Source organism: Oreochromis niloticus, linkage group LG3 (genome assembly GCF_001858045.2).
Source record: "Oreochromis niloticus isolate F11D_XX linkage group LG3, O_niloticus_UMD_NMBU, whole genome shotgun sequence".
Taxonomy (NCBI): domain Eukaryota; kingdom Metazoa; phylum Chordata; class Actinopteri; order Cichliformes; family Cichlidae; genus Oreochromis; species Oreochromis niloticus.
The window spans coordinates 14962374-15013042 of record NC_031967.2 but is presented as its reverse complement, the minus strand read 5'-3'; the positions used below and the strand labels follow the sequence as shown (position 1 = coordinate 15013042).

Genomic DNA, 50669 nt, shown 5'->3' with positions numbered 1-50669 from the left:
AGAGAGAGGGACACAGAAGCCCCTTCTGCATCACTCCCCCTGCACAAGAGGAACGATTGGCTGAGGAGATAAACTCTTAAGAACAAAGAAACCAAACAAACCAACAGAGACTGGGAAACATAAATCACTCCTCAAGATCACAACAATAAGAAGTAAGCAAAATTCAAAAGTCAATTTAGCAAAGCAATTCATTTTTTTTTTTTAATTCTTTTACTTAACTGCTGTCATAAGTACTTTAGTCAGAGTTTGGGATGGCAGCTGAATATGCAAGAGAATGATAGCTTCGACACTGGAATGCTGAGGCTTCGTTTCACCAGATATCTTCTGTCTACTTGTCAAGACATTTTCACAGTTGACTCCTCATAATTGTAGTCCCTATGAATTCTATGGAGAAAATATGACTTGCATCTCCAGCAGGCCACTCCCAAGTGAAAAACAGGACAGCTTATAACTTTTGTTTTGTTTTGGTGACCTGTTATTACCTACCACCCTAATTATCTATGTTTAGGAATGAAACTCTGCCAGCTCCACCCTGAAAACTCAACGTCCCAGAAGTTCTCCTTTTGTTTTTGCACTACTTATTAGAAAAAGTCCATCATTGTGAGTTTGCAAGAAAGTGTTATATAATGACCTGACTTGTTTTTCCTAGAGTATTTAAAAGTAGAATGGGAGGGAGAGCCTTCAGTTTTCAGGCCTCTCTTGTATGGAACTAGCTTCCAGTTTGGGGGAACAAAATTAGGCCTAAAACTTTCCGTTTTGCTAAAGCATATAGTTAGGACTGGATCAGGTAACCCTGAATCCTCCCTTAGTTATGCTGCAATAGGTGTAGGCTGCTGGGGGATTCCCATGATGCATTGAGTATTTCCTTTTCAGTCACCTTTCTCACTCAACATGTGTTAATAGAACTCTCTGCATTGAATCACACTTGTTATTATTCTCTGACTCTCTTCCACAGCATGTCTTTTATCCTGTTTTCCTTCTCTCACCCCAACCAGTCGCAACAGATGGCTGCCCCTCCCTGAGCCTGGTTCTGCCGGAGGTTTCTTGCAGTAAAAGTCAGTGTTTCCTTCCCACTGTCGCCACTGTGCTTGCTCATAGGGGGCCATATGATTGTTGGGGTTTTATTCTGCATGTATTATTGTAGGGTCTACCTTACAATATAAAATGTGTGTAATTGAGGTATTTACTCTTTATGACTCAATTTTTACAAATATTTATCACTTTTATAAAACCTTCGAAGCTGTGATTTTTTTGTAAATATTTATGAAGACATTTAGTATGATTTCAAACAATATTTAAAGCATTCTCTTTTATGTTCATGTTTCTTTTTGTTTATTTATCTATTTATTTATTAATGCCAGGAAACCACAATAGCTGCATATTAGTAGACAGCAATGTTAGAGGAGGAAAATACCTAAAATTGTAATATAAAGATAAGAGCTCAGGTCAGCGCATTTGTTGTCTTGTTGTGCAGTAATGACAGTTAAAGGTGGGACATTGCCAGTATTGTACAATGTGAAGCAAAAACCAATGTTTCATATTGTTTTAAGATACTTGTGAGTGGAACTTAAGGAATGTGTCTGGTACATGTTTTCTTAATTGAAAGCTGACAACCAGACACCAACATTTTTTTCCTTGCCATATTTGCTCATTCCTTGAGAGATCAGTGTGCTAAGACTCATAGAGTTAAATATAAAAATATATATTTTTGAATTGTATAGCTCTTGGGACTTATAAGAAGTATCCACTGTAATTGTAAATCAAATGTGTAGTTGTGAACTGAGTTTTGTAACCTTGTAAACCAAAATATCAGAAAATTTTATGTTTGTGCATCTATAGATGAGACTTGGGGTGTGTGTGTGTGTGTGTGTGTGTGTGTGTGTGTGTGTGTGTGTGTGTGTGTGTGTGTGTGTGTAAAAAAAGATGTGTTTGTAAAAAATATGGAAGTTGTAAGTTATGGAAGTTGGAGGTTGTTACGACCCTAGCTCCTCCCCTGAAGTTACCCTTGTGTGTGTGTGTGTCCTGCCATATCCTGCCTTAGGTGTCACATTTTTGTATAGCTGACTCCAATCACCAATTAGAACTACTTAAGGCCAGAGAAAGGTGTGTTCTAGTTCCAGAGATCCTTATTGGTTTGCAGCTCGTGAGCTGTGTGTGTGTTTGGTGATTGATTGCTCCTCCTCAGTGGAGAGGAGTGTGCTTGGTGACTAATCCTTTTTCACTTACTTTTCTGACTGACTGACGCCTGACTTTTGGTTTGTTTCTTTAAATGGTGATAGTGGCTTGACCGTCTATTTTAGTTCAGTTATTAATAGAAATGTTAATAAATCTCTTTCATTTAACAAATTTGCCTCCCTGTCTCCTTTTTTCAGCTTGGACTCCTTTGTTACTTTCCCTCATTACCTGGATCTTTTTAGGGGACCATAACAGAGGATCAACTCAACCCACGTGTCTGTTGTCTTATGTAGCCTGAGAGTTGACTGAATGTTGGGGTGGGTGTAGTGTTCCTCTGTGGTGAGGTTGAGTGGGCCACACTGTGCTCTGTGGCCTAGGGGTGGTCGTTCACAGTGGATAGACACAGACACATTAACACCCACTCACTTTGGCTCGTGTGATTAGGTAGAGGATCAATAGGGGGTACATGACCCTCTTGACACTCCCATAGGGCTTAAATCTGTGAATCTCCACCAATTGCTCTTAGAACTGAAGAAGCTTCTCGGATGAGAGGTGAAATGTCTTCAAAAAACCTAAAGAAGTCCAGACACTTTTCTTTCCAAGCTCCTTAGCTGGATACATTCATCCCTGGATGTCTAAAGCTTGGTAAAAAGCTTTAAAGTTTTAAAAAGTTCAAAACTTTTATAATGTTGCAAGCAAATATCCCACTAGACTTGTTTCTGCTTTAATCAGTTAAATTCTGTACTTCTCTGAGTATTTAGTCATTTATTGGCAATTCAAATTGTATTCCTTAGACACAGTCTTTTTTTCCACAAAGTAGGTGCACAGCCTTGCCTGTAACACAGTAGTGGTATTTGGTACTGATGTCTTGGTCAGTGTGGTTGTGGTGATTGTTAGTGGGACTGCGGTCGATGTTGGTGCTGCAGTGGTGGTGGTTGATGTGGTTGTTGTGGTTGTTGGTGCTGCTATCCTGGTTGTTGGTGCCATTGTAATGGCCAGTGTGGTTGTCGTGGTTGTTGCAGGAGCTGCAGTAGTAGTTGTTTTTTGTGACTGTTGTCGTTGTTTGTGATGCTGCTGTGGTTGCTGTAGCTGCTGTGATAGTTAAGAGAGCAGATGTTTTTGATTTAGAAACTGCTCTGGTTGTCATTATTTGTCTCAATGTTATTGCATTTTTGCTTTGGCATTTAAATAACATTAAAGGCATGTAGCATGTACAGTATCTCAGAAAAGTGAGTACACCCCTCACATTTTTGTAAATATGTTATTCTATCTTTTCATGGGACAACATTGAAGATATGACACTTTGATACAATGTAAAGCAGTCAGTGTAGAGGTTGTATTACAGTGTAAATTTGCTGTCACCTCAAAATAATTCAACATACAGCCATTAGTGTCTAAACTGCTGGAAACAAAAGTGAGTACACCCCTAAGTGAAAATGTCCAAACTGTCCCCAAAATGTGTATATATTTTACGTGGCCACCATTATTTTCCAACACCCTCTTAACTCTGTTGGGCTTGGAGTTCACTAGAGCTTCAGATGGTGCCACTGGAATCCTCTTCCACTCCTCCATGATGACATCATGGAGCTGGTGGATGTTAGAGACCTTTTGCTCTTCCACCTTCCCTCTGAGGATGCCCTACAGATGCTCAATAGGGTTTAAGTCTGGAGACATGCTTGGCCAGTCAAGTACCTTAATCCTCAGTTTATTTAGCAAGGCACTGGTTCCCGACACCATCTCATCAGATCACTCGGAATCCATGTCCTTAGTCTGCTTGTCTTCAGCAAACTGTTTGCGGGCTTTCTTGCGCATTGTCTTTCGAAGAGGCCTACTTCTGAGACAACAGCCATGTGATGCAGTGTGCGGCGTATAGTCTGAGCACTGACAGGCTGACACTCTATGCCTTCAACCTCTGCAGAAATGCTGACAGCATTCATACATCTATTTAGAAAAGACAGCCTCTGGATATGACACTGAGCACGTGCACTAAACTTCTTTGGTCAGCCATAAGGTTTGTTCTGAGTGGAACCTGTCCTGTTAAAGTGCTGTATGGCCTTGACCACCATGTTGTAGCTCACATTCAGGGTGTTGTCAATATTCTTCTTTATGTAGAGTTACAATTCTGTTTTTCAGATCCTCAGAGAATTCTTTGCTATGATGTGCCATGTTAAACTTCCAGTGACCAGTATGAGAGAGTGTGAGAGCAATAATACCAAATTCAACACATCTGTTCCCCATTTGCACCTAAGAGCTTGTAAAACTAACATGTCACATGACACCAGGGAGGGAAATGGCTAATTGGGCACAATTTGGACATTTTCACTTAGGGGTGTACTCACTTTTGTTGCCAGCGGTTTAGGCAATAATGGCTGTGTGTTGAGTTATTTAGAGGTGACAGCAAATTTGCACAGTTATACAATCTCTACACTGACTACTTTACATTATATCAAAGTGTCATATTTTCAATGTTGTCCTATGAAAAGATATAACAAAATATTTACAAAAAATTGACGGGTGTACTCACTTTTTTGAGATATTGTATGTATAATTTTTTCAATTTAACAAATATTTCAATATCAAGTCCACATTTAAACAACATCCATATGAATCTCTGATGAGTTCATATTTACCTCAAACATGTCATCAATACAATACACTAACAGTTAATACAACATTGTTCATCTATGCTTCTTTTTGATAAAAAAAAATTGCCAACTCAAATAATATAAAACAGAAATCTGAAGTTGTCAAAAAATATTTTTCATTCCATACATCATTCATTTAACATATGTTGAAAGACACGTCATTAATTTGTGTATTTCATAAAATGTATTAGCTACTTTCTCTTGTTTCATCAGTGTTGGGAGACAGCTTCGAGCTGCTGTCATCTAAAGCAGCAGTCCCCAACCCCTGGGCCACGGACTGGTACCGGTCAGTCAGTTGTTTTGTACTGGGCCGTGATATAAATATACACAAATATACATAATATACACCATGTACACCATGCATATCCGGCAGCTATCCAGATTCAAAGAAAGAAAATCTGCAGTATTTTGTACACTAAAATAGATACCAAATATCATGTCTTCCTTTTCTTTTCAAATGCCTTGCTACCTTGATCATCATATCTGGTGGTCTAACTAGTTCAAACAATCAAACAAAATCTAGGAAGGAAGAAATTTGACAAACTGACATGTTGCAAAGGTGGCACCGTATTACTGTATCATACTCAAATTGAATGAGCTCTTTAGATTTACCCATTATACATGTGCTATATAAATAAAACTGTATTGTATTCTTTCAAAAATATTTTTTATAGGCACACTAGATGGCTAGGTACTTTATTTTATATACCTGTTGCAATGGGATCGAAAACATTTGAACTGATGTCGGCCAACAGTGAGATCAGTTGATCTGAAAGGATTGCAGCTGAGTCAGTTTGCCAGACCTGCTGGAAATAACTTAGTTCTTGATTGGTGGCTTCAGTATTTCATAACATCTGTTCCACTGTTGCAGACTGAGTTACTGAACCTCATTATGTGGGTTTGAATTAGCCAAGGAACGGACAAATTATGGTATCACCAATCAAAGCTTGCATAAACTACCTAACAATAAGGTTCAGGAATGATTGAATAGCATAAACACTTGAACATAAACATAAAGAAAGGCCTTTTTCTTGGATAAAACAAATCATCCTTTATTAACAGGTACTATTGATTCATGAATGATGTTTGAGATCTAGTATGCCATGTAAGAAGCTGTTTTTGCATTTATTTTTAGAATCGAGCAGATACGTGTGCGTCACTTTCATTATTGTTTATAACAAGGTGCGGTTCTTTCTTGTGAAACAGCTTCATACCAGTGAACAATCATGAAGTTGAATGGCATCTACCACATTGTTTTCACACCATTTCTAATCCACTCAGATCAATTGCTCACCTTTTAGCATGTTATTTAGGGACAACTGACATATAATGAAATTTTCTACAAAGAAATGTGTTAATTAGAAATATTGCTACATGTACACTTTAACTAAATCCACTCTACTGCTGGAATGGAGAAACTTTTTGACATATGAAAAAGAATTCTTGTGAAATATTAAAAATATGAGTGAAAAATTATTGAAAATATCATTTGAGAAACAAATTCTAAACATTCATAACAACATTTTGAGAAACAAACAAATACTATTTATTACTATTATTTTCTATGGCAACAGAAACATAAGTATTGTAAGGTCATTGATGCCACATTCTCAGACTATTTTTCACAACAACATCTGTAAAAGACTAATAATAAAACAGGAAGCCTCTATCAGTACAGATCTTTTGAAGATGAAAAATGCACGAGGAGTGCCCAGCACACCTACGTATTTTGAACAAGTGTGTTTTGAAGGGCAACAAAGGGGAAAATGTCATCACACCCAACTGTGATTGAGTGAAATTTTCAGTCTGTTGAAATTCTAAGCACACCAAAAGTCAGTGATACCACACAGTAATCCCTATGCACTTTGCAATCAATTAATATTGATGGACATTTTAATCTCTGACTTTTTAAAATGAAGTTATTCTGTATTATCTGCGGAACATATGACAAAAACTATTAAAAAAAATAAACAGCTACTTTTTCACTTTTTTAATTTGCATGGTGCAGAATTTCTCAAATTAACATGTTAATAACTTTTCAAATAAACACCTTGAGTTTGCTGACATGAAACAAAAATTTATGCATATACAAAACTAAACCTAATAAACTAATGTTGTTTACAAGATTACAGTTACAATTTGTTCGAAACACAAATGTCTTAACTCTTCTATGTTTTCTGATGTGCTATAAATATACTATTCACCATAAACTGGCCTATATGGATTTAGAGCTTTGTGACCAATGTTTTGCCACAGAAATGTTAAAACAAACAAACACAACATCCTTTTAATACTTTGACTTTGACTACATTTAGCCACAATGAAATACACACACACACACACACACACACACACACACATACACACCTTCTCTTATAGTATTGCTTGCACAACTGATGTGTGGTGCTTCAGCTATTAATCTTGTACAAACACAGAACAAAACACTAACAAAAACATAAATGCTGTAAAGGTCCTTGTCCTTGTCAATGCTATTTTGCTGTTTCAAAATAAATCATTACACAACAGGTTTATTAATCTGAGCTGTTTAATGTTGAACATCATTCAGTCTACAACTTTTAGCTTTATTTTCTACAGAATGTATGAAAAAATACCTATGAAGATAATTTACACTTTGTCACAGGTTTGTTGCACAGTTTTCAGAATTGAATTTTATGCCTTTTTAAGAAAGTAAAAACATGTCAACAACATATGTGAGAGATTATGAGAGACAGCCCCAAGAATGCAATGAAGCACAAAATACTCTCTCTCTTACTCAGGTTCCTGCCAGTAAATAAATATCACAATAACAGAAAGTTGATGCTCTGCGTCTGCTGAGTTCATCTCTAGTGCTGCAGCTCACCCTGCTGGATAATGCAACACCTGTCAAATGGATTTTTACAATCACACTGTTCCCTATCAGTATTTTTGTCAGTATTCTTTCATGTGTACGGGGGCTTTGGCCCAGAATCAAATATCTCAAACAGTGTTGTTAATGTTTGTTAATGACACAGAAAAAAAATCTCCACAGTATGTTTTCAAGTGAAATATTTTAGCAGTTCAAGAATGGATTTCCACTGAGTTTGACAACTAATAAATTCTACAACTGACATACAAAATAGACAGGTATAATGCTTAAATACATACACCATCTCTACTATCCTAAGTATACTGCCTAAGCAAAAAAAAACAGTAGCATTTAGACTCTTAGGGTCAATTTTTGTAACGTAAAAAGTGCAGGAGCAGCACTTGGACTGATTTTTTTGGACTTCATATGGAAGACATTATTGCATTTTCATGATAAAATAATAATTTTGGAGCAGGACAGAAAACACCATGTGAATTCACTAAATAGAATATAATTTTTAGGGATTAAATTTCAATTTTACGTTCTTTCCAAACAAGTGCTTGCAGGAACCTTCAGCATAAGCAGGCCACTCTGGCGGATGCTGCAAAGAGTTGGAGGTGAGTGGAGGAAGACAGGACAAATGGACAGGACATGTGGAAGAGAGCCAGAGATTAATAATAACTAACATTAAATGCAGAGGTGTGTAAACACATAGTGAGTGAAGAAGAAATACTAAAGTGCAAATAATAAAGTGCATCATGGAAATCGCACAGGAGCCTGGACCTATTGCAATGTAACTAAGGGAGGATTCAGGGTCACCTGATCCAGTCCTAACTATGCTTTAGAAAAAAGGAAAGCCTAATCTTAAAAGTAGAAACAGTGTCCGTCTGTAAAATCCAAACTGGAAGCTGGTTCCATAGAAGAGGCACCTGAAAACTGAAGGCTCTGCCTGCCATTGTACTTTTAAATACTCGAGGACAGGCATGTCCAAAGTCCAGCCGGCAGGTTCAAATTTGCCTCTGTCATAAAATCAATAATATGCCACCCCTTCAGCACTGCTGACCGTGCAAAAAAACTATTTTATATTCCTCCAGAAGATGGCAGTAGACTTATGGCTACACTATCGACATGTAACCTTTGACACTTTTTCAGGCTATTTCTAAAATGGCAAGTGTAACTACAAAATGGAAAGTTGACAATGAGGGCCACCACCTCCAGGACAAGTGGAAATTGTTGTATTTTTTCACTAAAATATGAAACAGCTGTGTCTGCCTAATTTGCCAAGAGACTGTGGCTGTTTTCAAAGAGTTCAATATTAACCAAACAAAACATGCTAACTACAACAAGCTAACTAGGAAGGATGAAAAATTGAAGCAACTGGAAGCTGTTTTAACGGCACAGCAGCGCTTTTTCACAAGAGGTTGTGAGTCAAATGAAAATGCCACAAAGGCAAGCTACGAGGTGGCAATGCTGATTGCCAAGCACTGCAAACCTTTTTCTGAGGGTGAATGTATTAAAGACTGTGTGATGAAAATGGTGAGAAATTTTGTCCTGAGAAGAAGCAAGAGTTTGCCAATGTTTGCCTGGCTCGTAACACTGTGGTGTGAAGAACTGAAAACGTTTCATCTAATATTAACACAGAGTTAGAAGCAAAAAGAGTGGAGTTTGTTTTTTTTTCGTTAGCCTGCGACGAAAGTACAGATGCATCTGCCACTGCTCAGTTACTGATTTTTGAGAGGAATGAAATGAATGTAAGTGAAGAGCTACTTGACCTCTACAGCCTTAAGGACTAAACAAAAGGAAGAGATTTATTTGCTGCTGATTGTTCTGCCGTAGATGACATGAAACTATTGTGAAATAAAGTCACTGGTATTATTACAGATGGCACACCTGCCATGGCTGGGGAGCGAAATGGATTAACAACCCTAGTCTGTAACAAAGTCAGCAAAGAAGGAGGCAAAGCTATAAAACTTCACTGTATTATTCACCAACAAGGACTCTGTGCTAAACATATGAAATAGGATCATGTTATGAAACTGGTGGCTATTAATTATATCCGCTCCAAAGCCCTGTGCCACCGACAGTTTCAACAGTTTCTATTTAACATCCAGGCTGAATATGGAGATGTTGTGTACAGCACGTCATGTGCACAATGACGTGAGATAGCTGAGTTGGGGGTCTGCATTGCAGCACTTCTACTCTCTTAAGGAGGAAATCGGACAATTCTTGGGACAACCGATGCCAAAACTATCTGATCATGTTTGGCTGGCTGATTTAGGATTTTTAGTAGACATAACATGACATCTGAACGTGCTGAACACGAGCCTTCAGGGGCAAAATGCAGTCGTAAGCCAACTACTGTATATTCACACATCAAAGCCTTGGGGACCAAACTGCTACTTTTCCAAAGGCACCTGTCACAAACGCAGCCCAATACTACACATTTCCCATCGCTGCAGGAAATAATGACAGACCGCTATCAGTGTGTAAATGAGGAGGTATGCAGCAGACATCTCTTCTCTGGCTGAGAAGTTTCAACAGCCCCTTCGGGATTTTGCAGCTATTGAAAAGGAGATCATGCTTTTTTCATCTCCTTTGTCCGTGGACCCTGATGACGCTCCTGACCATCTGACATCAAGTATCACAGTCAGCACCAACAGTTCCCTCTTGTTGACTTTTACTGCCAGCTGGATAAAATGCTGAACTTGTTTGGCTCAATATACTTGTGCAAGAAGACATTCAATTCAATTCAATTCAATTCAATTCAATTCAATTCAATTTTATTTATATAGCCCCAAATCACAACAACAGTCGACCTCAAGGCGCTTTATATTGCTTTATATTGTACAGTAGATAACTCAATGCATTATGGGAATCCCCCGGCAGCCTACGTCCATTGCAGTATAACTAAGGGAGGATTCAGGGTCACCTGGTCCAGCGCTAACTATATGCTTGAGCAAAAAGGAATGTTTTAAGCCTAATCATAAAAGTAGAGATATTGTCTGTCTCCCGAATACAAACGGGAAGCAGGAAGTTCCAAGGAAGAGGGGCCTGAAAACTGAAGGCTCTCCCTCCCATTCTACCTTTAAATACTCTAGAAACAACAAGTAAGCCTGCAGTCTGAGAGTGAAGTGCTCTAATGGGGTGATATGGTACGATAAGGTCATTAAGATGAGATGGGGCCTGATTATTCAAGACCTTGGATGTGAGGAGCAGGATTTGAAATTGTGGATTTAACAGGGAGCCAATGAAGAGAAGCCAAAATACACTGCATTCCAAATGATTATGTAAATATTATTTAAGTGTCATAAAGATTAAATATGTTGTTTTTAAATGAAACTCATGGATGGCATTGTGTCTCAAGGTTCTTTGGATCACTGAAATCAATCTCGGACACGGACTGTGATAATTAGTTTGCCAGGTGAGCCCAATTAAACGAAAAACTACTAAAGAAGGATGGTCCACATTATTAAGCAGACCACCATTTCCAGGCAATATGGAAAAGAAAAAGGATCTCTCTGCTGCTGAAAAGTTTGAAATGTCTTGGACAAGGAATGAAAACCTTAGATATATCACAGAAACTTAAGCGTGATCATCGTACTGGTAAAAGATTTGTGGCTGAGTCACAGCACACACGGGTTACATGCAGATAAAGGCACAATGAGGAAGGTTTCTGCCACACAAATATATCGGATTAGGAGCCACATGAACGTCAAGGTGTAGAATCCTCCAGAGACTTGCAGTTATGCATAAACCTTCTATTCGGCCACCTCTAACCAATGCTCACAAGCAAAAACGGCTCCATCTTTGCATTCAAAAGTCGTCCTCCATGTTTATTGGTGCTGTAAGTCATAGAGAAATACTTGAACACTTAAAAATTAAAAGTCCACAGACTGTTTTGGCATTGACATGATATTAGTTAAAAGTATTATAGAATATATAGTGCAACCATTCACATACATTTGTAATCTGTCTTTTCGAACTGGTATTTTTCCTTCAAAAATGAAAATAGCAAAAGTTATTCTCATCCATAAAAAGGGAGAGAGATGTCAGTTTACCAGTTATAAACCAATATCACTACTCCCACAGTTCTCAAAAATCTTTTTTAAATATATTTTTTATTTAATAGACTTTAGTTTTCAAGTCTATTAACAAAATTATTTGTTTATAGACTTGATAAATATATTGAGAAACATAATCACTTAATGTCATGGACTGCGATGGCAGACCGTTGAGTTGTGGGAAAGTAGGACCCAAAATGCAGGACTAATGAGCAGTGAATTTTATTTACAGTGGAGAGATGAATAAACATTTACAAAACTCAGCACTGTTGCTCCTGTGGCGATTCCTCCGTGAATCCCCACACAGTGCAAATGTTCATGAAAGGTGAATAACAACAACTCCAAAAACCCAGTTCAAAACTGTGACTTCCCTCCATGAAAATACATCTCTCGTGTAGGCCCGATCTTTCAGGCAGCCTGCCGTAGGTCCAGCAGTGGCAAAACAGTTTAGGTGGCCTGCTCCAGCAGCAGCGACATAGCAGCTCTGGTGGACAGCTGCAGGTCCGGTGGCAGCAACCCGCCATAGTAGGTGAACTGTGACGTGCTGGACGTACCAGCCGTGTTGAATGTGCCGGCCATGCAGGTCGTGCTGTACGTGGATGTGCCGGCGGCAAAAGACTGACGGGCAGCTTGGTAAACGGCCGGTATGCAGGGCCGGCCAGGTGGCGTAACATCCTCGGGCGCAGGCATGGGCTGCTCGCAGACCCCCGGCGTGCAGACCTCCGGCTTGGCAGAGCAGGTCCCTCCAGCGCGCAGACTTCCGGCTCGGGCAAAGCAGATCCCTCCAGCACGCAGGCGTTGGACTCAGGCACAGCGGATCCCTTGACTGCGCAGACCTCAGGCTCAGACTGAGCAGGTCCGAGCGACGGTGTTGCTGCCACAGGCGCTGGTGATGGCGGTGGCGTGGTAGCTGTGAACAATTGAGAAGGTGGTGGTATAGCGGCTGCAGGCAAGTGAGATGATGGCGGAGCTGATAGCTGGACGGGCTCCTCGGACCCTCCAGCGAAAACAGACGGCTGAACGGTCCCTCCAGTGGCAGCAGACGCAGGACCAGAAGGTGCAGAACCCTCTGGCTGAGGCAGCGCTAACTGCAGCTGTACAGGGCACACAGCCAGCTCGTGATGCTGCGGCTGGGGCTGTGCAGTGAGCAGTATGATTCTGATCAGCAAGGGGAACACTGGAAGCATTCATGCAGGCTTTGTAACCCTCTGATAGTTGAGAATCTGTTATACAGCCTTTTTCAAAATCTATGCGTGAATTATGGCTATTATGGTTATTTGGCTCTGGTGTAGGTGAACTAAATTAAAATCCAATATGCTGTACTCAAAAACATCACTAAAATCACGAGACAAGCACTCACTCTGTGGTGTGGATGGACAGGTGTTGAAAAACAGGTCTCTCCACCATCGCACAAAGCTCTAGATTGTTCTTGTTCTTCTGGAAGTTCTATACAGCATAAATATTCCACAAAAGTCAGGGGCTCATCATTGTCCTCATCATCATCATCATGAGAAGGGGTGCTGTGCTGACTGTGAAGATAGACATGTGTTAAAACATTATATATATATATACATACATACATACATACATACATGGAACTATATGAATACGTCTCTTTTTTATTTATTGTATGTCTATATAACTGGTTGGTGAGACACGTCCAGGATCCATAAAAAGTAGTTTAATTAAAACACAATTGATTGATTAAATTAAAACCACGGGTAAACCATGTGAACTCAAGTGAACCCGGAACTCACACGAGCAAGCTGAGGTATAGGTGCACGCATACACACATGCACATGAACCCACATGGTGGGTGAGGTTGGAAAGAAACGTTTCTGGCTAGGTCACACAACACAATAGCTGTGGCACCGCTGTAACCGCGCAAGATCGGGACTTTTGCACTCGAGGGAATTAAAAACACATAAACCACTCACCGATTGTTTATTCTCTACTCTGGCATTGTCGGTAAGAAGAAAAGAAGACTCCCCACTCACCATTCATTGTGCATAGATCAGCTGTTCACTGTTTTCACTACTTTCTAAATAGACCTCACTGTTTACCTGCAAGGAGCTCCCATGTCAAGTCTGCTCTTAATCCGCCCCCTGACACCTGTACTTTCTTGTTCCAACACCAAGTCAGCTTGTCTTCTGTTCTCTGTCCAAAATATACACAAAACAACCTCTTGGCAGTTTCCCTCACCACACTAGTAAGACTATGGTGAATCTTGGAGTTGTTGAGGACAGGTCCTGCTCAATAACAACTAATTTTCTAGTTTTGGCGCAAGAACACCAAAATTATATGCAAACTGTTGTAATTCCTACACCATTCACCTGATTTGGATGTAAATACCCTCAAATAAAAGCTGACAATCTGCAGTTAAAGCACATCTTGTTCGTTTCATTTGGAATCCATTGTGGTGGTGTACAGAGCTAAAAATGTTAGAATTGTGTCGATGTCCCAATATTTATGGACCTGAATGTAAATTAAACCAGATACCACTTTTAAAGAAATTAGAAGACGATCGGGCTAGATGGAAATCTCTACCCATATCACTCATTGGAATTGTCGCCTCAATAAAAATGATGGTCTTACCAAAAATCACAAGTATAGTTGTAAAGGAATTAAATACCTGGAACATATATTAGAAGGAACAGAGTTTATTCCATTTGACAGACAGTATGGGATGACCTGGATGACTGAGAACCTTCACAGACATTAACACGAAAAGATTTTTAGAATATCAACAAATTAAATCTATAACAAAAATGAAATTTAAACCTAAGGATTTTCAAGCTGAATTGGAAACATCATCAAGTGTGGTACAATTTCTTACTCTTAAAACCCCCAAATTACTGTCTAAAATATACAGAACATTCTCTAAAATAGATCAATCAATATCACTTCCTATTACAAAATGGGAAGCAGATCTATCAGTCAGCTTAGACCAAAATTTCTGGTTTTAGGTATGCTTAAAAACCTTTTAACTAATTAGAAATCCCTTTTTTCAATTTATACAATACAAAATACTACATAGAGTGCATTATAGAGGTCAGCGGATGTTCAAGATGGACTTTACAACTTCTAACAACTGCTCACACTGTCAAGGCAATACACCTGAAAATTACATCCACGCTCTCTGTCTACCTCCCTTTTAGTGTGCTTCTTGGGCACTTGGATGATGTCACTACAGAGATGACTACAGCACACATGGTTCTCACTGCCCTATGCATTCCCAAGAAAACAGTCCTCATAAACTGGAAAATAAAAATAATATTAAATTTAACCAATATAGAGACCATTTGATAGATCACATTAGTCTTGATACAGCCTCTGCCACCACATTAGATAGATCTCTCTGGGCTCCTTTGATCCAGGTGCCAAAACCATAACTAGTGTTGCATAATGAAACAACACTTCCAACAACCATTCATCTTGAACATGGAACTTGATCAACAACCTCCCCAACGGTTCTCAGTCAAACATAAAATTGTCGCTATGTATCTCTTGGGCCAATTTCACAGCCCTACCATTCAAGGACTTTGCAGATTTAGCAATAGATGAGACCCCACTTGTTATGCCCGGTTTGTTCAGGCTGTAGAGATTGATTCACAGAGTAACATTTTTAGCAACCAAATATATTAATTATAAACTGAAAAAATAACAAAAGAAAACTAGATGTTAACCTAAAACCAACATTTCACTTAAATTAGGAATGACTACAACACAAGTAGAAAGAAAACTAAGAAATAATTTTCCTAAAAATTTAAATCAACAATTTCAAATAAATTGTTCAATAAATTCAAATGTTAGTGACCTTAACCTCAAAGTCAAGGTCAGAGGTCAGGTTTTCTGATAATCTTGTGAATGCAATAACTCTAGAAGGAAGTCATCTAGGATTGTCAAACTGATACAATACGTTCTACTAAAAAACTCCACTTTGTGGCAGAGTTGCTTTAATATCTAGCTGCTTCTGTTACGTTACAAGCAACTAGCGGGACCACAGTGGAATGAACGACCTATTCTTTCACAAGTATAGGAGTAGCAGTCTGCATACCTAGGGGCTTGATTTTATACATTTGTGGCCATGGAAGTGACTGGAAAACTTGAAACTGATCATTTGGATGGGTGCATGAATACTTTTGTAAAAACTGTGTATCAGATTGGAATAAAAATGGAAACTCTGCATCCATAGAGTAACAAACCAATGCCAAGCACTGGGGATTTAGTTCTTGTTGCAGTATGGGCTCAGAAAGGTAAAATGCTCTCCAGAATAAAGCTCTTACTAGCCCCAATATCTTGCCGAATTTTAGAATGTATATTTTCCAATCAAGGATACAAAATCATATGAGACAAAAGGTGCATGAATCTCATCAGTACAAGTAGGTAGCTATATACTGTTGACAGTAGTACAGTTGACTTCACATATACTCGGAACCTGCAGATATGCAGGGTAGCATAATAAATGGACAGTCAGCAGTGACAGATTTTAGTAGGATCAAACTTTCCAGTCATGTCCCCAGAACACCTTGCAGCACTGAGTGGACTCACACTACCCCTAGAGATCTATTACATGTACACCTAAAATTCTCCTTTTGCTTCCATTCTGGGTGCTGGATCCTCATTATTTGTCAAAAAAATATTGATCATAATAGCATCTTCAGAAGCTGTGTTCACCATAATTTCTTTAATATAAGTAAACAGGTGAGCAGACAGAGTGCCCAAGCAAAATACACCATGGACAAGACATGAAAAAAACAAACAGGCTTGAAAAAAAAGACAAAAAAAACAGTAATTACTCCATATGAAATAATAGCTGTTATTACTTCTCAGCAAACACAACAATGCATCCCCAGACAGAAAAAGATGCAGAATCATTGCCAATGCTGTCTAATGAATAACCAATGTATTCATTATAAACTAAAAAAACAAGGCTAGGGTCTTCACATTAGATTTAATCACTAGTCCACCTTTATACAGTCTAGGTGTTAAAAAATTAGCCATGATATCTCTGCTTACATCTTGGTGAATTTAGCTGACTAAATCCACAAAGAGCAGCAGCACAGGTCAGATGACCAGGGCTGAGCCGAGCAGCATGGAACTGAATAGCTACTGAGCTAAACCACGATAACTCAAACATGCAATCTTCCACAACGCTGCCTGTGTCTTGGGTCCTTTGTATCAGTGTGGTGCCAAAACCCAGGCTTGGCATGACATACCATTTGGCCATTTGACTACAGTGCACAGGGCAGTGCCCTTGCACGCCATTTCTACAAACAATCCTATGCACATGCACATGCATATGAACATGTTTCAGGTAATCTTCCAAGTTGGCATCCCGAAAGAGATGCTGACTGACTAGGCTACATTATTTGTGTCTTACTCTTTAAAGAAGCTATACAGGTAACTAGGCGTCAAGACTATGACTCTAGGGTTTAGTCATAAATTGTACACCTTCAAGTTATTTCAACATTATCATCATTGTTTTAGTATTTATTGTTAAAAAATTTAAACTTTGGTGTGATCCAAACTGTGTGACACTAAGTAAACTTGAATCCCAGAGCCAAAACAATAAAACTACAAAGACTACAAGTCATTCTTTGTTCTCTCTGAGTAAACTTGATTGTTCAACATAACTAACGCTGTCAGGTTGGGAGACATTATTGGAAAATAATTTAATGACAATGAAACGACAGAGACCAATTTGTACAAAATTGCTTTTCCTTTCATTAAGGCTCCTAATGTCAAAGTTCCTTGAACCCATTTCTCTTTACCCACCCAAACTGCAAAGCATCCCAGGAGACAGTGTAAATTTCTCATAGATTCTATATTCTGGTCATTGTGACTTTCTTACAGAAAATGTAAAAATTAAAAGACATGTCAAACAATACAAATACAATTTGTATGTATGTATGTATGTAGAACTACTCATTACACTTTATTATACATATATATGTATATATGTATATATATATATATATATATATATATATATATATACATATATATATATAGAGAGAGAGAGAGAGAGAGAAAGAGAGAGAGAGAGAGAGAGATATTTGTGATGTATATGCTGTGTATGCTCTATATGAAGTGAAACCTAAAACATATCATTTGCATTTAGAAAATATAATAAGAGCTGTTGGGGATGATTTTGTTAAAAAATTCTTTCTATATATTTTTTATGTTTAGTCTTTTTTTCTACATGAAAGAGGAACAGTTAACAGACATGTAGGCAGAGACACACTTACAAGCAAGGAGGTCTTTGTGGGGTCTTTACCTTATAATACAATACAAGGTACTTCACAATATAAATTGCCATGAGGTGACTGTTAGCGTGGTTTGGCGCTATATAAATAAAATTGAATTGAACTGAATTGAACAGCATAAACTACTAAGCCTTTAAGATACAACACCAATATGTGTTATAATCTATTGCCTTTGTCTGTGTCATTCTGTTTATACCAGGGTCATTCCCACCCAGAAATATTTTCATATTGAAAAACATAGCAAATCTACTCTTTCTGATGTGTCCAATAAATAAAGAGTTGCATCATCTTCTGCTTGCCTTTCACATGGAAACCAGCACAGATGCTATTGCTGGCTTGATAGAAGCCATAACAGCAGCACCAGGGGTAAAACAGTGCTGGAATTAATCTTGTGGCATACTCCACTTGAAGCCGTAGTTGTAGATACAGCAGTTGTACTTGTGGATGCTGTAGTTGCAGTAGGTGTAGTTGTTGGTACAACAGTTGTACTTGTGGATGCTGTAGTTGCAGCAGGTGTAGTTGTTGGTACAACAGTTGTAGTAGTTGATGTATTAGTTGATGCAGCAGCTGTGGCAGAAAAAAATTGACAAATTGAGAAGTCACTCTAAAACATTTGAGACTTTTTGATCAAACATCACAAAATATTACTCACATGTGTCATTGACAGTGATGGAGGCCCTTTCAATGTCAAAGCCTGAAACGTTTGAGGCTGTACTGTTCAAAACATTGCTAATCGCAGTGTTGTTTGGTACAGATGTGTTTACAAACTGAAGTTCTATGGTGTTGATGACTGATCCCTGCCTGTAAATGCAGAGACAAAATTTATAGTTTGGAATATTTTGGGCTTTAGGTCAGTGCTCTTAATGTTGTATGTCAAAATACTGAAATTACCTGAAGCTCACAACATTCAAGGAGACCAAGGAAGGGAACGCAATTCTGTAAGGAGGTTCCAGCTGCAGGCACAAAGGAGAATTTTCTTAAAATTCTGTTAATATGGTTTTATATGTGACAAATTGTACAGTAAAATATGACAGTAGCCTGATGAGCACTTGACCCCTATGGCGAGTAGCTATGGTGGAATAGTCCAAAGATGGGCTTGCTATATTAGTTTTGTACTCTGTTGCCCAATAGTTTAATGTGTCTCCTCCCAAGGAGGATGATGAGAATACAGATTCAAACCCAAGACCGTCATGCTGTGAGGCAACAGTGATAACTACCATGCCATTGTGCTGCCCTTTCTAAAAGAAATTGGGGGAAACTGGAAAAACGTTCACAGATTTTAAATTAATGCATTTTAACAACTTCATACAGTTTTATTATGTTTATTATCAATCTTCTGGTGAGAGAAATGTAGTGCTTTTTGTCTTAAATATGTGCTGTAAAGTTAAGTTCAATGTATGAGGTGGAGATGTGAAAGACAGTAGACAAGCGAAAGAAAGAGAATCTTGTATCTGCATTTGTTAAAGTAAAAAGCTTTCTTCAAATATGAAGTGAGAACCAACATCTTAAGAGTTTGTCTCCTTTGAGAGAAGAATAAAAATCCAACAATAATACTGACTTCGAGTGCTTTCATACCAGTACAAAAGACTGCGGATCAATAGCTCAAAAGCACATCAATAAATCTTTGGAAAAAGTTTTCCAAAGTTTTATAACGGTGCAAGCAAACATTCTCTAGTTGACTTGTTCCGCCTGTAAATCAATGAAATCCTGTATTGAGCATGTAGTATTTTAATGGTCTGCTACTCGTCGCCCTCGCAGGAACCCTAATTGGGCTGTCAACCACCAATCTCTAGCCCACCTGACCAGGGCGCCCACTGCGATTAGCAAAAAAGAAAATACTCCACTCATCTTCGGTCTTCTAAACATCCGCTCACTGACAAATAAGGGACCTCTCATCCAACACTTCCTATCTGACTGTAAGTTTGACTTTTTCTGTTTAACTGAAACCTGGCAACAACCTGATGACTTTTCTCAGCTAAATGAATCTACTCCTCCGGGGTTTGTTTACTTTTCTAAACCTCGCTGCTCAGGTCGTGGGGGTGGTCTCGCGATCATTTGTCGCCAGCACTTGAAAGTCCTGCCAGTGAATGTTGACACCTTTAGTTCCCTAGAATGCCTTGCATGTGAGCTGACTGGAGCTATTCCCACAATCATAGTTACTTCCTAATTTTTCTGATATTTCTGAGTTTATATGTAAATCAAAGCCTGCCACAATGTATCTTCACCCTATGCCTATAGGGCTTGTGAAACCCTGCCTCTCTTTTTTACTCCCACTCATCTCTGCTATCATCCACTCTTCACTCACCACCGGTGTCATTCCCTCCTTATTCAAGAGCGCTTCAGTCACTCCCATACTGAAACAACCCTCTTTAGACCCTTACAATTTTAACAACCTCTTTCCGATTTCAAATCTACCCTTCATCTCTAAAATGCTCGAAAAAGTAGTTGCAGTACAACTTCATTCACAGCTGATCTTGTGCCATTGTTCTATTATGTGTTTTTATCTATTGTACAATGTCCTTGGGTGTCTTGAAAGGAGCGTTATAAAAAAATTTATTATTATCATTATTAATGTCTTTTCTTTAGACACATGCTTCATTCTACTTTCCACAAAGTAAAAAACATACCTGTGCCTTTATAGTTGCAGCTCGAGTTTTAAAAGCTTCAGATGATGAATTCAACAAGTCAGTTGTAAAATTACTTTCAATGGATCTGAAAACAACAAGAACGGGGGTGGTGGAAGCAGTCGCTGACGTAGAGACTGGGACTGAGGTGGGGGTGGCAGATGTAGTTGTGGTGGCAGCTGTTGTTGTTGTTGTTGTAGTTGGTGCTGTGGTGGTAGTGGCTGTGGGTGTTGTTGTTGTTGTGGCACGTGTTGTGGTGGTGGTGGCAGCTGTTGTGGTGATGGCATCTGTTGTTTTTGTAGTTGGTGCTGTGGTGGTAGTGGGAGCCGTTGTTGTTGTTGTTGTGGCAGGTGTTGTGGTGGTGGTGGCCGCGGTTGTGGTGGTGGCAGCTGTTGTTTTTGTAGTTGGTGCTGTGGTGGTAGTGGGAGCCGTTGTTGTTGTTGTTGTGGCAGGTGTTGTGGTGGTGGTGACAGCTGTGGTGGTGGTGGCAGCTGTTGTTGTTGTAATGGCTGGGGCAGTGGTGGTGGTGGGAGCCGCTGTTGTCGCCGGTGTTGTGGTGGTGGTGGCAGCTGTTGTGGTAGTGGGAGCCGTTGTTGTTGTTGTTGTTGTGGCAGGTGTTGTGGTGGTGGTGGCCGCTGTTGTGGTGGTGGCAGCCGTTGTTGTTGTTGTGGCAGGTGTTGTGGTGGTGGTGGCAGCTGTAGTGGTGGTGGTAGCTGTTGTTGTTGTAGTGGCTGGGGCTGTGGTGGTGGTAGCTGCCGATGTTGTTGTTGTGGCAGGTGTTGTGGTGGTGGTGGCCGCTGTTGTGGTGGTGGCAGCTGTTGTTGTTGTAGTTGGTGCTGTGGTGGTAGTGGGAGCCGTTGTTGTTGTTGTTGTTGTGGCAGGGGTTGTGGTGGTGGTGGCAGCTGTTGTTGTCGTACTTGCTGGGGCTGTGGTGGCAGCCGTTGTTGTTGTTGTCACAGGAGCAGTGGTAGTTGTAGCAGCTGTTGTTGTTGTTGTTGTGGCAGGTGTTGTGGTGGTGGTGACCGCTGTTGTGGTGGTGGAAGCTGTTGTTGTTGTTGTTGTGGCAGGTGTTGTGGTGGTGGTGGCAGCCGTTGTTGTCGTAGTTGCTGGGGTTGTGGTGGTGGTGGCAGCCGTTGTTGTCGTAGTTGCTGGGGTTGTTGTGGTGGTAGCTGTTGTTGTTGTAGTTGGTGCTGTGGTGGTAGTGGGAGCCGTTGTTGTTGTTGTGGCAGGTGCTGTGGTGGTGGTGGCCGCTGTTGTGGTGGTTGCAGCTGTTGTTGTTGTTGTTGTGGCAGGGGTGGTGGTGGTGGTGGCAGCCGTTGTTGTTGTAGTTGCTGGGGTTGTTGTGGTGGCAGCTGTTGTTGTTGTAGTTAGTGCTGTCGTGGTAGTGGGAGCCGTTGTTGTTGTGGCAGGGGTTGTGGTGGGCGCTGTTGTGGTGGTGGCAGCTGTTGTTGTTGTAGTTAGTGCTGTGGTGGTAATGGGAGCCGTTGTTGTTGTTGTTGTGGCAGGGGTTGTGCTGGTGGTGGCAGCCGTTGTTGTCGTAGTTGCTGGGGCTGCGGTGGTGGTGGCAGCACTTGTTGTTGTTGTCACAGGAGCAGTGGTAGTTGTGGCAGCTGTTGTTGTTGTTGTGGTGGCAGCTGTGCTGGTGGTGGCAGCTGTTGTTGTTGTAGTGGCTGGGGCTGTGGTGGTGGTGGCTGACGTTGTTGTTGTTGTGGCAGGGGTTGTGGTGGTGGTGGCAGCTGTGCTGGTGGTGGCAGCTGTTGTTGTTGTTGTGGCCGATGTTGTGGTGGTGGCAGCTGTTGTTGTTGTAGTTGGTGCTGTGGTGGTAGTGGGAGCCGTTGTTGTTGTTGTTGTGGCAGGGGTTGTGGTGGTGGTGGCAGCCGTTGCTGTCGTAGTTGCTGGGGCCGTGGTGGTGGTGGCAGCCGTTGTTGTTGACGTTGTGGCAGGTGTTGTGGTGGTGGTGGCTGCTGTTGTGGTGGTGGCAGCTGTTGTTGTTGTTGTGGCAGGTGTTGTGGTGGTGGCAGCTGTTGTTGTTGTAGTTGGTGCTGTGGTGGTACTGGGAGCCGTTGTTGTTGTTGTTGTGGCAGGGGTTGTGGTGGTGGTGGCAGCTATTGTTGTTGTTGTTGTGGCAGAGGTTGTGGTGGTGGTGGCAGCCGTTGTTGTCGTAGTTGCTGGCGCTACGGTGGTGGTGGCAGCTGTTGTTGTTGTTGTGGCAGGTGTTGTGGTGGTGGTGGCCGCTGTTGTGGTGGTGGTAGCTGTTGTTGTTGTTGTTGTGGCAGGGGCTGTGGTGGTGGTGGCAGCCGTTGTTGTCGTAGTTGCTGGGGCTGTGGTGGTGGTGGCAGCCGTTGTTGTTGACGTTGTGGCAGGTGTTGTGGTGGTGGGGGCTGCTGTTGTGGTGGTGGCAGCTGTTGTTGTTGTTGTGGCAGGTGTTGTGGTGGTGGCAGCTGTTGTTGTTGTAGTTGGTGCTGTGGTGGCAGCTGTTGTTGTTGTTGTTGTGGCAGGGGTTGTGGTGGTGGTGGCAGCTGTTGTTGTTGTTGTTGTGGCAGGGGTTGTGGTGGTGGTGGCAGCCGTTGTTGTTGTTGTCAAAGGAGCAGTGGTAGTTGTGGCAGCCGTTGTTGTTGTTGTTGTGGCCGGTGTTGTGGTGGCAGCTGTTGTTGTTGTAGTTGGTGCTGTGGTGGTAGTGGGAGCCGTTGCTGTTGTTGTGGCAGGGGTTGTGGTGGTGGTGGCAGCCGTTGTTGTCGTAGTTGCTGGCGCTACGGTGGTGGTGGCAGCTGTTGTTGTTGTTGTTGTTGTGGCAGGTGTTGTGGTGGTGGTTGCCGCTGTTGTGGTGGTGGCAGCTGTTGTTGTTGTTGTTGTGGCAGGGGCTGTGGTGGTTGTGGCAGCCGTTGTTGTCGTAGTTGCTGGGGCTGCGGTGGTGGCAGCCGTTGTTGTTGTTGTCACAGGAGCAGTGGTAGTTGTTGCAGCTGTTGTTGTGGCAGGTGTTGTGGTGGTGGTGGCAGCTGTAGTTGTGGTGGCAGCTGTTGTTGTTGTTGTGGCAGGTGTTGTGGTGGTGGTGGCCGCTGTTGTGGTGGTGGAAGCTGTTGTTGTTGTAGTTGGTGCTGTGGTGGTAGTGGGAGCCGTTGTTGTTGTTGTTGTTGTGGCAGGTATTGTGGTGGTAGTGGCCGCTGTTGTGGTGGTGGCAGCTGTTGTGGCAGGTGTTGTGGCAGGGGTTGTGGTGGTGGTGGCAGCCGCTGTTGTCGTAGTTGCTGAGGCTGTGGTGGTGGTGGCTGACGTTGTTGTTGTTGTGGCAGGTGTTGTGGTGGTGGTGGCCGCTGTTGTGGTGGTGGCAGCTGTTGTTGTTGTAGTTGGTGCTGTGGTGGTAGTGGGAGCCGTTGTTGTTGTTGTTGTGGCAGGGGTTGTGGTGGTGGTGGCAGCCGTTGTTGTCGTAGTTGCTGGCGCTACGGTGGTGGTGGCAGCTGTTGTTGTTGTTGTGGCAGGTGTTGTGGTGGTGGTGGCCGCTGTTGTGGTGGTGGTAGCTGTTGTTGTTGTTGTTGTGGCAGGGGCTGTGGTGGTGGTGGCAGCCGTTGTTGTCGTAGTTGCTGGGGCTGTGGTGGTGGTGGCAGCCGTTGTTGTTGACGTTGTGGCAGGTGTTGTGGTGGTGGGGGCTGCTGTTGTGGTGGTGGCAGCTGTTGTTGTTGTTGTGGCAGGTGTTGTGGTGGTGGCAGCTGTTGTTGTTGTAGTTGGTGCTGTGGTGGCAGCTGTTGTTGTTGTTGTTGTGGCAGGGGTTGTGGTGGTGGTGGCAGCTGTTGTTGTTGTTGTTGTGGCAGGGGTTGTGGTGGTGGTGGCAGCCGTTGTTGTTGTTGTCAAAGGAGCAGTGGTAGTTGTGGCAGCCGTTGTTGTTGTTGTTGTGGCCGGTGTTGTGGTGGCAGCTGTTGTTGTTGTAGTTGGTGCTGTGGTGGTAGTGGGAGCCGTTGCTGTTGTTGTGGCAGGGGTTGTGGTGGTGGCAGCCGTTGTTGTCGTAGTTGCTGGCGCTACGGTGGTGGTGGCAGCTGTTGTTGTTGTTGTTGTTGTGGCAGGTGTTGTGGTGGTGGTTGCCGCTGTTGTGGTGGTGGCAGCTGTTGTTGTTGTTGTTGTGGCAGGGGCTGTGGTGGTTGTGGCAGCCGTTGTTGTCGTAGTTGCTGGGGCTGCGGTGGTGGCAGCCGTTGTTGTTGTTGTCACAGGAGCAGTGGTAGTTGTTGCAGCTGTTGTTGTGGCAGGTGTTGTGGTGGTGGTGGCAGCTGTAGTTGTGGTGGCAGCTGTTGTTGTTGTTGTGGCAGGTGTTGTGGTGGTGGTGGCCGCTGTTGTGGTGGTGGAAGCTGTTGTTGTTGTAGTTGGTGCTGTGGTGGTAGTGGGAGCCGTTGTTGTTGTTGTTGTTGTGGCAGGTATTGTGGTGGTAGTGGCCGCTGTTGTGGTGGTGGCAGCTGTTGTGGCAGGTGTTGTGGCAGGGGTTGTGGTGGTGGTGGCAGCCGCTGTTGTCGTAGTTGCTGAGGCTGTGGTGGTGGTGGCTGACGTTGTTGTTGTTGTGGCAGGTGTTGTGGTGGTGGTGGCCGCTGTTGTGGTGGTGGCAGCTGTTGTTGTTGTAGTTGGTGCTGTGGTGGTAGTGGGAGCCGTTGTTGTTGTTGTTGTGGCAGGGGTTGTGGTGGTGGTGGCAGCCGTTGTTGTCGTAGTTGCTGGGGCTGCGGTGGTGGTGGCAGCCGTTGTTGTTGTTGTCACAGGAGCAGTGGTAGTTGTGGCAGCTGTTGTTGTTGTTGTTGTGGCAGGTGTTGTGGTGGTGGTGGCCGCTGTTGTGGTGGTGGCAGCTGTTGTTGTTGTGGCAGGGGTTGTGGTGGTGGTGGCAACTGTTGTTGTCGTAGTTGCTGGGGTTGTGGTTGTGGTGGCAGCCGGTATTGTCGTAGTTGCTGGGGTTGTTGTGGTGGCAGCTATTGTTGTTGTAGTTGGTGCTGTGGTGGTAGTTTGAGCCGTTGTTGTTGTTGTTGTGGCAGGGGTTGTGGTGCTGGTGGCCGCTGTTGTGGTGGTGGTGGCTGTTGTTGTTGTAATTGGTGCTGTGGTGGTAGTGGGAGCCGTTGTTGTTGTTGTTGTTGTTGTGGCATGGGTTGTGGTGGTTGTGGCAGCCGTTGTTGTCGTGGTTGGTGGGGCTGCGGTGGTGGTGGCAGCCGTCGTTGTTGTTGTCACAGGAGCAGTGGTAGTTGTGGCAGTAGTTGTTGTTGTTGTGGCAGGTGTTGTGGTGGTGGTGGCAGCTGTTGTTGTTGCAGTGGCTGGGGCTGTGGTGGTGGTGGCTGCTGTTGTTGTTGTTGTGGCAGGTGTTGTGGTGGTAGTGGCAGCTGTGGTGGTGGTGGCAGCTGTTGTTGTTGTAATGGCTGGGGCAGTGGTGGTGGTGGGAGCCGTTGTTGTCGCTGGTGTTGTGGTGGTGGTGGCAGCTGTTGTGGTAGTGGGAGCCGTTGTTGTTGTTGTTGTTGTGGCAGGTGTTGTGGTGGTGGTGGCCGCTGTTGTGGTGGTGGCAGCCGTTGTTGTCGTTGTGGCAGGTGTTGTGGTGGTGGCAGCTGTTGTTGTTGTAGTTTGTGCTGTGGTGGTACTGGCAGCCGTTGTTGTCGTTGTGGTAGGTGTTGTGGTGGTGGCAGCTGTTGTTGTTGTTGTTGTGGCCGGCGTTGTGGTGGTGGTAGCAGCTGTGGTGGTGGTGGCTGCCGTTGTTGTTGTTGTGGCAGGTGTTGTGGTGGTGGTGGCCGCTGTTGTGGTGGTGGCAGCTGTTGTTGTTGTAGTTGGTGCTGTTGTGGTAGTGGGAGCCGTTGTTGTTGTTGTTGTGGCAGGGGTTGTGGTGGTGGTGGCAGCCGTTGTTGTTGTAGTTGCTGGGGCTGCAGTGGTGGTGGCAGCCGTTGTTGTTGTCATCACAGGAGCAGTGGTAGTTGTGGCAGCCATTGTTGTTGTTGTTGTGGCAGGGGTTGTGGTGGTGGTGGCAGCCGTTGTTGTCGTAGTTGCTGGGGCTGCGGTGGTGGTGGCAGCCGTTGTTGTTGTTGTCACAGGAGCAGTGGTAGTTGTGGCAGCCGTTGTTGTCGTAGTAGCTGGGGCTGCGGTCGTGGTGGCAGCCGTTGTTGTTGTTGTCACAGGAGCAGTGGTAGTTGTGGCAGCCGTTGTTGTTGTTGTTGTGGCAGGGGTTGTGGTGGTGGTGGCAGCCGTTGTTGTTGTAGTTGCTGGGGCTGCAGTGGTGGTGGCAGCCGTTGTTGTTGTCGTCACAGGAGCAGTGGTAGTTGTGGCAGCCATTGTTGTTGTTGTTGTGGCAGGGGTTGTGGTGGTGGTGGCAGCCGTTGTTGTCGTAGTTGCTGGGGCTGCGGTGGTGGTGGCAGCCGTTGTTGTTGTTGTCACAGGAGCAGTGGTAGTTGTGGCAGCCGTTGTTGTCGTAGTAGCTGGGGCTGCGGTCGTGGTGGCAGCCGTTGTTGTTGTTGTCACAGGAGCAGTGGTAGTTGTGGCAGCCGTTGTTGTTGTTGTTGTGGCAGGGTTGTGGTGGTGGTGGCAGCCGTTGTTGTCGTAGTTGCTGGTGCTGCGGTGGTGGTGGCAGCCGTTGTTGTTGTTGTCACAGGTGCAGTGGTAGTTGTGGCAACTGTTGTTGTTGTTGTTGTGGTAGGTGTTGTGGTGGTGGTGGCAGCTGTGGTGGTGGTGGCAGCTGTTGTTGTTGTTGTAGTTGGTGCTGTGGTGGTAGTGGGAGCCGTTGTTGTTGTTGTTGTGGTAGGTGTTGTGGTGGTGGTGGCCACTGTTGTGGTGGTGGCAGCTGTTGTTGTTGTAGTGCCTGGGTCTGTGGTGGTGGTGGCTGCCGCTGTTGTTGTTGTGGCAGGTGTTGTGGTGGTGGTGGCCGCTGCGGTGGTGGTGGCAGCCGTTGTTGTTGTTGTGGCAGGTGTTGTGGTGGTGGTGGCCGCTGTTGTGGTGGTGGCAGCTGTTGTTGTTGTAGTTGGTGCTGTGGTGGTAGTGGGAGCCGTTGTTGTTGTGGCAGGTGTTGTGGTGGTAGTGGCCTCTGTTGTGGTGGTGGCAGCCGTTGTTGTCGTAGTTGCTGGGACTGCGGTGGTGGTGGTAGCCGTTGTTGTTGTCACAGGAGCAGTGGTAGTTGTGGCAGCCGTTGTTGTCGTAGTTGCTGGGGCTGCGGTGGTGGTGGCAGTCGTTGTTGTTGTCGTCACAGGAGCAGTGGTAGTTGTGGCAGCCGTTGTTGTTGTTGTTGTGGCAGGGGTTGTGGTGGCGGTGGCCGCTGTGGTGGTGGTGGCAGCCGTTGTTGTTGTGGCAGGGGTTGTGGTGATGGTGGCAGCTGTTGTTGTCGTAGTTGCTGGGGTTGTGGTGGTGGTGGCAGCCGTTGTTGTTGTCACAGGAGCAGTGGTAGTTGTGGCAGCGGTTGTTGTTGTTTGGGCTGTGGTGATACTGCCAGGCATTATTGTTGTGGCTGTGGTAAATATTGAAGTTAGTGTTATATTTATTGTTTTTCCCCATAATTTTTCCCCATATTTTTTTCAATTTCCTCTACTGTGTTGCTTAAATTGCAGAAACGACTTTCTATACTGTTCAATATGCATGTTCACCTTTCCTCAAGAAATCCATAATTTTTTTTATCTCTTTTTGATACAAATATCATGTCATGAATTCATTGCAACAGTTTACACATCAAGTTCTTGTGTTTCATATTTACTGCCGACTCAAGTAATCTAGGATAATCTGTACATCTAAACAATTTATACAGTAGTAGTAAGACGACTGTTAAAGATGAAAAGATGAGTGAATGCTGACTCAAAGCCAGCGCCCACACCCTGTTCTTCAACACGTAGCAACAGCAGCCATTTGTTCATGTTTTTTTAGTAGATTCACTTTGGCATTTTTTTTTAAGTCTCTTTATGTTGCTTTTTATTTTGCTTTATCGTTTTGCTTTTGTGATATGACATAAATGATAAGAAAAAGATCATGTGTTTTCTCATTAGATAGCGATTTGGTTGGTGTGTGTGGGAACATAGCCTATAGTTTTGTATTGTTAAATTCTATGGTAGAACATGTTACAATGCAAAAGTAATGTAAAGAGTAGTGTGTTATAACCTCAGGATAATGATGCTCGGAAACTAAGAGCCTTAATCAGGACATTTAATGACCACTTTTTGAGACGTCAACAGTTAGCCACAACACATACAGGAACCTGTTTCCCACTTAACATTCTGATGGGAAAAACCCTGAAAAATCTGTGAAGGTTCCGGGGTGCAACACCTCCAAACACACATTAACATAAACACTCTTTACAACATAGTGCAACAAGATATTCCTCCTTGGAGTAATTAAGTGACACACTGCATTAAATACATTGCATAATTACTTGAAGTACTTAATATATCAAGTATGCTTTTAAGTAAATGTTCTGTGTGATATATGTAATACATTACTCTTTTTTAAGTAATGACCCTAACACTGATAGGGGTGGGAATTTTGTGATTCTGATTCCATTGCCGTTATCACTCAAAGATTCTTTACTCTTTCCCTTTTTCTCCACTGTGTTTCAGGGTCTGCAGATCGTATGGAGTGGAGAATAGTGAACCCAAACGCATACAAAACAAAACGTGGAAACAAACTTAATTTAACCTAGCCTAACCCAAAAAGAGCCATTTTATTTGAGGCTGAGTAAACTGAGACAATATGGAGTGGACAGTGTGCGAACCCCAAATGCAGACGACGGAAGAAAAACTGAAGACACTGAACACAGGACACGACACTGTCAGTCTAATACAGGAAACATGAAGACACAGACTAACTCACACAGTTTGACACAGAAGCTGCAAGGAGACACAAAGAGGGAAACATGGAGACAGTTAAGGTAGACAAGACAAAGAGAGAGAGACGGTGAGGGAGACAAAAGGAGAAAGAGCGGGAAAGAGAGAGAAAGTGTGAGCGAGGGACATGGAAAAAGAGGGAGATGACGGGCTGGGGAGAACATACATGGTCACATGACAAAATTCGGAGTGAAACACAAGGAGGGAGTACGCGAGCAGGAAAGGGAGACGAGACAACTTGCGACATGACAGCCCCGGGCAGGGAACAGGAAACGAGACAGCAGCAAAAAAACATGAAATACAAATTACCTCAGAAAACAAAAAGGAACTAATATGCTGAATACAAACAATTTTATTGTTTTTGTTACTTTTTTTGTAAAGTTTAAGCAACATTTGATTTTTTATTTGAGTTTTTAAATGAACAGACCTGTTCATGTGCCTAGAGTAATTTTTATTAAACTTTTTAAAAATTTTATTTGTTCCTTGAGTTAGGTAATTAGCTTGTCTCTTTGAATTGCTTGCTTTGAAGTTAAACCAATTAATGAACTAATTTCTTGTTTATTTTCCTTTGTTATTTAATTGTTTGCTCCACTCTGTGCCTGCATTGGTCTGATAAGCCAGTATTTAAGCTCCTGATTTTATTTTATTTTTTTCTTCTTTTTGTCAAATTGGGCAGTTTTCTTTTTTTATTTTAATGTAAAGTTTCAGTTTGTTTGAGGGGCCAGTTTTACTTTTATGCTGCCAAATAAAAAGCTTCATGAAAAACAGTATAACTATGAGTGTTATTTAAACAGGAATTTGTATTATTGTTTCTTAAAATTGAAAAAAAAAAAATAATTAACTGATTACAGTTATTAACAGAGCCCAAATGGATTTTTTCAGCCTTGAAAATGTCACGAGGCTCTATTCTATAGCTCGATGTTATTTGAGCCTAGCCGTTACATTTTAAGTTGTAGTGAATCCAAATTATGAAGTCAATATTTTGCACGGCTTCATTGAATGTGTTAAGGCTGTATAAAAGCTGATTAGTTTCAGTTTCAGTTTCAATTTTATTTCTATATCACATTTAAAAGACCCAGGTACATCAAAGTGCTTCACAGACAAGCCGCATTTGCGGGGCTACAACAATAAAGGAGCAAAGGATTATGAGGGGGTTTTAATCTTTTTATACAAATGAGTGGTTTTAAATGAAATGACCTATGGTTGCTGTGACACCGAGCATGAGGACAACCAAATGCTTCACAGACAAGGGAGAAAGAGACTAGGGCTACCACAAACGATTATTTTGATAGTCAACTAGTCACCGATTATTTTTGCGATTAGTCGACTAATCAGATCATGCATCCACTGGACGTAAAACTCATAGCTTATTGCACCAGCATGCGTCTGTTCTTATATAACTATCATTAGCTTACAGCTTTAAGTGTTTAAGGTATGTGCTAACTAAAAATAAAGACAAGATGACAGTTTATTAAATTTTAATGAAATTTGCAGATTGTTTCGGTGAAGTTTAATAAACTCAGCCGTCTGCTCCTTGCTATCTAAAATATAACAGGACACCAGAGTATATTCTCGAGCATCTCACACTTCTGATAATCAGTTGTCTGCTTGATGTTTATTCAGCTGTGTGAAAACTATAACTTTAATCTCAGCCAAACCGATTTACTCAGGAACAAAGAAAATACTGAAAAAAGCCAAACAATAAGATTTTTAAGTTATCTAAATGACTTATATATCATGTTTAACCTGTGTAGCGAAAGACGGCAGTGGGTTTGAAAACAATTTGCCGGGAGTGCGGTGTTCTCACCGGCTCTAGTGAACCTTGAACCCCAGCTAGCTATCGAGCTGGTGGGTAACAGACGTCTCCGACAACGTCGGAGCGCTTTTGAAAATATGTGTTGTCTTGATAAACTGAGCAGGTATTTGAAGTTTACACAGCTACATTCTCGCCTGAAAATATGTTAAACGTTTATTTTGTGACCCAGAAAGAATAATAAGAGTAATATTAAAACTAACTAGCTGCCGCCATTGCTAGAAACTGAGCAGGGCGGCGCTATGAATTCTGGGATAGGTTGGGTCACGAAGTATACACCCGACCTATCCTTCAAATCTGGGGAAATGAAGGGCGCATTTGTCGGCCGCTTTTGTCGAAGTCTTCGAATTTGGACAGTCTTCGTCGTGTCGCTGTAACGTAATTGGCCTACTAATGCGGGCACAGGAGGATGCGGTTCCTGAATTTGGACACAACTACGATACCGGACACTGCTTCTTCTTCTTCGGGATTTAACGGCAGCTGGCATCCTTGTACGTGCAGTGCTGCCATCTTCTTTTTCAGTCCGTTATTACACTCTTGAATCCTACTACTTATTCCTGCGTCTTTTGGAATCTTACAAAGCTTCAAACGACGCGTCGACTATTAAATTAGTCATCAACAATTTCGATAGTCGACGTAATCATGACTAGTCGACTAATCGTGGCAGCCCTAAAAGAGACAGACAGAAACTAAACGTTTTGGGTTTTTTTTAAGCAAAACTGTCAACATGTATGCAAAATTTCCTCATCTCAGCTATAACAAACTCAAAGTTGTTACTAGACACACGTTTTATAGACATTAAAAAATGTAGAAATTTGACTTAATCTTGCATTACTAGGTACAACTCACCTAGATTGTAATCACTACACTCAAGTTAATAAGTGCTTAACCATTAATTATCATTAATACAGTCTATATATGTCTGTAGCAATTTTTGCATGAGGGTATATATAGCTATGCTAAAGCAGTTCAGTTATCAACAGTTAGTTTAGCATCACTTAACTTACCTATTAGAAGCAAGGAAACTGATATCATCAGTCCAACCCCCATTGTTTAATCAGTTAAATCTGTAAAGGTAACATAAGTCATAAGTCAAGTAGCTGTGTGAGGATTAGAAAAAAAAAGTGAAAAACCCAGTAAAATAAAATTTGACAAAAATACAAGACTTTTATTATTAACTGTACTCATCATAACACCTTCTAATTAAAAAAAAAACTATGTATGACAATTTTAAAATAATCTAGGTAAAAAAATTAATTAGGATTACTTTAACAAGTTAGTGAAAAAATGAATATTTACAGTACATAAAATCTATTTTGTATATAGCACTTACCAAAACTGAGATCAGATCAAAAGGTATGAATTCTCCTTTTTTATCTCCTGTAGATATTTTTTTTAATTATTATGTTTTAAAATAGTGCAGTTCACCTCTTTGCTCTGGTAAACCTTACACCTTACACAAAACTTCAGACCTCTTGTGGCTTTATATATTTCAGAAGAGTGAGGGCTAATGACGTATCTGAGAGATGATAGAAGAAGCTGTGACATTATGAGGAACAATGTCACATTACAGGATTCACAAGTTTGTCAAGCGATCAGTCTGAAAGTTTCCTGGCTCAGGATAACAGCCTCTCCCTTATTTTTGTTAGTGACCTCAGTTACTCATAGACGTCAAGCCAGACAAAAAAATAATGAATTCCAGTAGAGCAAAAAGCAGTTGAAAGATATGTAACATAATCAAAGCAATCAGACATCTTTTTTTATTACAGAATATGAGTTTTTCAAAAATTTCTCACTGTACCATCTAATACAGAGCTTATAGAAAAACTTACAGAAATGTTTTTGGCCTTTTTTGATAGATGCACTGAAGAGGGACAGGAAAGCAGACAGCGAAAGGAAAACAAATGGCCACGGGTCAGATTCAAACCCAGGCTGTTCGCTCTCAACCATGTGGCAGCCTGCTCATCCCAGTGAGCTCAACCAGAAACCCAATACAGAACTTTTAAACAAAGTGATATATTCTAACAATATGTTGTGAACTCAGAGCATCACAGTTAAATTTCCACATATTTTTCCAAGCACCTGAAAACTTATGAAGTCAATATTATCTAGTACAAAATAATGATATTTATCAGACGGGACATCTCTGTGTTTTGCTTTTAGTCTATATAGTGAAAAATACCACATTTTTATATTTCCATTCTAATTGTGTTTTTACTGCTGTAATAGAAATATTTGTCTCAAAAGTTGCCTCAGCAATGCATTATATAAACCACACTCATTTGCCTAAAAATGAGGACTGATGATGCATTCAAATTTAACTCCTTTCTCATATTTTTAAATTACAGTTTTCTCGAAGAGTCAAAAAATAATGATAAACAAACAAACAAAAAAGAACAAGGCATTAAGATTATTGGTCCGGCTTAACATTTGTTTGTTTTTTTATGTATTTTCTCTATCGCTACATCAACTCAATAAATCATTAAATAGGCTAAAGGTTTAGTGCTATTGTCATCTAAAAAATCTAAAAATACTAAATCTTTTCTTGAAATTCCATTGTCTCCAGTTAATCCTTTAAAATCTGCTTTTGACTGAAAATTTTTTATCCATGCTACCATGGATAAAATCCATGGTAGCATGGATAAAATCTTGTACTATGACATGATAATAAAATATATATTGGAAATATTTGTGTATTTTCTATGTAGTCTTCACATAGACACAATATATGCCCTGCTTATTCTGGTGTGTTCAGTAACAAAAAAGCAGTATTTTGTACACTAAAGTAAATACCAAAATATTAGGTCTACCTTGCACCTTGACTGTCTTTTTTTAATGCCCTTTGCTCACAATATGTCAAGCTCTAACATGCACGATAATATATATATATATCTTACAAAAGATTGTAACTACTCCAGAGCGTCATTTGACAATGATAGGTTTTGGTATTCATGAGCAGAGATGGGCAGTAATGCGTTACAAGTAATGAGTTTCTGTAATCCGATTACTTTTTTCCGATTACTATTGCAAGGGTAATTAGATTACTATTACTTTCCCTTAATAACGCTGTGTTTCTGCATTACTAAAACTGTTTTATTTTTTTTTGCAAGAGTGTCGCACGTAAGCGAGTGCGACGTTTGTGGCAACAGCTGTGTGCAGATCAACAATGGATAATATATCGAGTGCGGGAGAGAGTATGAGCGTGCAGCGTTTAAAGCGTGGAAGTACTGACCTTTGAGTTTGATTCCGTAAAAAGTGACGAAAACATCCGCTGTTCACTGCGTAGGAAGAAAACTTCTTTTTACAGAGAAAAAACACCTTAACTTTCGAGCAAGCACCGAGTACGCTGCCATGTAATGGGAAATTCACAGACAAACTCGCGGATTCTTCCACTGACCGCTGCGGCACACCTGCACCAGGGTAAACCTCCGCCTACCCCAGTCCTGCTTTACAGGTGAAAATAGAGCAACAGGACCGCTGAGTCTTTGATTTTATTTATTTTCTGCTGTGTTTCACTTGCATTTATTTGAAAGACTGAGTGTAAACACAAAAAAATATTTTATTTTATGTGGTGAAATGTGCAGAAAATAGGTTTAAATGTTAAACAAATTTCTTCCAGTCAGAGAATGTTGCATATAAATTAATTTTTGCTTGATGCATAAAGTTAAAAGATTAAAACTAATAAAACAAGTTTTAAAAAGAGACTTTTCCATTTCATCACATTTTGCATGATGGATTATGCAGAAAAAGTAGAATTGGACTGAAAGATCTATTGCTTTATTACCTATTCAGGTTGTAAATCATGTTTTTAAAGAGTAACTAAGTAACTAACTAAGTAACTACGTAATTAATTACTTTTGAAAATAAGTAATCAGTAAAGTAACGGGATTACCTTTTGGGGGAAGTAATCAGTAATTAGTTACTGATTACTTTTTTCAAGTAACTTGACCAACACTGTTCATGAGTAAGCCATTGCTACTATAATGACAAATTCATTCAGACTGTGGTGGAAGGGAATCAATTTCTTACATACTCATAAAAAACCTACATGAGCCTACAGGAACAGATTGGTCATGGACGTCTTTGACGTAAAGATCCTACTGCATTTATTTTGTGTTAATGTTTATGTGCAGAGCATTTGTCACCTTGGTGCACTATGCCTAAGCAGTAGACAACCACTTTCTCAAACTTTAAATGATCTGTCACCTTGTAGCTGAATTCTTGTCGTTCCTAAACACTTCCACTTTGCCATAATACCACTTACGGTTGATCGTGTAATATCTAGAAAGCAGGAAATTTCACAAACTGACTTGTTGCAAAGGTGGCATCGTACATTTGAACTGATGTTGGCCAACAGCGAGATCAGTTGATCTGCAAAGATTGGAGCTGAGTCTGTCTGTCAGACCTGCCAGAAATAACTCTGTTCTTGATTTGTGGCATCAGTATTTAATGAAATGTATTCCACTGTTGCAGACTGAGTTACTGAAGCTCATTTTGTGGTTTTGGCCAAGGAATAGACAAATTATGGTATCGCCGATCAAAGCTTGCATAAATTGCCTAACAATAAGGTTCAGGACTGATTTAATATCTTAAACACTTGAACATAAACATAAAGAAAGGCCTTTTGTCTGGATAAAAGTAATCAGACTTCATTAACAGGCATTATTTATCTATGAATGATGTTTGAGATCTAGTATGTTATGTAAGCAGCTGTTTTTGCATTTATTTTTAGAATCGAGCAGGTACGTGTGCGTCACTTTCATTGTTGTTTATAACAAGGTGGGGCTGTTTCTTGTGAAACAGCTTCATACCAGTAAACAACCATGTAGACAAATGACATCTACCACATTGTTTTCACACCATTTCTAATTCACTCAGATTAAATTCTGACCTTTTAGTTTGTGATTTAAGGACAACTGACTTACACTGGTAGATGTGTTGACATGTTCTACAAAGAAACATGCAACTTAATTAGAAATATATCTACATGTAGCACTTGGTGCACTTTCATTAAATCCTATTACCGGTGGAATAGAGAATCTTTTGAATCAAAGTGCAGCTAATCAGAGTATGTGGAAGAAAAAGAAATCTGCAGACAGGCATACATTTTAACATTAATGAAAACTCCCAGATTAAATTAGTTTAAATCAGTAATTAAACAGGTTATTTTTCAAATCAGGCAAAGGCAACAAAGAGAACTAAAGAATTACAGTGGTCCCTCAATATAACACGGGTCACCTTTCGCGTCCTCGCTGTTTTGCCAATTTTTTTGTGCAATTTTGCATGTTGTTTTTAACAGTGCATTGTGTTCTGCGTCCTGATTGGCTGTAGAGTATTGTCAGTCAGTCTTGTGCTGTGTCTCCTGTACAGTACAGAATGCGTCCAGCTTGTCAAATTTACATAAATCTTCGATCGCTAGCAGTGTGACTCTAAGGTGCTATACTGTATGTCTGTGAGTTGTCTCCCAATGTCAACGAAACATTTTGCACCATCAAAGGCAACTACGGGTGCCTTTGGTTTCACTCTATAATACTGGACTTATTTTTCTACAAAGGTTTGAACTTTGAGAGTGTTTAAACAAGAGAGAAAAGTGTGAAAATGTTCATGCCTATCTCAGAAAAGTGTATAAAGTGTGGAGTGGGGGTTTTACAGCCTTAAAACATCTAGAACAATTGTAAAAAATAAAGTTGGCTACTCCCGCGATAAACGAGGAACCACTGTATTGTAAAATCTTAAAAATAAGAGGGAAATTTTATTGAAAAGAGCATTTCAGAAACTAACTCTAAACATTAATAATAACATTTTGATAAATAAACAAATATTATCTATTAATATTAATAGTTTTGTGATAACAGAAACATAAATGTTTTAAAGGTCATGGTCTACGTCAACTACATACAACTGTTGCCACATTCTCAGACTGTTTTTCAGAGCGGCTTCAGTAAAAGACTGATAATGGAACAGGAGCATGAGGAGTGTCCAGCACACCCAGACACTTTCACCAAGTGTTTTTTGAAGGGCAACAAAGGGGAAAATGTCATCACACCCAATTGTGATTGTTGGTGTAATTAGAATTTCAACAGACTGAAAATTTAAATCAGCAGACAGTCAGACAGTCATACCACACAGTAATCCTCATGCACTACTGAGTTTATTATTCTTAATTCATGTTGATGGACCTTATTTAATCTGTGACATTAAATTTAATAAAGGTATTACTGCATTATCTTCAGAATATATGACAAAAGCTTTAAAAAATAAACTTTTTCACTTTTTAATGTGCTTGCTGCAGAATTTCTCAATCAAATATTAACATGTTAATAACTTTTCAACAAGACAGCTTGAGATTGCTGACATGAAACAAAATGTTTCACAAATACAAAACTGAACCTACACTGTAATCCCTAATAGTTGTTCTAGCTCATAACTAATAAGTTCATAACACTCAAATGTCGTTTTGCAGTTGACCAAACTATAAAGTATTGAGCTCTGTTGACTTTTATGCAACTTTAATTGAATAGGGCTCAATATTTTATAGCTGATTTGTTTGGAACGCTCAAAAAGTTTAAGAAGCATATATTAGTGTCGTTCTGGTGGGTGGAGTCTTGCCACTCCCTCAGGAAAGCTGAGTCAGCCATCTTGAATTTACCTTGATGGAGAAGATCCCGCATGCGGGTCCCCAACTTCAAACCACAACGACCACCACCTTAGTTTTTTCATCAGCAGCCCTGAATTTGGTAAGTCTAACGTGTTTTTTGTTTTGTTTTGTTTTGTTTAAATGTAATTTCGATAAAGTCTTTTTTTATTTTTAACTGGAAATATATTTGTATTTTGTGCACAGTGAATGTTTGTTATAAAATAAATCGAATCCAAGTAATTGTAATTTTAGAAGTTATTGAATGTGACAAATATGTAATGTTACTTCAAATTACAACGGTGTAACATTTTGGCTGTTTTCCGTGGGGGACAACATTTCCCATAATGCATTGCACTCTTGCCCGGGAAGTTGACAGTGACAGTTCTAGCTCCATGCGTTTGAACTTTCTGCCAAAAGCCGAAAACTTGTTATCGCTGCTGTCCGTTTCTACCGGTTGTCGTATTCGCCAGTAATGCACGTGTGTATTGTGAGTATACTTATTTCAATAAGTGTCTGCGTTACACAGTCAGTAGTTTACGCTTTTGAGCTGTGTGTATGTGTGTGCTAGCATGAAACGAACAATGCTAAACAACGTGAGTGTGTTATCATGATGGTAATTAGGCACATGTTTGTATTTCTTCGTAGTCTCAAATGTGTCCTAGGCAAGCTCATGGACACAACCTATGCCCTACGTCGCCAAATAAAATTGTTGGAGCCGTTGGAGCTCCACGAGTGAGGGACATTGTGGACAGATGGCCAGCCCTACTTATGGAGTCACAGGTCCCCCCCAAAAAAACTGTTCTCCCAGTTTTTAAAAGTCTACATTTTTTAAGAATTTACTAAAAAGCAAATGGCAGATGTAAAATGACAACACATCATGCTGTGATGTATTTTTTTTCCCATTCACAGTAAACAAAGTGTCTAGAAGTTTATTTAAATTTCCTTTAAAAAAAACATTACAAAGAATGACAAATAACTTTCTATTTTGGCCTTGGTTCTGACTAGAATTGCTCTGGTTTTGCTAACCTGAAAACTTCTTAAAATACATTAACAATTCTGTTCCTAATTCATCTTTGTACATTTCTGTGTATTTCTGTTCATGTACAGGTGGTTGCAGAGTTCCACCAAATCAACAATGTTAACCTGCGAACTCAATTCTACAAGGAGCTGGACAGACACACGCCTAGACTCATCACTTTGTTCCGAGACAAGGCCATCAAGACTGGCAAGACTGCAGAGGAGTTAGCAAAGCTCATGAGAATTTATGACATTCAGGTAAATTTTTCATTTCACATGATTCAGAATTACATTAACAGATGGTTTATACACAGCTGTAAGAAGCCGTAGTGTGAATTGCTTCAACTGTGCCCTGAGATAAAGTGATTATGCCATGGATACAAGGTTGTCATTTTAGGAGAAGGACATCTTGACAAAATGTATCCTATCAAAAAGTGTTGTGTTAAAAAGATTTATCAGCTTCAATTTAAAGAAGTCCAAAAAAGTACTGTTTTTGTAAAAAATTGGGTTACATTTTGAAGTTTTTCCTTTGTGAGTTATTGAAGTATTTACAATGGAAACGTATTAATTTAAAATTTGTATTACTAAAAATATGGTGAATCAAAATACTGAATTTACCATCTATGGCAAGGGTAGGGGTAGGGTTACCCTTCTAGATTGACAAGTTTAGCCCATTACACCAAAAGTTTGGACACCACTGATCTATAACAATGACAATCAGAATATGGCTATCCAACACTTGGTTTTTACTCTGCATTTGTGTAACTACTATTCTAATAAATATTGTATGTTCATCTAGGAAAAGCGTGATGTAAATATAAGAAGTGCACCTGTGTGAAGATGCCTCCAAGTTCTTCAGGACTTGTAGTACACTTGATGTAAGTGTACTGGCCTCCGCATCAACCCCTTTGCCTAACTGTTCAGTCGAACATATGACATCACTGAGAACTCAAGGAGGACCAGGGTGTATATCAGGAAGGAGGTTCAACACAGTCCTCATCTGATTTTTTTTCTCCCATCTATCAACTATTGTTGAATAAGATTGCAACAAGATTGTTACACATAAACCAGAAAACATGAAAATAGTTGAAAGATTATTTACAAAAAAAATCCACAGATAAAAACTATCTTTCTTTTAAAATTCAACTGTTCTTTTTTTGGAGGTGCCATGTTGTGGTCAGACAAATGTTTGGTAAATAACAAAAACAAATATCTTGACATATATTTATTATTGAAAACATTTATTTAAACATATGTATTGAAACCAAACCCAAATTAAGATTATTGTAATGCATCATGATGTATCGCAATATCAAATTAAGTTCTAGGCATTATAATCCTAAAAGAAACGTGCGACTTATGAAGATTCACACCTCTAATCAATAGCATGATTTGTGTCCTTGAGGGGCTGAACTCATTCTTGTATTATTTGTGTTTTGCAGTCAGCAGATGGTCCAGACCTCACTGACACTCCTTTGTCTCTGCTGACAGTTGTCACGGATGACACTACTGATTCGGCCCTCTTCAGTCCAGAAAGCATCTGCATTGTCTTTGAGGATGAAATGCTTGTGAATGGTCCCACAAATCTGGGTGACTCATTTCTCCTGCTCTTTGGGTACATCTATGCACTAGACCTAAAATACCCAAAGAAACTTGAGCTTACATTGACATTTATCCAGAAGGTTGTGGTTTGCTTTGAGGACAACAAACTACTGAAAGGGCGTCTACTGACACTGAAGAATGATTTGTTCAATGAGTGAATCACTCAGAATGGACTACTTGTTGAGCTGAGTATTGAGGAAGTTTTTGGGGGTTTTTTTTGTTTTTTTTAATCATTTGGCTCGTCTACCTCACATTTAAGATGAAAGACTGTTCAGTTTGTGCACTATTCATGTTTAATGTTCTGTTGCCTAATACCTTTATGCACCACCTTGATGTTTGTTCCCTATGAAGTACGCCTGTAGAAACCAGTACTTTTTTTTTATGTATTTAAACAAAAGAAAGTGAAATGCAGCTGTCAAGGTACAGTAAGTGTTAAATGCCTCAATGTTCTAATAGCTGTAATTGCTGTTAATAATGAAAATGTTATTGAATTTTAGAATTGAGATGGAGACTCTTGGAGTCTTTTTCTTTTGTTTTATTTATGAAGCACTTTGTTATGAGTGAGCTCCGTTATTTGTGCCTTTTTAAAAAGCACATTGTGTTGAATAAAAAAAGTTGTTAAATTATCAGTGTTGTCACTTTCATGTTTTCTAACACTTTTAGCTGATTATAATTTACTGGGCAAACAGTTTAGAATTATTTTTAAGCGTATTTCCCACATGATTTGAAAAATATTGAAAATTTAAAGTTATTTCCCACATTATAAGTTAGAAAATATCAAAAAGTATCAAAGTTTGAGTTTATTTCCCACAGTGTATGAGTATCAATATGTAAACATTTTTGAGTGTATTTCCCACCTTTGTTACAGCTCCTGACTTCAAAGTTCCCTTTCTCTTTACCCACCCGTACTGTTAAACATCACAGGAGACATTGTTAATTTCTCATAAATTTTGTATTTTTGTAACTTATCTTGTCATTGTAACTTATCTTACAGAAAATGTGCAAATTAAAAGAAATCTCACATATTGTACTTACAGATAATTTTAAAAATAAACTTTGTATGAATAAGAAAAGTGATAGTGCTTTCGGGGGGACACCTGTAGATCAGTTCCTTGATATATACTAAGTATGAACTATATGAAGTGAAACCCAATTTGTATAGGAATTTAGAAATAATGAAGAGTTGTGAATAATTTTCCTAAAAATCTAAAACAATTTGTTCATGTATTTTTGGTCTTTTTTCGTATTCAAAAGAGGAACAGTCTCGAGAACAAGGTGCATCTACTAAAAATCGTGAATACATTCAAATCTCAGTGAGCTTTACTTCAAAGTCAAGGTCAGAGGTCAGGTTTTCTGATAATCTTGTGAATGCAATAACTTGAAAAAGAAGTCACCTGGCATTTTCAAATTGATACAATAGGTACATCTACTAAAAATCTCAGATGTGACCTACCACTTTGTGGCAGAATTGCTGTTGTTCCTAGTTACTTCTATTACGTTACAAGCAACTACCGGGACCACACTGACATGAGCGACCTATTCTTTCACAAATGTTTAGGGAAGCAGTCTGCATACCTAGGGGCTTGATTTTATATATTTGTTGCCATGGAAGTGACTGGAACAACTGAAATGTGGCATCAGAATGAAATTTGTTCCACTTCTGCAGGTTCAATTATCAAACCTAATTACGAAGGTCTGAATCAGGCATGGAATGAACAAATGAAGAGATCACCAATCAAAGCTCACATAAACTACCTAACAATAGCATAAACACTTCAACAAACAGACAGAAAGGGCTTTTGTCTGGATAAAACTAATCATCCTTTATTAATAGGCACTATTTATTTATGAATGATGTTTGAGATCTAGTATGTAATGTAAGCTGCCGTTTTTACATTTACTTATAGATGTATGCGTCATTTTCTATTTATAAAACAAGGTGTGGCTCTTTCATGTGACATAACTTCATACCAGTGAGCAGTCATGTAGTCGAAGGGCATCCACTGCACTGTTTTTACACCATTTCTTATCCACTCTGATTAAATGTTGACCTTTCAGTGTGTTGCTTGAAAACAGCTGACATATATTGTTAGATGTAGTAAAATTTTATCGAAGGATACTAATGAAAGATATTAATTTTTATTTACCAGTCTTCCAGGTTGTGTCTGTGGAAATATTCTACAAGCAAACATGTTTTTGTTCATTAGAAGTAAAATACCATAGGGTATTTTATGCTCTCAGTCCATCCTTTGCAGCTATAACAGATTCACTTCTTCTGTGTCTTTAGAATAAACTACAATAGCTCTATAGTTTCGTTGAACATATACGATGAAATTGTCGGTGCTCCTACAATTTTATCCAACTGTGCTGGATAAAAATATAAATAGTAGACAGCAGGAATAAATAGCAAACAGGAGAAATGTATACAAGAACAACAGAAAGGTGTCATGAACTGGCTGTGAAGCAGGCAGGATTGGACCCAAATGCAGATTTACAGACAGGACTTGAACTCAAAAACACAGATTTATTGCTGAAGATACTAAACTAAACTAAACCGGAATACAGAAACCTAAACTAAACATACGGAGAAACACACAGGGAAAAACAGCCATTAGGGAGAACTTGACGCAGGACAGAGGAAGACACAAACATAAATACACACAAGGGCAAACGAGGGATAAAACCACAGGAGGGAACATGGCTGAACGTGATCTAACTAACAAGACAGGGGAAAACTGAACATGATGCACACCAGACAGGAGACTATCAAAGTAAAACAGGAAGGACTAAGACACAGGCTAATTACACAACATGACACAGAGTTGGGAGGAAACAATGAGGAAACAGCTAAGGGAGATGAGACACAGAGAGAGAAAGAGAGCAAAGAGCAAGTAACCGAGAAGGAAGCACAAGAGAGAGACATGACCGGCTGGGGAAACACGAATAAACATGACAGATAGGGGAGACATGGAATGAACAGGACAAGGGGGAACATGGGAACAGAAAAGGGAAACAAGACACAAGGACACACACGTGCACACAAACACACAGAGAGGCACACAAACACAAGGGGCGCCTAAATGGACAAGAAACTAAACAGGGAATATAAGACTACTAATGAACCTAAAACATAACCAATAATACAAAGTAACACCAAAACACAAGAAACTCAAACTGCTGGGTCAAAATTACCCAGAAACAAGACAAAAAAGGCACACATTAGGGACTTAGACCCAGACACCAGACACATAAAATTGATGCCGTAACAACATACGCATGACAGATAGACAGGACAGGAGCCAGAGAGATAGACAGAGAGAGAGAGAGAGAGGGACACAGAAGCCCCTTCTGCCTCACTCCCCCTGCACAAGAGGAACGATTGGCTGAGGAGATAAACTCTTAAGAACAAAGAAACCAAACAAACCAACAGAGACTGGGAAACATAAATCACTCCTCAAGATCACAACAATAAGAAGTAAGCAAAATTCAAAAGTCAATTTAGCAAAGCAATTCATTTTTTTTTTTAAATTCTTTTACTTAACTGCTGTCATAAGTACTTTAGTCAGAGTTTGGGATGGCAGCTGAATATGCAAGAGAATGATAGCTTTGACACTGGAATGCTGAGGCTTCGTTTCACCAGATATCTTCTGTCTACTTGTCAAGACATTTTCACAGTCGACTCCTCATAATTGTAGTCCCTATGAATTCTATGGAGAAAATCTGACTTGCATCTCCAGCAGGCCACTCCCAAGTGAAAAACAGGACAGCTTATAACTTTTGTTTTGGTGACCTGTTATTACCTACCACCCTAATTATCTATGTTTAGGAATGAAACTCTGCCAGCTCCACCCTGAAAACTCAACGTCCCAGAAGTTCTCCTTTTGTTTTTGCACTACTTATTAGAAAAAGTCCATCATTGTGAGTTTGCAAGAAAGTGTTATATAATAACCTGACTTGTTTTTCCTAGAGTATTTAAAAGTAGAATGGGAGGGAGAGCCTTCAGTTTTCAGGCCTCTCTTCTATGGAACTAGCTTCCAGTTTGGGGGAACAAAATTAGGCCTAAAACTTTAGGACTGGATCAGGTAACCCTGAATCCTCCCTTAGTTATGCTGCAATAGGTGTAGGCTGCTGGGGGATTCCCATGATGCATTGAGTATTTCCTTTTCAGTCACCTTTCTCACTCAACATGTGTTAATAGAACTCTCTGCATTGAATCACACTTGTTACTTGTTTGTCACACACTTGGCACTCCAATTTCGTTGTACCCTGTACAATGACAATAAAGGTTATTCTATTCTGTTCTATTATTCTCTGACTCTCTTCCACAGCATGTCTTTTATCCTGTTTTCCTTCTCTCACCCCAACCGATCGCAACAGATGGCTGCCCCTCCCTGAGCCTGGTTCTGCCGGAGGTTTCTTGCAGTAAAAGTCAGTTTTTCCTTCCCACTGTGCTTGCTCATAGGGGGCCATATGATTGTTGGGGTTTTATTCTGCATGTATTATTGTAGGGTCTACCTTACAATATAAAGTGTGTGTAATTGAGGCATTTACTCTTTATATGACTCAATTTTTACAAATATTTATCACTTTTATAAAACCTTCAAAGCTGTGATTTTTTTGTAAATATTTATAAAGACATTTGGTATGATTTCAAACAATATTTAAAGCATTCTCTTTTATGTTCATGTTTCTTTTTGTTTGTTTATCTATTTATTTGTTAATGCCAGGAAACCACAATAGCTGCATATTAGTAGACAGCAGAGGTGGGACCAAGTCATTGTTTTGCAAGTCTCAAGTAAGTCCCAAGTCTTTATCCTCAAGTCACAAGTCAAGTCTCAAGTAAAGTCAAGCAAGTCAGAGTCAAGTCGCAAGTCAAGACAGACAACTTTCAACTCAAGTCCCAAGTCCGAAACTTTGAATTTCAAGTCCTTTCAAGTCTTTTTTTTAACTCTCTGGGGTCCCGGGTATAATTGGCCGTTCTTGACTACTTTTGATTTTACTTCTATATTTCACTTTTAAAATATGTTTTTCTTGCCTTGTTTGGTATCATTATTTACAGCACAACCTCAAATATCTGAAATTTGAGTTATTTTTTTCATTTTGGTATACTATATTAGCACAGTTGATCTAAATTCAGACAAAAAATTCAGAATCCGAGTAGAAAAAAGTTATATTTTTTTACATGTTTAACGAATCATTTTCATAACTTGAAATGCAAATAGAAATTGTACATTTCTAAAAGTTATGCACAAGTTTTGCAAACAACAAAGTTATATGGTACTATTTACCTAAAAATGCAGCCAAGGCCTCAGGCGTTTTTTATATAACCATTTAAATCTATTTACAGAACAACCAGGTGTGCTGCATCAAATAAGAAGGCACACAAATTATTTGTGCCAGTCCAAAACATGTAGTTTGTGTTCAGTATAAGACAGAGGAGAACAGCACAGGCCTAAACCCTGCAGGTCTGACAACTGGAGGTGCAACAGTCCAGTTTTCTATGTGGAGACAGCGTTTACACTGGAATCTGCCTTTGACAGCTTTTTTAGATCAAATATGAAATTCAGCAGTCTAACTGACACACAATACAAAACAATAACTACACAACAAACTAACTACAGCCTCCAAACACGCTAAACGTCACTAATGTCTCACATATGAAAACACTCTCTCTTTCTTTCTTTCGCTCGCCCGCTTTCCGTCGCGGGTGTCACTCCTAAAAACTTCCCCTTCTCCCTAAACAACCAAATGTCACATGTTGCCTTATCATTTTTTTGATTGGCTGACATGGTAAACTAACACCAATAGGGAAGGGGTGTTTTTTCTTTTTCTTTTTTCACTCGCAAGTGGAGTGCGTATGCTAGGCTGTCTGTAGAAAACGCCGTTTTTGTCTAGCATCCCTGTTGAGAATAACCTTTGCAAATAAACAACAGCTAATAATATAAGATCAAAGTATTTTATTTGATATATTGACATAAATGACAGAAGAAAAAGGCCATGTATAGCAGGACTACTCAATTACACACTAAGGTGGGCCAGATTTTCTAACCAAAAAAATTTTTTTTTCCCTGGCTCAGACATGCAAAAGTTAAACACGACCATACACTAATTGCAAATTAAACACAGTGATTTTGAATTGTGATGTGATGGTAAAATAAATATTTGTCAGTCTAAACTGGGTTAAATCTACGGGGTTAATGATGGGGAGGAGACGGAGAGAGACTGAGTACAGCTACAGAACCCACTTTCTGAAACGGACCCTGCTCACCATTCACCACAATTCTGAGCTAACAAGTTGCATGTTATTCTTGGATGCGCTTGCAGGACCGGATTTAAAATAGCATGACAAACATATCATACCTGTTAAAGCCAAACAGTATCATCAATGTAGCCCGAAGAACATTTGCTAACAAGATGAAGTTAGCTAAGTCAGCTGTCTCATTGTAGCAAAAAAAAAAAAAAAGAAAAAAAAAAAGCACCACCTACCGTTCTTTATGCAACTTCAAATGTCCGACAAAGTTGGAAGTTGTTCCATCTCCGTCTGTGATTCTCTTCTTGCATGTTTTGCATATTGCATTTCGTTTTTTGTTGACTACTTCGTAGTTTATGTACCCGAAAGAAATTACTCTTGGAAGCATTTTTGGCTCGAGCGTTTTTGTTCTTGTTTTTTTCAAATCTGGTTAATTTGATTGGCTGTGCTACAGCCCACGCTCACATACATACAGAGTGTGGTAAGAATGAATGAATGAATGAATAAAGTGAATTAATGGTCCGCACTTTTTATATAATATGTATGTTAAATTTTAGATTTGGGTAAAATATCAAGTCTTTTCAAGTAAACAGGTTCAAGTCCCAATTCAAGTCCCAAGTCACTGGTGTAAAAGTCCAAGTCAAGTCACAAGTCTTACAACCTTTTTTCAAGTCAAGTCTAAAGTCATAAAATTAATGACTCGAGTCTGACTCGAGTCCAAGTCATGTGACTCGAGTCCACACCTCTGGTAGACAGCAATGTTAGTGTCATGTTTCGCTGTGTGGCAGGCAGGGATTGGACCCAAACGCAAACTCACGGCGACAGAACTTGAACTCAAAAGCACAGCTTTATTGCTGGAGAACAGAAGACTAGCAATGCAAAACTAAACTGGGAAAAACTAATCATAATGCATACCAGGAGACACGGGGAGAATCACACACAGCATGAGGGACGACGCGACACTGACTCAGAGAAACACAGAGTTTAAATACACTGGGAAGTAACGAGTAGAATGAGACACAGAAGGAGAGCACAGCTGGGAGAAATCAGGACTGACGAGACAAGGAAGCAAAGCAGGACACGGACCTTCAAAGTAAAACAGGAAGTATGACACAGAGACACGAACTTGGCACAGTGGAGACAGCAACTAAGAAACAGAGACAAACCATAAGACAGAGGACTCTAAGAACCGAAAGACACAGAGGGAAACTCAACATGCAGACAGACTACACAGAGAAACACGAAGGGCAAGGGATCGAAACTAGAAACGATACAACTCACAAGAACAATACTACGAAAATCATAAAGAATTAAACATGCTGGGTCAGGGGACCCAGGACCCTGACAGCACCCCCCCCTCCAGGGCTGGCACCAGACAGCCCAAACACAGAAAACAAAACCAAACAGAAAACAACCCAGGGTGGGCGGCGGGGGCCCAGGACGGAGGGCTCGGAACAGAAACAAAAGCAGGGCACAGGAAACACCGGAGCCCAAGAAAGCAGTCCAAACACAGGTCAGTTCAGGGGGCCGGCCACGTGAGAAGTGGCAGCAGAACGGGTCCGGAGGCCGGCCGCGTGGAAGACGGCGGCGGGTCTCAAGCGTTGGGCGTACTGGTCGAGGCTTGGTGGGCGTAGGACTAGACGAAGCAGGACCAGACGGGGGCGTGGCAGCCACAGGACCAGGCGTGGGCGGCGAAGCCGAAGCAGAGGCTGGACCAGGCGTGGGCGGCGAAGCCGAAGCAGAGGCTGGACCAGGCGTGGGCGGCGAAGCCGAAGCAGAGGCTGGACCAGGCGTGGAGGCCGAAGGCTCGGAGGCGGCTGCGAAGCCGAAGCAGAGGCTGGACCAGGCGTGGAGGCCGAAGGCTCGGAGGCAGCTGCAGGCGTGGAGGCTGAGGGTGGCTGGACGGGCCCTCGGACCCTCCAGCGGAGACAGGAGGCTGGCTGGACGGGCCCCTCGGACCCTCCCGCGGAGACGGCAGGTGGCGGCGTGGGAGCCGTGGAGTGCTGGATGGACTCATCCGAGCTTCCAGCGGGAGCTGATGTAGAGCCAGAGGGTATTGGGACCCCTGGCTGAATGTTAAGCTGACCAGAAGACTGAACTGCTACAGGGGGCTGGGCTAATGGTTCAGGTGCGAGCTGAGCTACTAATGGTGGTGAAGTAGATGACTGCACGGGAGACTGAACTAGAGGTAGTTGTGACGGTTAGAGGGAAAGAGGAGCTGGTGGTTGAGTGGATGACTGTGCTAAGGGAGACGGCACTGGGGACAGCTGAGCTGCAGGAAACCGAACCGGGGACTGCAGTGACGGTTGTGGTTGAGGTGTAACGGGTGGAAGGGTGGCTGAATTGGCTGCGGGCCGGGCGGCTAATGGCTCAGCTACAGAGTGCATTAATGGCAGGGCTATAGAGTGAATGACTGACTGAGTGGTAGCCTGGATGGCTGAGTGTAGTGATGATTGTGATGGAAGAGAAGCAGGTGGGCAACTGAGTGGCAGACCGAACTGAGGGAGGCTGAAGTGCTACGGGGAACTGAACTGGTGGCGACGCAGGAGACAGAGCTCGGAACTGAATAGGCATATGAGCGATGGACTGAACAAGTGGCCGAACCAAAGGTTGAACCGAGCACTGATTAGCGGACTGGGCTAATGGCAATGTAGGAGGCTGAATAGCAGACTGAGTTAATGGCTGGAGTGATAGCTGAGGTGAAAATGGAGCTAGTGGCGGAGTAAATGACTGTGCTAGCGGGGACATGGGAGACGCAGCTAGCGGGGACACGGGAGCTTCTGGAGGCTGGGCAGCTAAGAGAGCTTCTGGAGGCTGGGCAGCTAAGAGAGCTTCTGGAGGCTGGGCAGCTAATACTAATACCACAGACGAAGGTGGAGGTGTGATGGATTGAGGATGGCGAGGGTGCAGTTTCGTCTTTAAAGGTGGATCGAGTGATTTGGCAACAAATAACGATGGAAAAGGTCGCTGGTGCCGCGAATACCAAGAGGCGAGGGCCTCCAGGAGGGCGGCTGAGTCTTCCTTCCCTGGACTGCCCATATCAAACAGTTCGAAGCAGGGTCTCGCTCTCAGACCCATGATTATTAGCTTTAACCTTTTTAGGTCCATAAAACTGACGGTCCATGTTGTAGATGACAATAAGTGATCAAAAAACACTACCTTAATAAGTCTCTTGGGATTGTCTGCAGCGTGGATTACGCTTCGGCAGAAATCATTCAACTGCTTTAGCATTTCCTCCTTCGTGGCAACACCTGAGTCCGCTGGGTCCATTTTGTGGTCGCGTCGTTCTGTCATGTTTCGCTGTGTGGCAGGCAGGGATTGGACCCAAACACAAACTCACGGGGACAGAACTTGAACTCAAAAGCACAGCTTTATTGCTGGAGAACAGAACACAAGCAATGCAAAACTAAACTGGGAAAAACTAATCATAATGCATACCAGGAGACACGGGAAGAATCACACACAGCATGAGGGACGATACGACACTGACTCAGAGAAACACAGGGTTTAAATACACTGGGAAGTAACGAGTAGAATGAGACACAGAAGGAGAGCACAGCTGGGAGAAATCAGGACTGACGAGACAAGGAAGCAAAGCAGGACACATTCACATAAGACACGGACCTTCAAAGTAAAACAGGAAGTATGACACAGAGACACGAACTTGGCACAGTGGAGACAGCAACTAAGAAACACAGAGACATAAACCATAAGACAGAGGACTTTAAGAACCGAAAGACACAGAGGGAAACTCAACATGCAGACAGACTACACAGAACAGAGGGGACACAGAGAAACACGAAGGGCAAGGGATCGAAACTAGAAACGATACAACTCACAAGAACAATACTACAAAAATCATAAAGAATTAAACATGCTGGGTCAGGGGACCCAGGACCCTGACAGTTAGAGGAGGAAAATACCTAAAATTGTAAT

The 50669-nt window shown here is 41.1% G+C and overlaps 1 protein-coding gene across 1 annotated transcript; it reads right to left on the bottom strand.

Moving 5' to 3' along the window:
* Nucleotides 1-2965: 2965 nt before the first annotated feature.
* On the bottom strand, nt 2966-32733 carry LOC109196488 (sialidase-like). The gene is made up of 8 exons (XM_019350520.2): nt 32561-32733; nt 32235-32294; nt 27541-28051; nt 25474-25769; nt 13790-13883; nt 13087-13255; nt 12112-12862; nt 2966-3267 (listed from the first exon to the last, which is right to left on the bottom strand). The coding sequence occupies exons 2-8, from the start codon at nt 32275-32277 to the stop codon at nt 2966-2968; spliced, it is 2166 nt and encodes a 721-aa protein (XP_019206065.2). The 5' UTR covers nt 32278-32294; nt 32561-32733.
* Nucleotides 32734-50669: the final 17936 nt, after the last annotated feature.

What these genes read in the sequence shown, in the direction of transcription:
- LOC109196488 (XM_019350520.2), bottom strand. Translation starts at nt 32,277, where the DNA reads ATGGGGGTTGGACTGATGATATCAGTTTCCTTGCTTCTAATAG. An exon ending in ACAGCTGCCACCACCACAAC is followed by an intron (nt 25,770 to 27,540) that starts AGCGGCCACCAC and finishes CCACCACCGCAG; the next exon opens with CCCCACCAACCACGACAACA. An exon ending in GACATGGGAGCTCCTTGCAG is followed by an intron (nt 13,256 to 13,789) that starts GTAAACAGTGAG and finishes CTATCTTCACAG; the next exon opens with TCAGCACAGCACCCCTTCTC.